The sequence below is a fragment of the Uloborus diversus genome, chromosome 7 (assembly GCF_026930045.1).
Source record: "Uloborus diversus isolate 005 chromosome 7, Udiv.v.3.1, whole genome shotgun sequence".
Classification (NCBI taxonomy): domain Eukaryota; kingdom Metazoa; phylum Arthropoda; class Arachnida; order Araneae; family Uloboridae; genus Uloborus; species Uloborus diversus.
Window position 1 is genome coordinate 171,965,876 of NC_072737.1, and position 72,089 is coordinate 172,037,964.

General features: G+C 34.7%; 1 protein-coding gene across 1 annotated transcript; it reads left to right on the forward strand.

Annotated features, from left to right (window-relative positions):
* The first annotated feature begins 16,963 nt into the window (after positions 1 to 16,963).
* Positions 16,964 to 17,464, forward strand: LOC129227004 (uncharacterized). The gene has a single exon (XM_054861632.1). It carries the CDS (start codon positions 16,964 to 16,966, stop codon positions 17,462 to 17,464), a length of 501 nt encoding a protein of 166 aa, XP_054717607.1.
* The last annotated feature ends 54,625 nt before the right edge of the window (positions 17,465 to 72,089 follow it).

The following is a 72,089-nucleotide window of genomic DNA, read 5'->3' on the forward strand; positions in this document are numbered from 1 at the left end:
CCTACTACAGGAAGTTTGTAAAGGGTTTTTCCAACATTGCACGACCTTTGCATAAGCTGACGGAGAGCAAGCAAAAGTTCGAATGGTCCAAAGAATGCGAAGATGCATTTCTACGACTGAAGGAGGCTTTAACATCAACGCCTATCCTCGCCTATCCTCAGCCTGAAAAATCCTTCATCCTGGACACTGATGCGAGCAACGAGGGCATCGGAGCTGTTTTATCCCAAGAAATTGACGGAAATGAACATGTCATCGCTTACTGGAGCAAATGCTTATCAAAGTCGGAGCGAAATTACTGCGTCACCAGAAAGGAGTTACTGGCCATAGTGAAAGCTGTAGAACACTTCCATCATTACCTCTACGGCCGAAAATTTCTGCTTCGGACAGATCATGCCTCATTAACTTGGCTTTTGAACTTCAAAAATCCGGAAGGCCAGATAGCCAGATGGATACAGCGGCTTCAGGAATATGACATGGAGATCAAGCATCGAAAAGGGTTATCTCACGGTAATGCTGACGCTTTATCAAGGAGACCCTGTTCTGAGAACTGCCACTATTGTTCCCGAATCGAGAAACAGTATGGAACGACTAGCCCTACCGCCTATCAGGTGACAGTGACTCCAACATCATCAGAACCTGATCCATGGAGTGATGACCAAGTTCGAAAAGATCAACTTGAAGACCCCGACATAAAACCAATTTTAGAGTTCATGGAAAGTGACAGTCGACGCCCTAGCTGGCAGGACGTTTCCATCTTCAGTCCTGCAACAAAAAGATACTGGGCTTTATGGAACTCACTCCATTTACGGAACGGCGTGCTACACCGGAAATGGGAATCTGACGACGGCAAGACATCTAGGTGGCAGTTACTACTTCCTCGATCCAGGATTTCAGATGTTCTGAAAGAAATACATAGTAGTGCGACTGGAGGACATTTTGGTGTCTTGAAAACTCTCAATAAAGTTCGGGAGCGCTTCTTCTGGAGCAAGGCGAAGGATGACGTGGAGAAGTGGTGCCATTCTTGTGACGCCTGTGCTGCTCGTAAAGGACCGAAGAAGAGAAGCAGAGGGAAGCTACATCTGTACAACGTTGGAGCTCCTTTCGAACGAATTGGGATTGACATCCTGGGTCCTCTACCAAGAACTGCTGATGGGAACAAATACATTCTTGTTTCCATCGACTACTTCACCAAATGGCCGGAAGCATATCCCATTCCAGATCAAGAGGCTACTACCGTAGCAGAGACTCTAGTCCAACATTGGATCTCGAGATACGGAACACCTTTGCAGATTCATTCCGATCAAGGGAGGAATTTCATCTCTGCTGTGTTTAAGGGCCTATGTCAAATTTTCGGAATTGAGAAAACTAGGACAACACCACTACACCCACAATCGGACGGCATGGTGGAGAGATTTAACCGCACAATCCTGAATAATCTCTCACTTATGGTATCCAGAAATCAACAGGATTGGGACAAGAAGCTGCCTTTGTTCCTGCTGGCCTACCGCAGTGCTGTCCACGAGACTACCGGATATGCCCCATCTCAGATGCTCTTCGGACGAGAGCTTCGGCTACCTTGTGATCTCGTCTTCGGTCGTCCTCCGGATGCGCCTGCATCGCCTGAGGAGTACATCCAGGATCTCCAGGCCCGGTTGGAAGACGTTCATAAACTTCGCACGAGAGCGAATCAACATCGCGGCGGAGAAGATGAAGACCCGATACGACACAAGGTCTACTGGACATGAATTTAACGAAGGCGACAAGGTTTGGTTATGGAATCCCATCCGACGGAAAGGTCTTTCACCCAAATTGCAGTCGCATTGGGATGGACCCTACAAAGTCGTTAACCGACTAAATGACGTCGTAGTGAGGATCCAAAAATCACCTAATGCAAAACCTAGGGTTGTACATTATGATCGGTTAGCCCCATACTATGGCCATAGTTCATGAGTATTACGTAAACAACCATGGTTGATAACATAAAAGTTGTAGATAATTTTTGCTTTTAATGTTTAGTAATATTTCTTGTTATTATTGTGTTTTCTGTATCTGTTAGTTACTAATGAATGTGTATATTTGTAAACTTGTGATAGAAATTTGGCACCCTTTCTGGGGATTGTACTGCCCGGGACGTGCAGTCCTTAGGAAGGGGGCAATGTTACAAATTCTGTAAATAGTAATTATTGTAGGAACGTAACCTGTAAATAGTTTCCCGTAATGAATATACAACCCCTTTTTCATTCGGCTAAATTATACGACCCCTATTTTCTTTCTTTACATTGATAACGGTCTACGCATTTCGCGAAGAGGTAAGAATGTTGTGGAAAATTCTTTTCGGTGTATTTAAGCCGTTAGCGATGGATAAACAGTCAGTTTCGATTCAGATTTCGAACTGAGTGTGTGTATTAGCTCTGTTTCTAGCGAGGCATTTCGCTGTGTTGTTTTCGTATTTGGAAGTAAATACGTGTGTAAACGTTGAGTTTACGGTGTTGCGTGATAATTGCTTAATTGCTGATGAATAATTTTGCAGTTGTTGACGATCTTTCCTGTACATAGTGTAAATAAATTTCCTGTGCTTTTATCAAGAACTGTGTCTTCATTTCAAGAAAGTGGAAGTCGCACCGAATCCGTTACAATATCAATTTTCCTTTTACACAATTCCCAGGTTTTTTTTTTTTTTACAGATTTGTGACGTATCGCATTATATTTTCATCTTTTTGAGAACTATTTCTTTTGCAATTTAAAGAAATAGTTGGAAAAAAAGATATGTCTAAATTCCCAACTTTATTATTAATTATTTTAAATCGTTTATTCATTCATTCTTCGTTGATAGAAAAAAGTACAAATTATGTATTAATATCCTCTTGGTTTAATCATTATGAAAATGTTTCTAAGTAATACCGTGTATTTTTATACAATTATGGTGAAATTATATAAGGTTAAACAGTTTATATGTATAAAATTTCAAAAAAAAAAAAAAGATTTTGCGACCACATTGGAAGAAATTAATATTGACTTTCTTTTTGAACACTCCGTAATGTGAACACCCCCGATATTCTGAACACATTTTGATGGCGAATCCATATAGTAAGATATCCTGCTGTTGCTTTTGCGGCGACAATGTTTCATCCAATCCCCCTTTATGGTGCACCCCCCCCCCCCCCAATCAGAATATTTTTGTTCCATTCCATAAGTGTCCAGGTTAGAAATAATTTACTGTACAATATTTCTGCTCTTTAAAGAAGATTTATTGGCTTAAGGGCTTTTTGAAAACATTATTAAAAAACCCATGATATTGTTTATTTTATTTTTTAATTGTATCGGGGGGGGGGGGTTACCTTTCGGTGCCCCTCCCAAAAATTATTTCTGTGTCCGCCCTTGCACGTATGGGGGATTTTTGTTTGTGAAATATTTTTTTATATTTCTAAAATAGGTTTGTGACTGAATTGAAACTCATTATTTCAATCAAGTCCATGTTCTTGTATGCTATGTATAATAGTACAATTACTTCCAATTGTTCCTAAAAATGAAGATGAAAGAAAGAATAAAATTTCAACTCAATACATTTGTAAAAAAAAATATGTATTTCAGTTCCTGATCGTACTATAAATAAAACAAGTGTAATAAATCAACGAATTCAAAAATCGAAATATAAAATTCATGAAACCATTTCTTGTATACACAAAACAATACAAATGATAATAATGAAATGATACGAGTTTTCTATAGTAAGTCAAATATACACTTCTTGTTGACTTTGATTGCATGAGCAAAATATGTAGAAAGATAAATTTTTGAATTTTTAAAAACTGCGGAAAATGAAACAAAGATATGATTTTATAGCAAAGAAATGTATTTTGTAGGGCAGAAAATAATGTTTGAGTAGTAAAATTTCCGCATTGGAGTAACAAAAAATTATTTTGGAGTGAGAAATGCTAAATTTAGGAGTGAAGGGAAGAAAAAAAAAAGCAGCTATATATTTGCCCCGCAAAAAGGGGGGAAAAAAAGAACATGAGACGTAGAAAGTATAAAAGAGAATTAGGTAAAGTGAGACAGGAAGAAGAGTGAGACAGCAAAAATTTCTTTTATGTTTAGGCTAATTCCAGCCTATTAAAAGTTTTGAAAGATCAATTCGACGTTCTGTGAACAGTAGCGTAACTATGGGGTCTAGCTCCCCTGGCGAACTAAAGAAATTACGCCCCCCCCCCAAACCCCAGTCGCCCACATTGCAACTCATTGTGTCCTCAAAAAAAAAAGTTTTTATTTCTGATTTTCTTTTTTAGAATTGTTTTCAACGATGCTCAATGTTCCAATTCAGTAGATGTTATGTATATGTGTAAATATATATGAACCCCCGGCTCTCCTCTGATATGCCCCCCTCTTGGCGAGATTTTAATTTTTCGCTCGATACGAAAATCGCCAATAAGGCGATAACTTGGCAACCCTGGTTTTGCAACTTGAACGCTGGAAAGTAGTTTCTCGAAGTTTGTCTTTTTGCACGTGTATGTGTGGTAGGAGGTAGGTGCTCATATGTTTCGCTCTTAGGGAGATTTTAAGTTGAATACTCTAAAATAAAGTTTCAATTCAAACTTTATTTTAGAGTATTCTTTTTCTTGTTGTTTTTAATGTTAATTTAGTTGAATTTTCTATTTTAATTATGAGTTCGGTTTGTGATGCTGTCCAAATGTATCAATTGAAATTTTTGAATGAATCTTCTTTTTCTTTTTCGTCAGGTCGTCCAACGTTTGGACGTACCGGAGTCCTAAATAGATTTTTTATATTTAAACTAATTGAAAATAAAGAGGTTTTTTTAGAATTTTTAAGGGAAATTGGTTTACTTAAGAATGAAATGTTATGTTCTAGATGTAATTCTGTTATGAAAATTAAAAAAACTAAAAAATGTTCAGATGGGTTAATTTTTTTTTGTAGAAAGGTTATTGGGGGTGTTGTTTGTGGAAAAGAAGCAACGATCAGGAGTGGGTCATGGTTTAGTTCTAGCAAGTTGAAAATAGAGGAGATTTTTTGATAACATATGAGATTTTAATTGGGACCAAAACTGCTGATATTGAAAGTCAATATTTTTTTTCATCACAAACTTTAGCCGATTGGCGAAATTATATTAATGAAGAAATATTAAATTACATTGAATTATAATCCGAACAAATATTTCTAAGAGCGGAACATATGTGCACTGCCTCACGTGAGGAAGTAAAAGAAAAGTAAAAAAGGTAAGTGAACATATTTTGAATTATTGTGTTTTTAGTGTGTTTCTGGTAGTTTGTATTTTGGTCTGGTTGGCATTTTTGTAGCACAAAAATGGTGTTAATTTCACATAAAATCTGTGACTTTATTGTATACTGAACGGAGGAGATCTGTGACTTATATCCGACTGTGATGTATATTAAAAGTCGGAGGGATAACGGACCGAGCGGCAGCGAGGTCCTGGCGAGCCCGAGGTCTCATAGTACTTTCGTAATGAGACCGAGGCAGGGCCGGCGAGCCGAGGTCTCATTACGAAAGTACTATGAGACCGAGGGCTCGTATCCCGGAGAAACAACGGAAAAAAATTAATGCATTAATTTTATTAAATAATTAATGACATAATTTGAATTTTTCCTGTTGGCGCTAAAAAAGCATCGCTAAGAACGATGTATGACATATGACGTCATACATAGTTTTCTTGGCGACGCTTTTTTGGCGCCAACAGGAAAAAGTCGCCAAGAGGGGGGTATATCAGATTTGTTCCTGAACCCCCTCTAGCTCTTTTTGTTGAGAATTTTTTTGCAATTTTTTAAAGCATTTTTCAATTTATATGATTAAAAAAAAAAAACTCTTAAAAATTTTTTGTTTAATCAGCCGACATGCCGCCCTTCTTTCTGCTGCGCCCCTGGCGATAGCCACTCCTGCCAACCCCTAGTTACGCTACTGTCTGTGAACAATATTTAAACAAAAGGTTGCTTTCAAACCTGATGCAAAGTGATGTGTGCCTTGTTCACATGTTTGTAAGAGCAATTAACAGCGCAACAGCAAGGCATGATGTAAATTCAAGAGTCGGTGTGTGTATTATACGGACATTAAAGTACAAGTTATGCATACATACTTTTTTTTTCCTTACTGTAAACTTAAGAAAAAATTACTAGCGACATACAAAAAATAACAGCAATAAAAGGAGCTGAAGGAGACTGATTCTGAATGAAACTAAGCATGAGTTTAACGTCAATAGAGAATGAATGGATCGTTGGAATAGACTGGATATGGATATGTTGTGAGAAAGTGGACGCTTTGAATCAATCGTGAGAAAGTGTTTTTCTGCAATGATCAATGCTTGTTTTTCTTCTGCTTTTTATCGAAAGCATCACTTTGCTTAGGGTGTGTGTTCTTCGAATGAAACCCCCCTCCCCCGCTTGAAGATAGTAGTACAAAGAAGACAACACTTAAAAGGTCCTCTTTTCCCCTAAAACCGTAATAAAACTGTCCTCTTCCTCCTTGCGTTGACGAATTGTTTTCCGCCCATTTCCGTGGGAAAAGTAGGAAAATGGTTAAAATTAAAGGCACATTTTTGAGCCTATATCCCCATCCTTTATTTTATTATATAAAGTTGAAGGAATAAGTTAATGAAAATGTGTACGCAAACGTAAAATGAAAAATAGAAAATGAAATAAAAAATGCACTTTTGTAGCTGTATGAACTAAGAAGTGAAAAATAAATATCAGTAGCGAGATCCTCAGGGGTAATGCAACGCCCTCATAGTTTATCAAATTTTGCTGTAGTACTCCCCATGAGTGAGTAAGGAATGGGGGAAGGGGGTACTCCCCCATGAGGGGAGGGATAAAGAGGGGTCCTTGCCACAAATGTTCATGCGTTTGAACGTTTTACCTCTCCTGCACCTCAGATGAATGTTCTCTTCCCCTCCAAATAAAATAATGAATATTTAATTGCCTAAATACTGGAAACTAATTATGGGGGATGCGACTTCGAAAAAGTTTTAAGTGAGGGGAGGGGGACAGTGGTCATATTTAGATTCAGGGGCTCATTTTTTCCACAAAAAAATAGTTACTGCAAATCAGCAAGTTGTGGCAATCGTAAAATAATTATGAAAACGAAACAAAACATAAAAAGAATTCGCTTAGAATTAGAAAAGATGTGATAAAAGAAATGTATTTGAAATTCAGAGTGATGTTTCAGAATTAATATTTCAGAATCATTCCCCCATTGTATACATTAGTGAGGGGATGACAATGAGGGACTTGCTGCAATTTGGTTTCAATAGCCAGGACCCAGGCGTAATAAATTTCTGACTTTAAGCACACAAATAATCTTAAACAAGGAAGTGACGATGATTATTCACTTTTCATGCATTGTTTTATTATACTTTTCTTATGAAAACAGCGTGGGGGAATGACAAATGTTAAAAAAACGTTACCTGATTTGGTGAACTCGGATCTCTACTTTTTTCAGCTGTTAACTATACTAAAGGTGAATTCCAAGAAAAATGAAACATGACACTTGAGTTTTAAAAATTAATAATCTGCCACTTGCCATATACCATTCTCTTCAGCAATAATTGAAATTCTTGAATCTTAACCTGTTTTCCCCAAATAGTTTGATGACTTTCAGAAAATCAAGTGCAAAATCAATTTTTCTGTTTAGGTTTTTACGCAGCAAAAAATCTCTGCTTTGTTACATACTGTAATTTAAATAAACTTATTATCAGCATATAATATTTAGGGTAACTTTTATCCTTTGAAGTCTAGTTAAACTTTTTGGTAAGTTTATTCAAATTTCTTTATTTCAACCATGATATAGGTCCATAACTTAAGTGACAATTTGATGTCCTCCCTTTACCGAAATACTACATCTCAATTAGTTCACGAAGAGCCTATGGGATATACAAGCTAATGTTTTTTTATGCAAAGAAGAATTTTGACCCTTGTCAAGGAGGCATAGTTAAAATTTTAATAAATATTTAATTTATATGGTTTTTAATGGTAACGGAAGGGCAAAAACATACGGTAACGGAAGGGCATTTATCTATAAGCTGATGCAGGGTAATGTTTAAGAATGTTGGTAGAAAACAAACTATTTTTTAAAGTAAAACCTATATAAGTGATATTTGTGCAAACATTATAAGTGCTTTTATTTAGATAAACTTTTATTAAAATTTTTTAATGTTTCGTGATTTTATTTCTTCTATTGCATGAAATGAAAATCATGAAAACTACAGTTAAAAATTCCTAAGCATGTGATAATCATTTTGATATGACATGTTTGTAATATGACGAGCCAATTCCAGCAGAAACATTTGCTTGCAAACTTGAAATTTATATTTTAACGATACAATATTGAAATTGCTTTCAGATTTGTTGCCACAAGTCACAAGAAAGGACTGTTGACAGCATTGATTTAACTGTTAAACGTACTATGAAGGGATCAGTAAATTCAAAGATCAACTTTCAAAAAGATGGAGAAATATCCATTCTCATCACAAAATACGCACTATTTGAACCCTGTAACAAGTTATGTTATTGAATATAGTAAGTACTTCAAGAAATCGAAGGAGATTTCACTTCAAAGTCAACAGATTGAGGATAGTTTAAATAATGTTAAAAATGAAGATCAGATCCTGATTACCGCAGGGGCACGTGGGGCACAGACCCCCCCTCTTTGTTTTCAGGGGGCCCAAAATCCTCCTAATTTATCAAAGTAATTAAAAATAAATGATAATTTCACTCAGAATCTAGAGCACAATGATATCATTGATATTTTTGCAAATGCCAAGACAAGGAAAAAAAACTTCTTATTTGTTAATAAAATATCCCCTTAAAAATTTGATATCTTTTGCAAATCCTAAAGCCCACTCCCAGTTTATTCTGTATTTACTATTAAAATTTATATCATAGATAATTTTTATGTTTACGGTTTACGGTTAAGGGCAAATTTTAATTACATCTTATATAATTATAACGTATTATCTCTTCTACTTTTTAAATGTACCTTTATACTATACTAGCTTTTGCCCGCGGCTTCGCTCACGTTGATGTAGTTTTTTTTTTTTTTTTTTCAATTGATTCAAGTTAATGGTCATTACAGGCAGAGGTCAAATAGTTACCAAAACATTGTTTGTCTCTAGTTTCGCCGAAATTTCAAATTGCCTGCCCCCTTAAATGTATCAAAAGGTATGATTAAAACTGAAAATTAGGGGGAAAGGAAGTAAATGAAATGCTGGCAAAAGTGAGACGAAACCCAAAAATCACAAAAAATAAATCACGAAAACGTTCAGGAGTTGTAAAGAAGTCAGTTTGGGTAATTCCCAAAAAATCCAATTCGAGTGAGGTCAACTATTCTTAAATAAAGTGAAACAGTTTCCTTATAATCCCGATCTCCATAAAATACATAATATCCAGCGCTACACCGGCAATCTAAATTATTGTATAATGTGTAACTTACCGTAGAAATCGTCCCAAAATAGGGCCAACAATGATGCTACCCGAAATGTTTCCAATAAACAGTAAAAATTTGGCAATTAATACAAATACAAATACAAAAGTGACGACCAGTAACAGTCTCTGGGCCCAGCTAGACTGGTCCTAGTCAATTTACAATCCCCAGTGAAGATCAATGGCCCTCTTAAAACTGTCTACTCCTTTGCTCATTACCACGTCTTTCGGTAAGCTGTTCCAAGGTTCCACTACCCTGCTAAAATAATAATTTTTCCTAATATCCATGTTAGCCTGAGATTTAAATAGCTTAAAACAATGACCCCTTTTCCTGTTTTCAGTGCTAAACTTTAGCCCCGTAACATCTTTCGTTTTAATAAATTTAAACAGCTGAATCATGTCCCCTCGATCTCTTCTTTGCTCAAGACTGTACATTTTTAGCCTTCTAAGCCTGGAATCATAATCTAAGTGGGAAAGTCCACTTATTAGCGTTGTAGCCCGCCTTTGAACCCTTTCCAATACATTAATGTCTTTCTTAAGATAAAGAGACCAAAACTGAACAGCATACTCCAAATGGGATCTTACCAAACTTCTATATAAGGGCAGAAGAACTTTAGATTTATTTGAAATAGATCTATTGATAAACCCAAGCATCTTATTGGCTCTGTTGCTAGCAATGCTGCACTGTTGGCTAAACTTTAAATCCTGACTTATTAAGACCCCCAGATCAGTAACTTTGTCTGCCTGACTAATGACAAAACCTTGCAAATAATAACTTGTACACTTATTTCCATGCCCTAAATGTAGCACTTGACATTTCCCAACATTAACAGCCATACCCCATTTATCAGCCCACTCCGTAATATGATCTAGATCCTCTTGCAGCTGATTTGCTTGTTCTTCATTTTCTACAGTCCCCATAACTTTGACATCATCAGCAAAACAATTCATGTTCCCAGAAATATTTTTGTGAATATCGTTCATAAAGACAATGAACAAAACAGGCCCTAACACTGATCCTTGAGGAACCCCGCTTAAGTCCTTACTCCGATTAGAATAATTTCCCCTTACAACTACTCTTTGTTTCCTTCCAGTCAGCCAGTTTTTTACCCAAATGAAAGTTTTCCCTCCTGCTCCTATATATCAGCTAATTTGCTAAGTAGAGCAACATGCGGTACCTTATCGAAATTGTTTGAAATTGTGTGCAAAGAGAAAGTAATGGAAGTTTTTGCGCTGTTTATGAATTTGCGAATTAGTTGGCGAATTATTTTACGTGTTAACAAATTTAAAGAAATGGCGATATTTGGTTACATGGTGAAAACCGAGAAACAGTATTGCGTAGTCTTTAGCTTCAAAAACAGCGACAGTTGAAAAAAATGCCAAATGCCTTAGCTATTGATATGATTCCACAAAAAAAGTTTGGCTAGATTCCAGCTGATCGATTAAATACCCAGTCAATACAAATAAATAAAAAAAAAACATTAATTGCCTCAAAGTTGCATTAAAATGGAAAAAAATCAACCAAATCCATGTATTATTTGCCAATCTTGTGCAAAAATCTTACTTCAAGATTTGACTTGAGAAAAGCCTTGAACAATCACGAAAAGTAAAGATAGTCAACAATACAACAATAGTCATTATCGACAGGGAGTTGAGATGATACACTAAATATTGTATTGAGTTAAGGAAAGCCTTCGAACATGGAACTAAAAAGCTCATAACTCGTTTTTTATTCTACTTAGAAATTTCGAACAGGTGCCATCTTCAGCAGAAAAATCAGAGCTTTCGATGGACATGTAATGTAAATATGTGCAAGTATTTTTTCATCCCCATATTAGATAATTTATACGAAAATTGTGTTTTATTGTCCCCCTAAAGGGGGTTTTGCCCCCCATAATGGGACGAAAACTACCCTATGTGTTATTCTGATGCATAAGCTATATTATTGTAAAGTTTCATCAAAATCCATTCAGTAGTTTTTGCGTGAAAGAGTAACAAACATCCATACATCCATCCATACATCCATACAGACAAACTTTCGCATATATAATAGTAGTAAGATTGTGATATGAGGTACCTCCAAATTTAGCACAACTGTGTTAATACGCAAGTATCGAAATATTTTATTGCTTCTTTAATAGCATAAGGGGGAGTATATTGGGGGGGGGCGCAGAATTAATTTTGTGTGCCTGTGTCTTCAAATATTTTGGGCCCCTCCGCGGGGGAAGGGGGGGGGCTGAAACAGAAATGTTCCCCATGTCCAATATTAGAATGATCGGGCTCTGATGAAGATACAGCTGAATCAAAAACACCAAATCATAAAAGAATATGCCAAATGATTCATTAACGTTTGGACAAGTTTTGCTAACTGGATGGAAAGGAAAGAAATTAACAAAGAGCAATATTTTGGACAGGTACTTCATATAGAAGATAAAGTAATACAAATAGCTTGTTTGAGAATGCGTAATAGTATGGGAATGATCTTTGTGTTTCCTGAGAAAGAATATAAATGTTCTACTTATTCTGATAAAATTATTGAGTATTTAAAGAATTCAGAATTGTGACAGATGGTTCAGGCTTAGGCATTAGATATCATTGTTTCAGACTGCTGTATCAGCTGAATAAATGTTTTTAAGTTGAAATTGACCAAGTTTAATTGCTTTGGACTGACTCCTTGTTCTTCCGTTACTGTTCTTCCGTTTCCCTTAACAAACGCATAGTTTATATTCTTAAAATAATTATTTTTTAAAACTAGCTTTGAGAAATTGAATGATTGAACACTCCCGTATGTTCTCTAATTTTTATAGAATTTTCCATTTTATAATTTTGCTGAACTTTTGGGGAGAACATGATTGAGTGAAAATCATGTCGCAAAAATGTCCTCCTGTTGCCGTTTTTTAAATTTGATTTAAGAAAAAAAAAGCAACAAACGAAAAATTCTTGGCTTTGGCTTTTTAAGCAACTTAGTATGATGTATATAAATGTCTACGCATCAGTTTTTGAAAAAAATATGTAGTTTGATAAGCTCACAGACAGAAATACATCGATTTTTCCCCCCAAAACCGTTCTTCCGTTACCGCTTGAATTCACCACCTCAACATTTTATTATTTTAATGCTATTCTGAGGGCTAATTTACTATTGTGATGGATTGAAGCAGCTCGCTGGAGACGCAAGCTTATTATAGTAAGCAAAAAATATTTGTGTGAAATTATTTTTACTTTTATTATCTTGTTAAACTGTAGCCTGAAAAGCATTTAAACTTCTAAAAATATGTGTAAATCATAAAACATTCGTAAACATAACGAGGGCATTTCTGTGAGAATTACCCAAAAATAGGATGTTTATGCGCTCATTGTCAAGGTTATTTAATTACATTACATTTTAAATAACTTTACTGTTTAGATTAGACCAATTCTAAAATTTAAAACGATCTGGCAACTAGTATTTTTTGACCCCTGAATATATGTATTGTTGACACTAGTGGATTAAATTAACTTTTTTTTTTCAATAGTTATTTACAGCTTGCTGGAATTCATGGTTTTATATTTATTTTGTATTCCTGATTTTATAATTATTTATACTGTCACCAATAATGTTTTGCAATGTTTATTGGAGTAGTTTACTGTTCCAAAGAAAAAATATACATTTTCAAAATCAATGACACTGTTACTAGAGCCGAAATCATTGATAAGTTAATTCCAATTTTTTTTTAAGTTTCAGCCTTTAATTTTTTGGCTTAATTTTAAATATTTTCTATTTTTAAGGGTGCAGCTGCTCTCCCTTGCCTACTCTGACATCCGACAAAAGCTTTTCTCGGACATCTTTTCATCCATAAGCACTATCATCCATTTTAATCCTAAGCTTTTATTCATGCACGCGATTAGTGACGAGGGAAAGATCACTGATTTAAAAATTTTATTGGTTGCCAGTTTCTGTTAAATAAACAAAATACTTCTGTGGGGACTCCAGGTTAGTGGACTCCGGAACTCCTCTGACAGCTCCTCCTCTGTTTTACAGCTCCAGTTGATCAGCGCAATCAGTAGCGAACACGCGCGCTACTCAACTCTGCTCAGGAGAGTTAACTCACGTGCGCTCCATCGAAGGAGGTTGTTCCTGGAGAGCTTGCGACCAGGTGTTTCGCCCGACAGCGAACTTTTCAAATGTTACCTTTTACTGTTTAAAAGTTTTAATGTTTTAGTAGCCTTTTGCTCAGTTTTTAATGTTCATGTAGATCTTTTATAAAAATAAATAGTTTTAAAGGATAAGCATTCCTGCGTCCTTAGTGGTGACCCGGTGAACTGTAAATACGCAACCATATCAATGTGGAGTTGTTGGTGCTGCTATGAGACTTTAGTTATGCCTGCTGTTGTTTCGAGCTACCTTAGCGACTGTTTTCCGTTTTCTGGTGCAAATGGATGCTTTCAAGACTGACGCTAAATGTCGGACTTCTACTTCGCAGCTGGAATAGAGGTGAGTTTTCTATTTCTGTGACCGAGAGAGATAACCCCCTTCCCCCCCCCATTTTTGTCTTGTATTTCCATTCTGTAATATGTCTGAAAATGAACAAGCAGCTCTTAACGGTTTGCAACAGCAAATTACGCAGTTGACATTGCAAGTTGGGAAATTATCCCAGAGGAGGGGTCGCTCGCCTTACAGAAAGCGGTTTAGCTCCCGCGATAGAAATGACAGCAGAAACGGGCAACATACTCGGGGCAATTCAAATTTTTGTTTCTACCACAATAGGTTTGGTCAAAAAGCAAACAAGTGCAGGCAACCTTGTGCATTTGCTCAAACAAAACTTGTGAGTGCTACCACTCACGATGAGAGTTATAGCAAGATGTGTTTGGTAAACACCACAAATCGACTCTGTGTTTATGATCAGAGTTCGAATACCAAGTTCCTCATAGATACGGGCAGTGATGTTTCGTGCATTCCCGTCAAGGGTAATCAGCAAAATTGTCCAAATGCTTTTGAATTGTTTGCTGCAAATCATTCAAAGATAAAAACATATGGTAGAAAACTGCTGCAATTAAGTTTGGGTCTCAGACGTGCATTCAAATGGCATTTTATTATAGCTGATGTTTCTATGCCCATCATCGGAGCAGATTTTTTGACACATTTTAATTTATTGGTCGACCTAAAACGCAAACGATTAATTGACGGTATTACCAAATTGGGTTCCCGCGGTAATCTTGACTTTAGCCAACAGACAGCAGTCAAAGGAATAGTAGAAAATTCTATTTATCATGCTATTTTAAGTAAATATCCAGATATAACTATGCCTAACCCAAAATTTAAATGTGTTAAACATTCCACCGAACATCACATAGAAACAGTCGGTCCACCCGTGCATAGTCGCCCTAGGCGATTGCACCCTAAGCTGTTAGATACAGTTAAAAAAGAATTCGAGTTCATGATTGAAAAAGGTATTTGTCGACCTTCGAAAAGCCCTTGGTCGTCTCCTTTGCATGTTGTCAACAAAACTTCAGGCGGAATACGTCCCGTTGGGGATTATCGAAGGCTAAATGCAAAAACTGTCCCAGACAGGTATCCTATTCCACATTTGCAGGATTTTTCTTCTTCATTGTATGGAAAGAAAATTTTCTCTAAACTTGACATTTTTCGTGCATATCATGCAATTCTAGTTCATGAAGAGGACATCGAAAAAACGGCAATAACTACTCCGTTTGGCCTTTTTGAGTTCCCTTTCTTAAACTTCGGGCTTTGTAACGCAGCTCAGTCTTTCCAGCGCTTTATTAACGAGGTTTTGAGAGACTTGGATTTTTGTTTTGCATACCTTGATGACATCCTGGTATTTTCAAAAACAGAGGACGAGCACGTAGGACATCTGGATCAAATTTTTCAAAGACTTAATGATTACGGAATTCAGTTAAATACTTCAAAATGTGTCCTAGGGGTACCTGAGTTGTCATTTTTGGGTCATATAATTTCATGCAAAGGAATAAAACCTTTACCAGAGAAAGTGCAATTAGTTTTGGATTATAAGGAACCAAAAACTGTAAAGGAATTGCGCGCATTTTTGGGTCTAATAAATTTTTATCGTAGATTTATTCCCAAGGCAGCTAAAAAGCAGGCTATTTTAAATGAATACCTTAAGAATACCCCCAAAAACACAAATAAAGAAATACAGCTATCCGACGAAGCCAGAATTGCCTTCAATGAATGTAAACAACAGTTAGCTGAAGTAACCTTGTTGGCTCATCCATCAAACAATGCTGAACTTGTTTTATGTATGGATGCCTCAGATTTCGCGATAGGAGGTTCTCTTAACCAAGTAATCGATGGTGGTCTTCAGCCTCTTGGGTTCTTTTCTCGAAAACTTTCCGACACAGAAAACCGCTATAGTACATACGATCGGGAATTGTTGGCCATTTTTGCGGGGATAAAACATTTTCGGTACATGCTAGAGGGAAGACAGTTTTGTGTATATACTGATCATAAGCCTCTTACTTTTGCATTTCGCCAAAAATCTGAAAAATCCTCACCTAGGCAAAATAGGCAACTAGATTACATTGCACAATTCACAACAGATATCCGTTTTGTTAAGGGGTCTGAAAATATTGCTGCTGACACTCTCTCTCGGTTATCAGTTTTAGATACTCCCTCTAATGTCGAGTCCTCTACTGAGCTTGAAAAGGCATGCATGTTTCCTGCCTCGAGTGTCAACCAGATAGATCTTCCTTCGTCGACGGACTTTGTTGCTATCGCAGCAGAACAGAAGTTGGATACAGAGCTACAGAAACTTCTTGTTTGTACGGCGCCAGAAAACAGTCTCAACCTACAGCCGATGCAGCTTGGACAGGACACAACTCTATATTGTGATGTGCGAGATGCAAGTATCCGTCCATACGTCCCAGTGAAGTTCCGCAGGAAAGTTTTCCTGAACTTTCACCGCTTGTCACACCCAGGCATTAAAGCTTCGCGTAAACTACTGCAGAAGCGTTTCGTTTGGCCCGGGATGCACAAGGACATAGCGGAATGGACTCGTGCTTGTATTCAGTGCCAGAGGTCTAAGGTGCACCGACATACAGTTAGCCCTCTGAAAAGCTTCAATATGCCTTCACAACGGTTTAGCCACGTCCACGTCGACCTCGTTGGACCACTCACTCCTTCGAATGGATATCGTTATTTGTTGAGTTGTGTTGACCGCTATACCCGTTGGCCAGAAGCCGTCCCTCTGGTTGACATTTCTGCAGACACAGTAGCACGACAGTTTTACAGAACGTGGATCTGTCGGTTTGGAGTTCCAGATTTCGTCACTACTGACCAAGGTAGACAGTTCGAGTCCGAGCTCTTTACGTCTCTTACAAAGTTCCTGGGAATCTACAAAATTCGGACATCACCCTACCATCCGTCTTCTAATGGACTGGTGGAAAGGTTCCACCGTTCCCTCAAGCAGTCGTTACGCTGTCACACCTCGACTCATTGGGATGAGGTTCTTCCTACAATGCTTTTGGGGCTCCGAACAGCTTACAAAGCTGACCTTTCTGCAACCGCTGCCGAAATGGTGTACGGCTCATCCTTGCGTCTTCCAGGAGAGTTTTTCCAGCCCATGGACACCAGCATAGTCCTCGACCCTACCAAGTTTGTGCACAAGCTGAGAGACTGTATGTCATCCTTAAAGCCAGTGCCTACTAGTGCCCACTGCAAACGCAGTCCTTTTGTGCAGAAGGACTTGTTAACGTCGACTCATGTGTTCCTTCGCATTGACTCTCTACGAAAGTCTTTGGAGCCAACTTATTCCGGTCCTCATGAAGTGCTCGCTAGACAGGAAAAGACTTTTCGCATTAAAATCAACAACAAAGAGGCAGTTGTGAGTATAGATCGGCTAAAACCTGCTTTCCTTTCGGTTACGGATACTGTATCAACCCCATCACCTCCAGTACAACCTGAAAAATTGACTCCGGCATCCTTGGAACTACCTACTAGTGCTCCATCGAAAACCACAGAGGAGTTTTACACCACGCGATCAGGGCGTCGTGTTCGATTCCATAAGTATTCATAAAGCGATTCGTTGTCACTGGAGGGGGAGTACTGTGGGGACTCCAGGTTAGTGGACTCCGGAACTCCTCTGACAGCTCCTCCTCTGTTTTACAGCTCCAGTTGATCAGCGCAATCAGTAGCGAACACGCGCGCTACTCAACTCTGCTCAGGAGAGTTAACTCACGTGCGCTCCATCGAAGGAGGTTGTTCCTGGAGAGCTTGCGACCAGGTGTTTCGCCCGACAGCGAACTTTTCAAATGTTACCTTTTACTGTTTAAAAGTTTTAATGTTTTAGTAGCCTTTTGCTCAGTTTTTAATGTTCATGTATATTTTTTATAAAAATAAATAGTTTTAAAGGATAAGCATTCCAGCGTCCTTACTTCTTATGTCAGCAAGAAAAAGATTTAAAATTTTCCCTTGATCCTACTTTTGGGGGTAGCAACACGTGAAAGTTTAGTTACGTTTTCTTTTCCGTGCTGTCCTCTGTTATTTAGAGAGAAAAAAATCATTTAAATTTTGATATCTTGACGTTTCCGCAAACACGAATTGCGATAGGACCCTACTCGTTGAAGTTCATATTTCTACAGATGGAATGGAAATGGTAAAGAAATCTGCACCCGTCCTATTATGACTCATGATTTTCCAGAATAGATAATACGAGGCATATCCATGAAAAATAAAATAGTGATATGGATGCAGTAATTAAGATTGTGATTTTATGGCCGATATTCACCAGTACATTTATCATAAAGATTATTTACAGCGTATTACGTTATGTATTTTTATTTCTTATCAGTGTTAACTGATGGGAATGAGTAATCGGGAAATTTTGAATTTAGATAGTTTTATTGTTTATATTCATCCATACAGGTGTTTTCGCCTGAAAAAACACAATTTTTACCCAAAAAACCTTCTTTTTTAAATGTTAAGTCTGCTTGAGTTAGGCCCTGAAAAAAAAAATAATAATTTTAATAATAAAACCAATCCGCCGATGATTTGTAACTATGATGACGAAAATTTCGCTCTCTAAATAAGTACTAAAAACAACCATCGTCATGGTAGTCTGTTAAAGGAGAGTAACATCCTTTTTGGTGAAGCGAGGATAGTATATAATTCGTTATTGCTAAAAAAAAAACAGCCCTGAAAAAAATATAAATAAAATCAAACCGCACATGGTTTGTAACTATGAAGGCGAAATTTTCCCTCCTAAATAAGTACTAAAAACAACCATTGTCATGGAAATCTGAAAAATCAGAGCAACATCAATTTTGGGAAAGTGAGAATAGTACGCAATTCGTGATTGCTCAAAAAAAAAAAAAAAAAAAAATATTATTTAATGTGTTTGGACTGACCCGTTGATAGCAATCGAAAGAACACATTTTTCCTGCTTATGAAAGCATTCGTTTGGGACTTTAGATTCATATTGAACTGAAGTTATAAATAACCTTTTTTTTCAAGTAAGTTTCAAGAACAATTCTAAACCTTTATTTACGCAATTGGTAACGATTTCATTATTGGCACACAATAGTAGAAAGCTTAATCATTTAAAATTCTTATCTACTGTCAATTCTTTTGAGTTAACAAACAAAACACTTGTAATTGGTTTTAGTAAGGGATTTTCAATTTTCTCTCATGATTCTGCTTTTACGACTAGCAAAACTCAGTAGTTGTGATTATCTTTCTTTTTTGCTTGTTTTTTCATTTCTTATAAAAAAATTTGAATTTAATGCGCACTTTTTCCCGCGAGATTCATCTGAAAATGAGCTAAGGCAATCGAGGTCGCGATTATTTTATTTTTTTAATTTAATATAAGTTCTTGTACTACTAACTACCGTAATATATTTCACGTAAAAGTGTCAAGTCCACCCTTTATGGTTTTACAACAGAATACGGTACACAACGCAACAATACTTCATTTAAGTTTCATTTGCATCAATTATTTCCTTTCAAGAGAAAAGCAAAACTGCCAGTCTTCCCAAAAAGCGCAGCTATTACATAACTGGCTGCATCCAATGAGATCAGCGATCGCACCCTCGTTAACACGCCCTCCAGTGCATCAGCAAAAATCGTAACGCCAGAGAAACAGCGATAATCTTACAAATCTAGTCTTCCGCTCTACCCCGTTCTCCCGCCAAGCGAGCTCAAGTTTCCACTATTGTAGGTTTTCTCCATTATAAGACTCACGCACGCACTGCTAACAGTGCTACTTCATTCAGATGGCGCGCCCGTTGATGGTAGAGCTTAATGGCCCTTTTGATCAGTCTCACTTAGAAAACTTAAAAGTTAACCAATATAGTTGTTGTTGTTAACGATCCTTCATTGATCCAGCGGCAGCTAGATCAGATTCATGATGCCATGAACCCTAGCGAAGTCAAGCACCAGTAGTGGGCTAGCACAGACATCTGCCAGAGTGAACCCCAAACAATGAAGGATACCAATATAGTAAGCTAGACCTAATAAATTAGGATATTGCCTACCACACTTAACTTGAAGATCGCAGCTTACGTCTATAAAGAAAAACTTCAATCAATAACAAAAATTATTGAGCGGCAAGGGAGGGAAAGAGTGACAATAATTATTCAAATGAAAATTTCTTAAAGATTTGAAATGGAACGTCAGCTGAAACAAGCAATTTCCACCTTCAGTGTTGGGAATAGTTGAGAGGCAAGCTCATTGGACGGTCGTAAATCCGCCGCTGTAAGCCACGCCTACTCAACATACAATAATGGCGGTAAAACCTAATTACGTAATATCAAAGGAAAAGAGAAAATGAACTGGTAGCTAGCAGAAACACAAGAGTGAATCCACTATCCACGCAGTTCAAGCAGAAGATTTTGGAGAGTAATTTTTAACTTATCGATAACAGTGTTATTTGATTTGGAAGAAAAGGGGGGGGGGACCTGTTGAGTTTCATTAACAGCATTTGGAACTTTGGGCGAGGGGCCCAGGTAGATGCAAGTTTCAGATTTAATTCTCCGATTCGAGGAGTCGATGAGATTTTGTTGTTTTGGACAACTTCTGTAATTTGTTCACCCTTACAGTGAAAACATGAGGGTGGTACGTTTGAGGGTTTTCGGCAATCCTTAGATTTGTGCTGTCCTGCACACACAAGGCAAACAGGGGGACGAGCACAGCTAAACGAGTAGTGAAAGAATTCTTGACAGTTCCAACATTGCATAATGAATGTCTTTTCTTCTGAGAGTTTATAGGGTGATATTAAAATCCCCTAATTTCTCGAGTGACCATATTTTATCATTTTCAACATGATCTTTCAAGTAAATGAGAAAGAGGGGCAGTTTACATTTGTCCTGTCCAATTTTACGCAATTGCGTAATATGCTGGGGGACATATCCTAGTATGGCTAATTTATCGGCAATCCACATCAAATCAGTTTGGATAGGTAGACCGCGGATAACAATCTTAAGTTGTTTTTCTTCGGGTAGTCTAAGCGTATGGTTTCCTATGAAATTTTCGTCAAGGTATGTTTTTAATTTTTTGTGCCCCTCAAAAGTAGGCAAAGAGCACATTATCTTATCATTTTTAATTTTGCCGGTGATAGTAATTCCGGCCACTTCAGAATACAGTTTTAACCGACTAGTTCCAAAACGAAAACAACGTAGTAAAGGAACTGAGAGAAGCCGCGCAGACGCTGTATTCCAATTGTCGGTGAGGTGAAGTGACGCTGTTACGAAATGGATAATTCCCCCCCCCCCACCTCAAAAATGCTCAACGCGCCTAAAGAAGTTTTCACTTCAGAAAAATATCGTTGCGATGATTTTTTAGATATTTTAGGGGGGAGCGTCCCAACTTGCTGCAAATGTTCAACCAAGCCCGGATCTGCACACCTACAGATCCCGAGGGGGGGAAGGGTAAAAGCGTCCAACGGCCCAAGAAATTGAAACAAAAAAAATTTTGAAAAAAAAATAGAACCGACTTCAAAATTGCTCTAAAAAGTGAAAAATAATTTTATTCTTTAAACACCATCGATAATGCTTTTAAACATAATTTTTGAAGTTGGCGCAAAAACAAAACGTAAAATCCAGTGTAACCATGCTTCGTTCATATTTTTTTTCAGAAAAGCATCCAAAGTTACGAACGAAACATTTATATCGCTATTCAAATATGCTGTCATCAATGCATAATGTATGTGATAGCGAAGAAACTGGTCCTGGTTAAATTTACAGTTGTATTTGAGTTATGGCTGTGAATGATTTTATCTATCGTTTTTGCGCCAACTTCAAAAATTATGTTTAAAAGCATTATCGATGGTGTTTAATGAATAAAATTATTTTTCACTTTTTAGAGCAATTTTGAAGTCGGTTCTATTTTTTTTTCAAAATTTTTTTATTTCATTCTTTTTAGTGTAAATGTAAGTATTTCAGAAATAATAAGAAGTTACCATCTCGAAACTTCACATTTTTTTTCTTAAAAATGCTCCATACTAAAAAAAAATTTGACACGCGTTAAACTTTAAGCGATTGGCACTAAAAACTTATCTTTGTTCCTCTCTGGAAATCATGCGTAGTTAATTTGATTATAACCATTTAAGTATTACGTTTTTCCTAACTAATTTACATTCCACAGCATCTAAGTTGCTCATGATGCAATCCTGTATTTTCTTTTTTAGCCCCGATCATCTGTTATCGGCATAGATGATAACGATAAAAATACTACAGAGTAGTTGAGTCAAACCTAATGGTAGCATTGTGAAAGCTAAGCAGATCCTAATCACTGCACCTCGCTTCCAGGTTAGGTTTACCCCTACTATGGAGCAATAGCACTGAAGAAAGGAACATTTTGATAATTCACATCGGGTTACTGTAAATCAGCAGGGTTACTAAAATAAAATTATTTTCGCCAAAAATGAGACGACAGCGCCAGATTCCCCATTATCGAAATATCCCTTGAAGAAATTTGATGCTTGCTTCAGAGAAGCCTTCATTCAAAATTATCATTACAATTACTATTAATGTTACTGTTATATGGCACCAAACTTTTATAACAATGAGTTTCCTATTGTCGCGTAGATGAAGATAGCGAAGACAATGTGAAAACCAAATGAAGCGAATGCTCGTTAGTCTCAACTCGAGATCTTTATTCAGAAACACGAATGAACGTTACATCTCCTTATATACAACTTGAGAAAGTGCTGAAACTTTCCAGACTTGGAAAGATACAAAAATTAATAGACGATTCGAGAAAATACGGGAAACAGTAGAAATGAAATTTTAGTAAAATTCACTTTGTCCTAGTCGGGATTTGAACCCAGGTCGCTCGTGTGGCAGGCGAGAATTCTACCACTAAACCACCGTTATCCACGGAAGTGCGAACTTCGCTACAAAATCATTTAATAGGGAAATTGCATAAAATTTACTGTTTTTTGCCCATAACTTTTTTTCTAAAGATCAAATATGGTCAAACAAAGTTATGGGTCCTAAGTTGAGCCATCCCCTATCCATTAAAAAAAGAATCATCAAAATCGGTTCACTAGGTGAGACGCTATGAGTGGACAAACAAAAAAAAAACATACATACGGTATGAATTGATAACCGCCTCCTTTTTGAAGTCGGTTAAAAATTGAAAAAGCTAGCATTAAGGCTTATTATTGTTGCAAATATACACTGCTGGCCGCTGGTGAGGGGCCCTACAGATATTGGTGCATGGGGGGGCCCAAAATTTATGGATCCGGGGCCTGTGTTCTTCTCTAACCATCCAGAAGAATACTAATGGCGAATACAATGCTCTCTTCCTCATCAAATATAAATAACGGCTAAGTAACTTGAAAAAAATGAATACATTTCAATTCAATTCAATTCATTTTATTTCAATCAGGGAAATATAATATATATATATATATATATATATATATATATATATATATATATATATATATATATATATATATATATATATATATTTTACAAATATGCATTTCACATATAAAATAAAAAGAAATTACAAACAGAAATATATTTCTCTCTGTCTATTTGAGAATCCCTGATTGAGTAGATGGGAGTAAAGGCTATACAATAGCCTGACTAGCTCCCACCATTTATGGGACGTGATTCCGAAAGGAGGGGTGGGGTTGTGATGGGGGAAAACGGCGAACATATTTTGATTCAGGGGGTCATTTTATATGCGAATCCTTCAAGAATGGTGTTATAAGCATTGCATTTTGAAGGGGTATTTTTTGATACACAGAGCAATGGGTACCCAAGTACCTGGTCACTTATTATAGGTATAAAAAATTTTAATGCTGAAAAAACACCATTTTTTCCCCCCTGAAAACACGGTTAAAACATTTTTTTTAGTTAAGATCAGTGACGCCGATTCGAGGCGGGGGGGGGGGGGCATTTTTTATTGGAAATTTATTAATTTTATTTTCCAATTTAGAAAACAAATTTACAAATTTTAAAAAATTGCAGAAATGTAAAAAATTTTCAGCTCCTATTTTTTTTTTTGCATTATTTACAGGGACGCCGACTTGCAAAAATTATTGGGGGGGGGGGGGGGACAGACCTCACCGGAGGTTTCGGGGTTAAACAATCCCACGAAAGTCCTCTCCCCATATAAAGGTCAGATTTTTGTACGTTGAAAACGCCATATTTTCTGGTGTGTATATAATTTAAACAAACAAACAGTATGTGACATGACATTTGCGAAGTAAATCTAAAAATAGGTATAAAAATTTTCTGGTTCAACTAGATCATGTCACTTGTCTTAGTAAGAGACTTTCTTGGTGTATTTTTTGGGGAGCCGTGCAGTGCCATAGCTACGCATTAATATAAGGTAGAGCACTTGACTTGCATGGAAGGGCATACCGTGGGGTCTTGCCGAGGAAAATTTTCTAAATTTAAAATGAAAAATAGTTAGTTTTAAAGTTTTTTTTTGCATTTTAAAGTCATATAATCAACAGTAGAACCCCGAAAACTCGGCAAGCCTGATACATTTTTTTTTGACTCTGAAAAAAGTTTTAAAAAAAAGAAGGAAAAAAAAAAATACAAACACGCACAGTATTTCCGTAAAAATGTATTTAATTAAGGCATGTTTTTTAAGACCAGTTGTTTTTTCATTAGTGATATCGGCTTACATATTCAAGTGTAAACCATTGAGAAAAGATAAAATGGAGGGAGTGAAAATTTTCATTCATGAAACTCAAACCCCAAATCACGTGATATATTATAAAGCAAAGCATTGGAAAAGATCAGGTTTCTTTCGCTTGTTTCACGCAAAACGTGCCAACCATTCGTCGTTGTTGAGTCACGTGACTTGGGATCCTTGGGTCAGCTTTTGTTAAGCAAAAATGGTTGGACTTGCTCCCTCCATTTAAATTCCTGCTCTAAGGTGTAAACGCAGTCTTTCAATGTCTAGATCATCTTTGAAAAACTCAGTATTTTTCAAAGATTGCTTCACCTCTGTTTAATAAAACCCCTCTTGTTCAGCTGCAATGACCTGTGTGAGTCAGTTGACGTAAACTGCCCAATAATGCAAGATTGCACCATTTCACAAACCTCAATACAAAGTGCCTTGTATTGTCCGTTTTTCAGAAGTTGAGACTTGGCCACGCCCCCAACACGTGGTATCGGAAGATTCTATATGCGTCTTTTGGGGATGAGGCTTCAGACCAACTCTGAGAAAGGTTGCCAGTTGGCCATCGTTATCGCAATGGAAGAAGACGATCGAGTGTTCTATAATTTTGTAAGAAATCACCTCCCGGGGCCGTGGTAGCCTGATCAGTAAGGCATTGGACTCGGGACCGGAGGGCCTCGGGTTCGATCCTTGCTGGTCGAAGACCCACCGTCGTCATTAAAGGGGGACTGGGCGACGTTAAATATGCTCGTGGTCTCAATGTCCTCCAAGTGAAACGATACCTCTGGGGGTGCTAGTACCAGGTAGCTATTAGCTCTTGGACTAGTTCTAAATTCTCATTAACTGCTCGATCCGGTGATGGTGCTGCCAGCTATCGGTATATAAAAATAATGGAGGTAAGGCACTCAGTATGCAGACTTCGACATAAAATGCAGTTGAAGTCAGTTGTGACTCTGAATCGAAATCGCCTCCCACCTTCTCTCTCGAAGAAAAGGTGTGCTATTGTCCGTTTTTCTGAAGTTGAGACTTGGCCACGCCCCCAACACGTGGTATCGGAAGATTCTACATGCGTCTTTTGGGGATGAGGCTTCAGACCAACACTGAGAAAGGTTGCCAGTTGGCCATCGTTATCGCAATGGAAGAAGACGATCGAGTGTTTTATAATTTTGTAAGAAATCACCTCCCTCCTTCTCTCTCGAAGAAAAGGGTGTGCTACATTTGTTAAGATTTGCAGTGTATTTCTATACGTTTCGGATTAATTTATCATTGATTTTGCAAAGGAAATCCTAAACTTTCTGTTTTTCGCACTAACTAAATATTTTCTGCAAACATGGTGAAGAGTTACAGGTGAAATTGGAACGAAAATGTTTCATTCTATTATGCTGAAACTTTCACAGAACTCAAACGTGGGTTTTAACGCATTTTCTAATTATAAATCTCTGATCGCATTTTGTTAACTTTGCTGGTCAACCATTTCTCACCTTATTTTCGATCCAATTTTCTTTTTTAAAGCGTTTTTTTAAGTATTACACAGTAGTATGGGATAAATGAACTACTTTTGCAATGTTTCGAACTGTTTTACTTCGCATATAATGAAGAATTAATACATTTTCGAATTGCATTTGTTGTTACTTTGCGAATTCGACCCATTTTGAAAATAATTCGTGGAATTTCTGAAGTAAACAAGCAAAAATTAATACCAAACAATCTTTTGACCACTGCATTGAAAAAATAATAAAAAAAAAGAAAACGACAGACGACAACTTTAATTTCGAATTTTTCTGAAAAAATTTCTATGTCACCTCGTTTTTGGCCCATTTCAAACAGTGAATATTTTGTAAAAAATGTCGGGTTGATGTAATATAGAGACAGTATAAAAAAGTATTGAACTACTATTTCAATTTCTAGGCACTTCATTTTTAACCTCACACATTTAAAGCGCACGAATAATTTTGGAAGCCACAGTAGGTAAGTTGCATTCTGTGTGACACATTTCGGTACTTTAGTACTATTTTTTTTTTTCAGTATAACTTTTATTCTTCAGAAATGAAAAAAAGGAACAAAACAAAAGTTAAAGCTTTTCACATGCCAATATGGTTATCTACAGAATAATTGAATGAGTGCCTGAAACAACGTTTTATGTTACTGTTTTGACCTATTTATTTTTGTAAATACAAAAAAATATATGTTTTTTTTTTATTTTTATTTTTGCGATTACTCGAAAAGTAATTAAGTTCCTCTAGTACTTTTACGGAACAGCGTTACGTGTGGGAATCATAAAATAGGCAAAAATTTGTTGCCCGTATTCTAATACAGCTCTGAACAAGGACGGATATAAGGGAGGGGCGCTAAGGGCGATCGCCCCTTCCTTGAGTCGAGATGCAGAATTCTTCCACGGCATATTTTTAATACTGAAATTGAAAATTGTTTTGGCCAATCTTCAATAGTTTTACGAAGCTTGAGCTGTCTGGAAAATGAAATTGTTTCACATATCTTAACACTTAAGAGATAGGGATCCGAACTTTATATAGGAAGTATTTCAAAGTTCTAAAAACTCAATTTTAGACGATTTTAGTGATATTCAATAGGGTTATAGGGTGCAAGGGCTCTTCTCAGGAAAGTTTCGAAAATTTAAGTCCCCCCCCCCCCCAAAAAAAAGAGAAACTATTATGGGACACCTTTGATGGCGATAAGGTAAAGGATGTGGTTTGGTACACTCCTCTGCAATTCTGTAGAAAAAAGTCCCCCCCCCCTCCCAAGATAACTGAAATGAGACGATCTTTCATGGTGTTTGGAAGGGGGGGGGGAGCGGAGGTTTTCGAATTTATAAAAGGGAAAAAGTGTGAAATCAATCGCCCCCTCCTTGAATAGTCTCTGGATCCGTCCTTGACTCTGAATGTAAAAGGCGTAATTTTTAGGAAGAAACGTTGCTATAGTCAACCTATTCAGTTGTTCAACGTATCGCACATTGCTCCCCCCCCCCCCCTCCGCACCATTTAGGTGAGCTAACTTTGAGATTTTTGTGTCGAGAAAGAGCATTAAATTTAGAATTGAAATCAGTAGCCGGTGCGGGTTTTCCAAATTTTGAATTGTGTCACTTTCCTTGCCGGGGTGCAAAATAATTCTTTGTTAAAAACATACATGATCTTAAAAATATTGTGACTTGCGCTATCCAGGGGGGAGGGGGGAGCCGGTCTTTTCCCTTATAACAATTGTTAGTGCGATTTTGGTGACTTAGAGCAAATCTAAGGAGCCGTTCACAAATGATGTTACGCTTGAAAGAGGGTAGGGAGGGAGGGTTCGGTTTTCATGAACTTCTGATAGTTAGTCTCAAGGGGGGAGGAGGGAATTACAAGAAATGTGACTTCACACATTTTGGTTCAAATAAAAGCGTTCGTTATAGCAAGTGGACGTTAAGCTACTGTTGTACTGGAGTGTTATAACTAACTTCGTTTCTGCCCCCTTCTGTTCATAGAAACGAAGTTAATTAGCCCCCCCCCCCCTTCCCGCGCTGGGAAATACTCGCCCTGGGAGTACTCGTCATCTTTTAAAACGGCCCTACCGATGAACCTATAATTTTAAAACAGTATTCAAATGAAAGTCATTTTTTATAACGCACCGAAAATTATTACATATTTCTAAACATTAACATTCATGCTATACATAGAGAAATAATCTTGATTTTAATAATCAATTGCATTAATATATTTCAGATTGGTTTTGTTTTTCTCATTTACTTTTATTTCTCACATGTAAATCCTTTCTGGAACAACTGGCCAGTCCCCGCCTTTGGTTCAACCAGGTCTTTTTTTTGTGTTTGGGGGGGGGAAACTTTTGTTCGGAATAATGTTTTCAGCATTTTTTAAAAATAACTGTTACTGTAGATCTACTGATTGTATATCCACTCTAATTGATCTGAAATTTTGTACAGTCCATACAGAAGCATCAAAGACCCAGCCCCTGAGAGCTTCTGAGTCATCTCCCCTCCCCCTCAAGAAAAGAGAGAGGGAGATGGAGAGAGATGTACTAAGTCTTCAAAAAGAACGCAACCCTTAAGCATTTCAATGCCACAGTCTGTGTGGCAATGAAATTTTTCTGACCCCCCCCCCCTTTTTTTTTTATCAGCGCACTTGCAATTTCGAATATAAAACGTAAGTGTTTAAAAGGATATCGTTCAAAATTCAGAAAGCCTATCCTTAATAGAAATGTTTCATTTGAAAAACAAAAAAACCTTTTTTTTTTTTTGGAAATACAATATTTATAGTTCTGAAATTTTCAGTTTAAAAGGTAAAGATTCCCCGTAGACGACAATTACGCGAAGCTAGAAACGAAAGGAAAGAACACAAAGAAATTTTCGCAAATTTAAGTGCCCGCCAAAGTTAGGGTTGTCTCAATCGCAAGCGGTAGCGATCATCCCCGCGCTAAAATTAGCTCTGCTTTCGGGAAGGCGTGCCAAAGTGTCTTCTCCTCATGAATGCACAATAGTACTCGTTCGGGATATTGAAAGTGTGCGGTGAGCTGGCTTCGTTGTTTTCATACATATTTGGTATACGTCGATTCCGAGGAAGCGAAGGATCATCATTTTGTGAAAATTTTTCTTTTGAACACAATTTCCAAAAGTATTTAAAACTATAACACCTCCCCCTCATATTTAATATACATATCAAACCCTCATATATTTTTTCCAGATCAGCAGCACTTAGATGAGCGCTCCGCAGCGCTGCGCACCGGCGACAGACGACCCGTAAGTTCGCGCACTGGGACAAATTCTAAGTGCGCTTGCAGTACCATAACACTATCAATATTCACACACACCATTTGTTTTCAGTTAACCTGCTTACTACCGTAATAATTACTTGTTTAACTCATTACTGAATGTATTTTACAAGGTAAACTATATCTACAAACAAGAAAAATAAAAGATTAATTTGTGAGTTTAGAAAGCATAATATAGCCAATAATTTTTCTTGATTTATTGGAAGAAAAAGGGGGGGGGGGGGGGATGCTCTGCCCTCTCAAAAATATTTTTGAGGGGTGGTCGGCGTCACTGATTATTTAGCACAAGCAGTAATTTTTAGTTTCTCCTTAGATATTAGTAAATCAATTGTTTTACTTAAACAAGCCATTCTTGCTTAATGAAATTATTACCAAGTGTTTGTGACATCTGAAAATACTTCGGAGTAAATAATGTAAGCCTAATTCATGTCCAAGTGTTTCTTCGGGGAAAGTTATTGTGTACATAATTCATCAAAATCTTAAGAAAAACGTCAGCTTCACATCAATTACCACTCGTATGTTCTCGAAAACAGCATTCCCCCCCCCCTTTTTCTTTCATGTTTTTGCTGCCGCAATGACTTTTAGTCGTCTTTTTTCTCTGCACCCCCCCCCCCCCCCTTTTCCAAACGCCGCCTCTCGTTCAAATTCATTTAAATGAAAAGCTTTAAAAGCAATTTTGCCAAGAGTTAATTAGAAATGATGAAAATTATGACAAAAGTAGCAAAAGGTACCCGGTACCCGATCATTGACGCTAGGATTAACTAGCGCGCACATGAATTACAACTATCTAATACAGCGATTCTCAAGCGGTGGACTGGTGCCGGTTCGCACAAAAATTTTACCGGTTCTCAGAGATTCATGCTTGTTGAAGTTAAAGTCTTTATCTTTATTATTATCTTTATCTCTACTAATAATAAAGCTGACAGTCTCTCTGTTCGGAGGATGTCTGGATGTCTGTAGGATGTCTGTGACGCGCATAGCGCCTAAACCGTTCTGCCGATTTTCATGAAATTTGGCACAAAGTTAGTTTGTGGCATGGGGGTGTGCACTTCGAAACGATTTTTCGAAAATTCGATTTTGTTCTTTTTCTATTCCAATTTTAAGAATAAAATTATCGTAAGATCGACGAGTAATTTACGAAATTATCGTAACGTGGAACCGTTACATGGGCACAAGCCAATTGGCGAGATACGAAATTATCATAACGTGGAACTGTAACATGGGTACAAGCCAATTGGCGGAAAATTCACCATACATTATTTGTAAATATACAGGTGAATTAAAAGACCTTTTAATTTTTCTATTACGGGCAAAGCCGTGCGGGTACCACTAGTACTGAATAAAATAAATTAAAATCAAAGAAAAGAAAGAAAGTAGTGCAGCAGAGTGATATCCAAGCGAGAAAGAAAATGAAAAAAAACCATAGTTGAATAATAAGGTAAAGGCACCAGTAACAGACAATCGTAAGTTTGGATTTAAATACTGTCTGACCAAGGATTGTACGGAAAGACAAACACCGTACACCTACACACACATACACACACACAAAAACATACACACGCATACACACAACTATCCAAACATTCATGCCTGCACACAGACACAAACACATATGCCTACACACACTTACACCCCCCCCCACACACATTCATACACAGAACTACCCACACACTTATGCCAGCACACAGACACATACCCCCTACACAGAAACACACATACACCCCACACACAAACACACACACTCGTGATGGCGAAAAACATAATTTGAATTCAAAAGGTCAAAATTCAAATTACTTTTTTTTTTTTTTTTGTTATTTTTTGACTAAAACAGCCTTTTCATAGTTATAAATTACTGTATTAGAATTTGCACTTATGTTAAATCCAATGCCTCTGGGGGGGGGGGGGTGTTATCACCCCATTCGCTGCGCCACTGACTGTGACTCGTCATTCCCTTACATATTATTGAAAACTAAAGATACCAATTGAAGGGGTCCGTGGATAAAGGTGTTAACTGACAAATCATATGTTTGGAAAATTACACTTTTCACCACTTTGATTACACCTTTATCATCCAGGATCTCTGGGGATACACACAATATGAATTTCAATGTTAGCTTGCATGAAAAATATTCATTTAACACCTTCATCCATCAACAAACCCCATTTTTCAAAAAAAAAAAAAAAAACGTCAGTTAACATCTTTATCCACTGATCTGTTCAATTACATACAATTAGTAAGCAAAATCTAGTATCAATAATTACAATATAGGACAATGCGCTGAAGAAAAATGCATGTACTGTCTGACCACGGATTGTATGGAAAGACAAACATCCGGTTTATAGCTGGAAATGGACGAATCTATTATTTTTTTACCAATGTCAGCTTTTGCAGAAGCAGACTCTCATTCAGATGAGCGGAATACGCGCATCACATTTTTACTTTTCCTCCTCATTCAGATAGATTCGTCTTATCTGGATGTTTGAAAATTCCATACCATCCGTGGTTGGACAGTAATAAGAATTTTAGGCAAATAAAACCATTGTCGCTGTGACCCATGAATACGGTGCAACCATCTAGTGTTATTCAGAGTGAATTGTGTGAGCCAGTTGGTATTGTTACGTGTTCGATGGCAACTTCAAACTTCCTTTGAATGACGACACAGTTCTTGAGAAAAGCACAGGGGGCCGTGGTAGCCCGATCGGTAGAGTGTCGGATTCGGGCCGGAGGATCCTGAGTTCGAACCTCGATGGTCGATGACCCACCGTCGTCATTAAAGGGGACTGGGCGACGTTAAATATGCTCGTGGTCTCAATGTCCTCCAAGTGAAACGATACCTCTGGGGGCGCTAGCACCAGGTAGCTATTAGCTCCTGGACTAGTTCTAAATTCTCATTAACTGTTCGATCCGGTGATGCTGCTGCCATCTATCGGTATATAAAAATAATGGAGGTAAGGCACTTTGTATGCAGTCCTCGACATAAATACAGTTGTAGTCAGTTGTTCCTCTGAATAGGAATAGGAATAGGAAAAGCACAGGAGATTTATTTACAGTTGTACAGGAAGCATAGTTACAACTGCTAAATAAATCATCAGCAATTAAGCAAATATAAAATAACACCGTAAACTCAACAAACGGTAAAACACGTATTTACATCCAAATACGCAATAACACAGTGCTAAGCGCAACGAGAAACGAAACTTCACTGTTAGAGTGCGAACCAACTAACTCCTCCATTCACAAGATGCTCGGCGTTTTATACCGAGCGAAGAAACATTTAGAAAATCCTACAAAGTTCTACTAATTTCCCATATCTGCTTTTTTATTCCATTCACAAACCTTATCGTTCAGAAATGGGATGACCATATACTTCAAACGAATGTTCGAGGGTTGTATGTACATTACAAGAAACTATTTACAGGTTACGATACTAAGATAATTTTAGATGAAAGACAATGGAATAAACACCAAATTTAGCTAGATTGCAACAAATTAATTAAAAAAATAATTACTATTTACAGAATTTGTAACATTATTTACAAGGCAGTGGTGGAAGGTTATGAACAGTCAATCACGAGGTCTGCAGGTGTTTCATGTTCATTAGAATTTAATAAGGTTTTAGCAGAGCTGTGGAGTCGGAGTCGGAGTTGAACTGATTTTGGGGTAAAGTAGTCGGAGTCATTAGAAAACATGCCGATTCCGACTCCCGGTTTCTTTTTTACTTTCATTTTCACTGACTCTCCTTGCATTTTTTAAAACTGACTACCAATTTGTTCGATTACATGTGTAAAAAACTACTAATGAGAAAATAACTGCGATTATTGCAATCAGTTAGCTTGCGTGCTTACCGAACTTTCTGTAGCCGTGCCCTAGTTCGCTTGCTTTTTAATTTAACTAACAGCAACTGTCAGCAAACGGTTTTGTTGCCTAACATTTTCAAGTAATCACTTTCAAATAAAAGTAGCAATATAGTGTTTTGTTCAATCTCAGTTATAAAATAGTAAAAGGAAAGTAACAATTTAGTAAGTCGAGGCCCGTAGCTCGAATGCAAACTTTTGAGAATGTTCGGCAAATTCAAATAAGTTCTGGCGTGAAAGCACGAATCTAAAAGATCCGATGAAATAATCTAGTGTTTTTTTTTTTTTTTTTAAATTAAGATCATTTCTATGTGCTTAATTCTCCCTAAAATGTATGGAACAAAATAATTGTAAGTGATTTCTTGGTTACAACACTTAATAAATGCAGTTAATCTTAAAATCTTCATATTAAGGTTAATTCTAAAGCAGACTATAAAATTTAAATCAAAAATTTAGCAAAGAAGAAATATAGGTACACTGTCAAAAAAATCCGTCTTTTTACGCTACATTTTCCTTCATTTTTCGACGAAAAATTATCCTTTTCCGGTGAAACGAAAACTTTCTCTCAAATGGGCGCGCGCATGCGCAGTTGACATTTTTACCATTCTAAATTCTACACTTGCCGTGCCGACTGCCCGCCAAAACCAAGACCTGACAACGGCCATGTGTAAAAGTGAATGAAGTTCTGTGACCTCAAGAAGTACCTTCAATATGAATAATCTAGTTATTGGGTGAGTACTTATTTTAGAGTTTGATTCCAAAAATATGTATTGTTCCCTTTTACTGGAAAGCAGTACGTAATATAGCTTGAAAGAAAAAATGTTAATTTCGCAGATGAGTAAACGCCGCCATATTTAAATTTGTATACAAAACAAAGCTTCCATTTATATTGAGCAGGAACATAACAGGGCTTATGCAAAGCCAACAAATGTACTTTTATTTGAGTTTACTGAAAAAGGTTAGAAATAAACCTTGGGACATGTTTGGAAGTCAAATTGTGGTTGAGAGAACGATATTTCAATATTAATAGTATTTACGTAAATTGATTTTACAGTAGCGAGACAATGTTCATTTTGTAAACTTTCCATTAAGCCTTGAGAAAGGTTTTTGTTGAAAAATTTCAATTAAGCAGTGTAATTTCGTTTTAATACAAAGTTGCTTTTGTTGAAAATGATAATACAAATTCGTATGCTAGTCGAGTGATGTTCTTTTTAACCTGGACTATGAAACTTTAACTATATGAAAGAATAAATCTTCGTTTATATTACTTGAAATAATTAATAAATAAGTAGTTTGAACGAACCTTTTAAATTTCTCTATCGATGTAAAATATTTTGCTTGTGTTATGAAATTGAAAATATTCTGTTATCATAGAATTTGATTCTTATTTTCATTTTAAATTCACAGCTTCAGCTCTATAAATTTTGGGTCCCCCTGCTAAAAATCAGTCGGGCCCCTAAACGCCCAATAAGTTGCTCTGCCCGCCCCTCAAAGAGTGATTGTTTTATGTTTTTAACTGCTTCAATGTTTCTACTTAAATTTTGAATTCATTTATTTCAATGTTTTATTTATTATTATTGTTTAACAGTTTTTAACTTGTGTTTAAACGCTTCTGGGTAGCTGTGTGGAGTTTTTATCCTGATTTTTAGAAACTCATTTTACTAATAAGTTATATCAGCAAGGAAACAAGTCTCAAGGCCGTAGCCAGGATATATTTTCGGGGAGGGACATGGTCGGGGGCAAATGTGGTTCGAGACATGTAATACAGGAGAAAAATAGCTTTAAAAAAATATGTTTATTATGTTGTTTGCAAAAATTAAACTAAAATAAAATTAATTTGAATTCTGAAATTTTAAATTCAAATTATGTTTTTCGCAATCACGAGTTGCGATAGGACCCTACTCATTGGTTACTATCCCACTCACTTGTTTCTAGATACGGTTCCTGGCCCCCCAAGCCTGTCCCTCCTCTTAGACGGTTACGAGTGTATAATATGTGTAGGCTTGTGTGTGTGCATAGACCTGTGTGTATGCACGTTTGCGTGTGTGTGTCTAGGACATGGACGCCACCAATCAGGAGAAGCATCTACCGGGGGCCAGTTACGTCTGCAGAGGATGGTGGGGTTGAAAACTGAACCACATCACGGATGGTGAAATGAAAATAATTAGCAATTTTGATTGCTCAATAAAAAAATATTATCAAATAATTATTTTAATTAACAACTTAGTTGATTAATGTCTAATAATTAATTTATATTACACCAGAATTATTCATCAGATAAAAATGATATTTTTGTATAAGATCTCTCACTGCCAGGCCACTATCTGATGACTGCCCAACTCAGCAAAATAAGACTTATACGGATGTAAACACATACGGTCTATAATGCATCATACAGTGTTTATTACATGTTCGCTATTACAAATGCTTGCAAGGGGCCTCTTAGAATAACTTTCGGGCAAAAAAATAAAAAGTCACAATTAAAAAGTAATCTACAATTGACACCTCAAAAAAAAAAAAAAAAAAAAAAATGCTTAGAATAATGATTCAAATTTCTCAAAATAATGCTTTTTTTTAATGATTGATACACATTTTTTTATATTCATTTCCTTAAAAAATTATGTATTAAATTCATTAATGTAGATAACAAGTATTTAAAAGTTTGAAAGAGGAGGGGGGGGGGAGAGAATACTTAAAATTGTTTTCTTGAAAACCCAAGTAGTTAACTAAAACTAGATTCTTAAACTTGTTAATTGATAATTGAAATCTAATCAATTGCAAGAAGCAAGTTTATACAGACATAGTTGTTATTCGTAGAAATTAAAATAAATTAATAAAAAAAAATTTATTTGAATTCTGTCATCTTGAATTCAAATTATGTTTTTCGCAATCACGAGTGTGTGTTTGTATGTGTGTGTGTGTGTGGGGGGGGGGGGGTATGTGTATGTGTGTAGGCATGTGTGTTTGTGTCTGTGTGCAGTCATGAGTGTGTGGGTAGTTGTGTGTATGAGTGTTTGTGTGCGTGGGGGCGGGGTATGTGTATGTGTGTGTAAGCATATGTGTTTGTCTGTGTGCAGGCATGAATGGCAGTTGTGTGTATTTGTGTGTATGTGTAGGTGTCTGTATGCATGCGTGTGTGTATGTGTTTGTGTGTAGGGGTATGTGTGTGTATGGTGGTGTTTGTGTATGTGTTTGTGTGTGCGTGTGTGTTGGTGCGTGTATGTATGCGTGTGTATGTAGGATATGGACGCAACCTGGAGACGATTTTCGCTAGAGGAGCAGCATCGTGAGGCCGGCCGACGCGACAGGTGGTGTTGGCAGAGGGTGGTGCTGCGCCGGTGGGAAAAATGATAGCACGCCAAAAACAGTCAAATGAAAGCAATAAGCAATCAAAAAAAACATAAAGGATACAAATGTGTCAACTAGAAGGTAAAATTTTTTGCATCAAAAAACATAAATCCTTTACTTGTTAATTTATTAAAATCGACTAAAATCAAGCATTTAATCAAAAGTATTATTGGGTTAAAAATGAGTTTTGATCATGTAAATTTGTTACGTTTCTTATTGATGTTTTAAAAATGTCCTTTTCCCCTCTTTTAAAAGTCTTATTCGTAATAAGAGTCATTAACATTCTGTGATGGACCAAGTTGTAAAAAAAATAAAGACTTCTTTGAAAAAAAAATTTAAAAAATCATCCAAAAAATAAATAAATAGATCAGATATAGACATCTTTTATTTAGGTCGAATGCTTTGATTTAAAAAAAAAAGACAAAATAGCTGCTTTGATCTCCCACTTCTTTGATGCTCCAGCCGCCTTACAGGCAGCTAATTAAAAATTATTTTCAGGCTGAGTAAGAGAGTATTTGAATAGATGAAAATGGTTAAGTGAGGATAAAAACGTATGGACATAATAAAAAGTATAGGACGAAAACATAATGGGGAAAATAAACTTAAGCAAAGGAAAGTTTTAGTGATTAATTTTTAAACGGCAGCATAGTTGGAATTCAGAATCTAAAAAAATATTTATCCAAGAATTTCGGGGGAGGATTTGTCCCGACGGCCCCCACCCTATCTACGGCCCTGTGTCTCATAACTTTACATTCTTTACATTGAGTCCACCCCCCACCCCATTCCTTGCTTATGTGCTTTAGTAATATGTGATGATTTTAAATTTTTCTCACATTTGTACCAAAATATTGCAAAAATATATTGAACTATTAAAAGACTTGATCACAGTTTTTAATAATTTATTTTGTTTTTATTTATTTGGTTTCTTGGGATGTGCCCCCCCCCCCCCGGTGTTGCCTCCCCCCCTTAACAAGCGAGGGTAGGCAAGGTAATTCAAGCGAGGGTGTTTAACTATAATATTTCTAGACTTGCTGAAAATGAATAGCTGATACAAATGTCTTTTTACCGTTTTGTGATTAAGGCTTTAACAAGAGAAACTTTCTGTTTTTTAAATTTTTCATGGAAGATAGAATTAATATAATTCTTGTTTCGGTGTGCTTTCGCAGCTGGAAGCCATCAACACTTAATATCTTTTCCTCAATAACAACTAAAGATTTTTCTTGTCATAGTAAAATTGCAGTTGGAAATCAAACAGGATATTAATCTGAAATGAATTCAGTCCAAATAAATTAAATTTCATTTAGCATTATTTTTGGTTTCAAAACTTGGTTTCATAAATTTGCATGTAAAACGAATAATGCATATATGTAGGTGAAAGCTCAAATTAACGATAATTGTTTATGTAAACGAATGAAGTGATAATTGGAATAGAAATACTAATTATAAAGTTATATAGCATTTTAAATAAAAATCAAAATGTAGCTAAAACACTAAGAAAAGATCCATTTCAGCCAACAATTCCACTGTTATAAAATATTTACTATTTGTGTCAGTGATATTTTTTCAGAATGTTAAGGAAACATTTTTATGGGTTTAATATCCAGCCTCATTAGGCCATGTGTTGATTATTCCTTTTTGCATTGAAGTTCTTTGCTAGCTTTTTTTAATATTCAAATTTATGAAAAAGCCATGTAATGTAATGTTGAAACAACATCAACTGAATATATATAATTTTAGCATCATTATAGATTTTTAACCATGGACGCACTGAATACTCGATTTTAGTCTTACAACACATTGATATATTAACCTTACTGTAACTAATTCATTTAGGTATGAAACATTAACCAGAAAAATATAAGTTCATATTATCCTATCAAGTGTTCAAAAGTTGATTTAACTGCTCATTTTGTTTATAAAATAAGCTCCCGAAAACATATCTTCATTTCGTAAATAATAGAAAAGTTGATCAATAATATATGGAAGGAAACACTTAGTATGAATTAAATTTTGCAGCATTTTAATTTTTGAAGTTTTACAGTCATAGGAAATATTAAATAAAGATGTACCAAATACCGTTTTGGTAGAGTACAGAGTACTCCGCCAAGTACTAATTATGCTTTAAATGAACGAATGACATACATGTGATAAATTTTGAACTCATATTGAATAGCTATATAGACCTCCATGTAATAGTTTTCAAAACAAGTTCCAGCTAAAATTCGATTTTATTTAAAATATTATGTTTATGTCAAAAACTTAACAAAAAAGTTTTTTTTTAATTAAAAATAAATAAATAAATAAAAAATATGATTAATCAAGTTGGAATTAATATGAATCTATTATAGTTCTAATCATCCGCCAAACATGAATAATGTTTTTAAGCAATAAAACAATGTTAAAAACCAGGGTTTAAGCTGCGTTCAAAAGTTCTTTAGCATAAAAGCTAAAATTGAGGGGAAAATGTTAGCAAAATGCTAAAATGTTACATTCTCATATATTTATATATGCCTCAGTGTGTTTCATCTCCAGTTGAAAATAAAATTCATATTTCATCTGTGACATCTTTGAAGAAATAAATACAACAGCAATTTTTTTTAACATAAAATAAAAAAAGAAAACAGGATTGGTGTTTAGAAGGTTGCAGTCTCCTCCTCCTAATAAAGCAGTTTTTGGGGAACATAATGCTAGATAAGAATAATAGTTATTGAACTTAATTGTAGTTTAAGCATCTTAACTAAGATTTAAAAAAGATTAAGTTGATTATCGCCATACATGCTTCCTTTCCAGGATCATAGATTTCTTCTTCTTTTTTTTATTTTTTTTTTTAATTAATTTATTTTTTATTTGAGCAAAAAAGCAAAAATGGATTGCTTTATTTTCGCAATTCAGATAGTGTTTTCGCATTATGCGAAAAATGCGACCGTAGCGGAAACCCTGTTAAAAACATGTTCAGGAGCACTCCTGACACATGTTTTGACGTTACAAAGAATGCTTTTTCAATTCATAAAATGTAAGCTTATGGATGTAGACATCCTTTTCTTTTTGTCATTACAAATACTTGTACTTTTTTATTAATTGAAAAATGTGTATTGAACAATATTTAATTTTTTACAACTACTTGGTATTGGCCGAGTCAGTAGCATACATAGCATCCTCCCGAAGGGAGGGTGCACGCTCTAAAATAAAATAACACTATGTTAAAATTTTTAAAAATACATACGGAAGCGTGGGGGGGGGGGGAGGCAAAGAAATCTATGTATTATACTGAGCTGAGTACCTCATCAAAATTTGGCCCAAGTATGAGTATTTGGCGAATTGACCAAGTACTTTGTACATCTCTATTAAAAACTCATAATTTTCTTGAAAAAATGAGTTATTTTTTAAACAATTTCATATTAAAATGAAACTATCAAAAACTATTTGTGCTAAAAAATTGCTTATTTACATATTAATTGATAATCTGTTTTAGATTTTCCCGATGTTGATGATGTGTAAAATTGTCCTCTTAACACCTTTCTCCGGACTTTTTGGTAAGTTCATATTATATTTATGTTGGAACCCAGCGTCAAAGTTGGACAATGTCTGAAAACAAATGCCCACAACATGAATGGATCATGAGTAAATGTGCCAATGGGGTTGCTTCTGAAATTTTAAAAGTATTTTTTTTCTATAAAAGCATGTTTAAAAATATAGGATTCGATCATTTTAAATACATAATTGCAAAGTTTAATATTTAAAAAATTATTTTAATGGTGTGCAGATTCAATTTTTTCTTTTTTCGCTTCTTTCTGCTCATGACATCACAAATGATGAAATGCTATTAGCGCAGAGCATAATATTTAATTTGCATGTTCACTCACATTTGCTGGCGCTGATATGGTTGATGGCAAGCATAGAGAACAATATTCAATTGGCTTCTGAATTATCATAACCTGGAAACGTGGTAGACAGCAAGCGTCAGCACCACTAACTGGAGTACGCCCCAAAGTTGATCATTTGCGACGTCATAAAGACAACGCCTTGTTTGAAAAATTGTACATTTAAAAAAATAATTGAAAATTATCCATTTAAAAAAAAAGATTTTGCTTGCTCCATGTTATTATTTTTTTGCTCATTCTATCAACTTCAGTGGCGAAACGTAGTACTTTTGACTGATAGAAACAACCCTATTCTAAAATTTAATTTCGGAATTTGTGCATTTAAATTTCTTTAATTCGCAATCGGGCAAATTAGTAGTGACCCAAGTCCGACTTCATATTTAAAAGATAGGTGAAATACTCCTTACATCTCTAAGCCATATAGATGTCAGAAGAGTCATTTTTAACTCTAGGGTATTTAACCTATGAATGGAATGAGTTAAAATTTAGCTTGAATGATGTTTATTGAATATTTACAGTTAGAAAAGCATTTCCAATAGTCCATAGTGAAAAAATATGTTCTAATGTGACCAGTGGCGAATTCAGGATTTAGTTCTGGGGGTGGCTGAGATCATTAAAAATGTATGTCTCCTTGACATTGCCAAAAGTTCATTGATGTAAACGAAGTCGTTTGAAAAAAAGTTTTTCAGGAGGTTTCAAGGGCTAATGAAATTTTCGGAGTCACAGTTGAAATTATCTAAAATTTGGTGTTTAGTGATAAAATTTTAAAATTTAAATGTCAGTAAAAAAATAAAATTTTAAAAAATAAAATTTTTAGACATTATTTCTAAGCAATTTGAAGGCAAAACTAACAATTCTTGTTGATTATGAAAATTGTCCATGGCAAATGCAAGTCACTAAATGTAAGTAAGAAAAATCGTGGACTAATAGTTACAAAAAGGGAAAACGAAGATAAAATTCTGAGAATTGACACTAAGCGCATGAATTAAGGAGGTCTGAAATTTTTTTTCTGTTTTTCTTCTTTTTGAGTAAATAAATTTTTTTAAAAGGCAGGGAAAAATTTCCGAAATTCGACAGGAAATTTCGGAAAACAAGTATCTCTATTACTATAGCAAATTAGTGTATAAACCTGAGGGAAACGATTAAAATGATAAAGATAGGATGAATATAGGAAATTATATATTTTATTATTTTACCTTAAGATGCATACACAATAAAAAAAATTCTAATAGAAAAAAAAATTAGTTATAGTCTGGAGCCGGCTGCAGCCTCATAGCCGCCCCCCTGGATTCGCCACTGAATGTGACCTAATTTTATTCTTCTGTGACCATAATTCATATGAGCTCAATAAATAACTTCAAAAAATTTCGTCATTAGTTTTGTCAAAAGTGTTTCTGGGTTGTGCCACAACTTGTTATTTTTTTTTAATTTCAATTTTGATGTCACAAATAGTTGATACCTCTTACTTTTCAAGTCCTTAGAGATGATGTATTGCTTATTTTTCTCTTATCCACACTGATTTTCCTTTCCGCTATTGTCTCAATTATGAATACTTGGGTGTTTCCCCAATCTTCCAAGAGTAAAATTAGACTTAGATCAGCACTCATTTGCCGGATCAGGAATTTATCAAATTCAAATGCACCAATTCTGAAATAATGTAAAATTTCGGACTTGAAGCATAGTATTTGTCAATGATCCATTTGTGTTATGAGCAACTTTTTACTTTTTTGGACTTGAAATTGTCGGATTTAAGAATTGGGTTACAACATTGAATTCATTCAAATGCTAATGCATGTCACTCTGAACAAATACATACTTGAATTAAAATAAAATGTTTCATTTGGATCTTTGGTGAGCGCTTTTTGGGAAAACTTTATGGCTTAAAAAAAAATTTCATAAAAAGTTTTTACGAAAATTTAGTTTTCATTTTAGGCATAAAAATGCAGTCGATGTAAGAAATTAAAAACAAAAAAAATTCTCTTTAACTCATTGCTTTGCTTATCAAGTTGCTTAAGGTTGATTATTTATACAGTACTGCTCCTTAAAGCACGTAGTGTTGCAAGATTGTGTTAGGAAAAGTAGCGGATATTTTTTGCTGTGGCTGACAGTTAAAAATTTTATTGCTGGCTAGTCTTAGAGAGACTTAAAATTTTGGCCAAAATTGGAAAAGGTTTTTTCTGGATGACTCAAAGAATCTGCTTTGAGAACAAAAAGACTTTTGAAGACAATAAGATTGATCAAGAGAAAAAAAAAATTGAGCCCACAGCATACAAATTTAATGACATTTTAAAATGCAATAAAAAGCCTAAGCAGGCGAAACTAACTTCCCTTTTCAGAGTATCTTTTTAATTATTCTCTCTGTAAAAATATTTCTATGTTGTACTTATATTTAATTTTGTTCCAACTATCTGTGTTATAGTTTATCCAATATGCACTGTTCCTGAAGAAGAAAATACAAATTATTCTTTAAAAGACTGAGAAAGGAACTTCCGATAACTCAAACTACCGATTCTTTGAAAGTTTTAGCTTGTCCCTAGGGACTTTGAGTTATTGAGAGTTGACTGTAATGAGAAAAAAAGTAATTTAATGGTGTACGTGATTTTTTTTATCCAATAGAACCTGAGCTCGATTTTACTAGCCTTCTAATTGTTAAGAATCAAATGAGAACAATGAAATTTTCCCCAAGAATTGGGTGTTTCGTAATTTTTGCCGGTACAAAATTTCCTTCCCCCTTTTCTCTGTTTCAACAATCTTACCATTTAATACATTTAAGGGGGAGAAAATTTTAAATATCAGTAAAAAGAAGAAGAAAGAGTTCAATTCAGGGTTAGAAATAAATATACATTGTTGTGAGTTCATCCTATGTATATGGCGGTTCAAAGCTAGATAGACTTAAGAAGGAAATAATATGTGAATGTATTTTCTCTTCTTTCTTTCTTTTCTGATAATTGCTAATGCATCTTAATTTTTTAAAATGGCTCTCATACACCCTGTATGAACTGGATAGAACATGTGTAATATGCAGTCTGCTGAACAAAAATCTCTTCAGTTGGGAGTCTCTACATGACATGCAGTTTTTAAAGATATATACTTTTTGCTGTAACTCAGGAAAAAGTATTATTGTTAGATAGGTTCAAGAATAAATCACCAAGTAGAAATAATTTTTTTCTCGCACCTGACATGTAGAATGGAGCTATACTACTTTCTGTGTATTATCTTGCTCTGCAAGTACTTAGTGCAAGGGTAGGAATTCTCCTAAAAATCAACCCAGAAATGACACTTTTCATGATGATATGCCTATATTGTACGATAAAATAAACTTGGTAGACCCTAAGAAATTTTCTCTAAAAAAAGAGAAAAGCCTATGCTGCTGCTGTTTTTTTTTTTCTGATGAAGGGTGGGGGGGGGGGGGGTACAGTTAACCAAAACATATGCTCAATATAAAGCTGTTTGTTTTATCTATATACTTTGTAACTCTTGCAGTCGTTTCTCTTCTGCAAAAAATTAGAATATGATATTTTTAATTTTTCTCTTTTCAAAAGAAATGAAAAATGGGGGAGTATTCCCTCCTCTCAAATTGTAGTTTTGTGGTCGAGGGGAGGGGAGTGAAGAGTATTATAGCTTATTGAAATAAAATAAATATAATGAGTTGAGTTAGAACCCAACTATAAACATTTGGATCAAAAAATATATTTAGATAAAAGTTTAAATGGGTTGTCCCCAAATGGGAAGTAATTTTATTTTTATAGTGCTTATCTTGTGTTATGGTCTGAGCATTACCTTGTTCTTTCAGTACAAAGAAGTCAGTTTGCTTTGTGTTTCTCTTCATTGAAGTTGAATCATTTCTTGCACTCATAATTTTTAAGTTTAGTCACTAACTTTTTGCTTTAAAATTGTAAATAGTAATTTGTTTTATTTAAATGCCACGGAAAACGAATTTCTCTTTCTTGTGGTTGGAAAAAGCAGACAAAAATGTATGCAAGATCAGCATTGGTGCTGTTCAGAAAAGGATCACTTTAAAGCATTTTGTTCTGTTTATACACTATCTTTCCAATATTGATAATCAAGGATTTTTACAGGTACTGTCTCATGCAGATGTGGCGAGCAGTGATGTTCCCATTAATTTTTTGAGGGTATACTCCCAGTAATCAGTTATACACAATATGTGTATGCGATCATATACATAATGTCATAATGTGAGAACTTTTGAAGCTTGAGGGTATAAGCTATATGTTTTTAAAATGTTTGAGAGTATATAGCGTATGTGGAGCAGGGGCGGCATTTCACCATTTCATTTGAGGGGTCGAGTTTTTTAAATATGTATAACCCATAGCGAAACCAAACACACATTAGCTAACAAGAAATTGTCATAAAGTCGGTTATTTTAGTTACTCATTATAGTTAGTTTTTTATTCATTATATAGTTATAAATATAGTTATTCATTATCTAATTTTATTCATACATTCATTAGTATGAATAAAATTAGTGTTTAGAAACAATTAAAATTTTGATTCATTGACTCAAAATTTATCATACAAAACATCTCGCTGCTAAAGATTTTATACCTTTTGGAAAAATTATAATGCATGATTTTTCGAATTCGGAAGAGCAGGGAATCGTGTTAGTAATCTATCAGTGCCCAATATCGTGCTTTTTTGCCAATTCAGCTAAATAGAAAAGGTATTTTTTTCCCCTTTGTGCCTCGAAAATATTTCTCTAACCTCCTGAGACACAAAAAAAATCTTTCTCTACTAGCTGAACCGATTGTAATAGTTAAAAAATAATTGAAGTAACAAAGTTATGTATAAAAGCACTTTTTATATCTTGCTCTTCAAAATCACCCATGCTACTTCTAAAACTGTGAGGGGCTTAAACTTTTCATCATTGAATAATCTAGTCATGTCGGTGCTCGCAGCTTCAATGAGATATCATCTGCCTCCAGCTCTGTTATTCACTATTCGAAACTGATGAGCCCATAATAAGGACGAAACTGCAGTCTCTGGATTTGAATACCATTCTGTCGGTATATTGCTTGTAATTGTTCTTTCCTCATGCTAAAAATTTTACTCATACAATTGAAACATTTTATTTTTCGTTTTCAAAATCCAATCCAAATAACCATAATTCCAGCCAACCATACAGAAAAATAATTATCATCAAATTTTGTGTTAATTTTATTAGAAACTGAATCTATTAATTCATACAAAATATTCAAAAATCAATGTTTGACTTCACATCATCATGTGGATTTTTGTCACTTTTTTTTTTGCGCCTCTTTAAAATTGGCTAGGAGGAAGAATTTTTTTTTTGAAAAATTTCACGATTGATTGAAATGTACACACAGATCAATTGTAGATTGAACTGTGGTTTGAATAGTCGAGTAGCGGATTGAAGATATAGATTTCGATAGAGTAAAGCATTTTTCAAAAACCTTTTCCCGATACAAACAAATTGGATAAAAATTCAAACGAAGTCATACATGCTAAAGGGCATGAGCTTTTTCATCATTGAAAGAATCGTTTTGCAATAATTCTTCCAGTCGTCAAATCACTGCTTTGGAGTTATAGAGAAATGGTTTTATCGTTTTAACTCTTGAAGATTATCTTGTGTCACTCCGCGATTGCATAATTATAGAGCCCCATAAAAGGTATTTGGTTAATATGTCTTTTTTTTTCAATAATCACATGCATTTTGAAGAAGTTTCTATGAAAACATTATAGTGTATTGAGCAGCTGAAACGTGTTTCTAGCAGAAGAAAGCGATGAACACTCATTAAATAAACATACACTTAAAAAATGAGCGTAAAATTGAATGTAAAATATCAAGGAAATTTCTTGTGAAAACCATGCTGCCACACCACTTTTCACGAGCCTCTCGTATTGGACATACCATCGTAACACTGGGCACACAAGTGTGAAATATTTAACCTATATGTCGTCTTTAGTTAAAATTAACCATGATTTTCTATCAGTTTTCTATGTTCTGAAAAAGCCGAAAATACTTCATGAATTTCTAAGTCATCATCCAAATAACGAAAAACACTTCTTCTAGTCTGAGAATGTGTCGAGTTTCATCAAATAGTTGCTGAGAACCAGCGAGATTTCCTTTAGTGAACATTTATTTCCGACTTACGTAAATTGAATTCACCCATTTTCTATCATTCTGCTCCAAAAATTTGGGGGTGCAACCGCCCCCTCTTGACCCCCCTATTTGCCGCCCCTGATGTGGAGCATACCCAATGGGAACACCACTAGTGGCAAGACATAAGAGGTTGAAAGTAGATTGAAACATCAAGCTGTATTTTTAATTCCATGTTCTTCGTCCTCTACTGAAAACAAATTAGTTGTAATGAAGCAATTCAAAGCTTTTGCCCCAAATTCACTCCAAGATAAAATTTTGAAAGCGGAGATTTTCTTAGTTTTACTTGCGGTAATAAACAATTATTCATTTGCATCTTTAAATGATTTATCTGTTATTTACAGGGACATATCTGATAAAAGTTAAGTATACATAAAATTTTGGGCTTGCAGCCTACTTTAAATCTTTCCTTATTAAGGATATTTCTTTCTCATTCTTTAATTCACTTTGATGAAACAATAACAAGGTAAGTAAAAAAGCACTTGAACAGACATTTATTCTACTGGTATATGTTTCTACTTCATAATGTGTCACTGTGTTAAATAATAAAAGATTGAATGCATTCTGTTGTAGTTTTCAAGAATTTGAAACGTTTTATAATCCAATATGAAAATCAAGCTAATGAATTACATTTAAATTTAAAAAAAAAACTTGATATTTGTTGTCTTCAAAATGTACTAAAATTTTATAAAAATTGTGTCCTAAAACTTTTGAAATCATCACTTGCATAATTTTAGCAAAATGCATTTTTTGTTTGTTTATAGGGGACAACATTAAAATTCAGAAGAGTTTTTAATATTTTTGGATGGAAAGCATCAATACATGCAAGTAATATATTTTCTGAATTAGTTCATTCAGCGGTATGTTATTGTCATGCATGTGTGACTTAATTTTAATAATTTAAGTAAGTTATAGTTAATATTTGGGTATGTTTGTTTGGGAAGTATTTACCTAGACTCATCCAAAAATAAACACCTTCCTAGTAAAAGAAAGCACATTCTCTAAGTACACATTTAACATTTATTTAGTAAAGAAATTTGCAATCTTGTTTTGTTGAAAGAATATGATAGAAAAAAAAACTTCTGTCCAGTAGAATTTTATCTATTTGTTCCAGCCCTTTATTGTCATTGTCTCTTATGGAACATTTTTTCAATCTCCTAGCACATCTTTATTACTATTACAGGTGTAGGTATTATTCTAATTTAAAAAAAATCCTATAATTCCTAATACCTTCAAATTTATACTAAATATCCTACAATTTTCGTAACTTCACCTCACTTTTTTTCAAAAAAAGGAAAATTTCCTGCTTAAATTGGTTCAACCTTTTTTATTAGTCTTGTTTACAGTCGAAAGTTGCATGTGGTATGATGTAACTTCAAAAGATTAATCACTAGCATATGAAACCTCAAATGTGAGACTTCAGAATTCAAATTTTTTGCCAGTGCGAAATTGACTTGCAAAAAACCTAGAAAATTGTTTGAGTGATCTCAATACCAGTCTAACCACATGAACATTCAAGTAAATTAATGAAAATGTTTCCTTTTTTTAGTAAATTTAGATTTTACACTTTTGCAATTTGATCTAAGGTGAATGGTGGGAATCCTATGAACAACATCTAAGGGCACATGTGAACAGTTCCCACATAAAGTTAAAATTACTGAAACCTACTTTAAGTGTTTTTTAAAAATGCATAGGTTAACACAACAAAATTACATCACTTTTGGAATGTTGATTATTTATGGACGGTTGCAACTATGTTAACATTTTTTACCTTCAAGTTTTTTTAGTCACTTAAAATAGAAGCCAATTTTTTCAAATATTTTCTTCTTATTTTCAAAAATGCTCACCTTTAATTGACTCAAGGTATGGAAAAGGGCAAGAATTTATTAAACAAAAGGCATACTGCTGCACCTTTCTCTGTTTAGTTTTATTGTCTTGTGATAATTTCTTTTCTTTTCTTTCAGTGTCTTTGCAGAAATAAACCGGGAAAGAAGAACCAAGAGTAAAAAAGTGTTAACCTAGTCAAAAGGCTTAGTTTTTGGTGCCTTTGACATTTATATTTTAATTCTGTGCTATGTCTTTCAAGTACAATATACCTCGAAAAACTTGATATGACGAAAAATTATTTCTCCCCTTTTGCATATTTTTCTAATATTATTTTTCATTCTTATGTTGAAGCGTTTTTAATCAAAACTTTGTTATGTGGAATATTTTTCGAAGTCAAATATGACTTTTTCGGAAAAACTGCAGTTTATTGTCTTGAAGCCACTCAAGGAATGTTTCCAAAAGTTTCACACCCCTTCATTATTTCTCTCAAGGGTTACGAGTGATTACGAGAAGCTTATCTACTGTCACTTTCATTTTGCAGCCTGGGGGATTCAGAAACTTTAAGTCCAAGAAACATACCTAAAACTTTTTGCCCCCTTCTCATGCCATTTCGTTGGACCTTTTGACCCTATTTTCACCTCCTTGAAAACGGGAGATGAACGGAAAACCCCTTTAGAGACGCAGGGAATGGTGAAATCCTTTGTCTAACTTCTTTTGTTCCGGAGCACTCGAAACTCGTTTGAAACCATTCTGTAACTTAGTAATCCAAATCTTTGATCAGTTTAGTTGTGGTAAATCACTACATTTTGCTACTTCTTTAGAGTATCCTTTTTAAGCTTTCATTATATGTTTCCACTTATTTTTAACTAGTGTGACTAATTTTTAAATTATGATTATACCCTTGTTATCTCGAAAACTTGATATCTCAAACTTTTTTTACCGTCCCTTCGACTTTGTGATATCGAGAGTATACTGTATTTGAGACATTTTAAGAATAGTTTCTTCATTAATGTTCTGCAACTTAATCATTATTGAACAAAAACTTATCAATGCAAATTTAAGTAAAAGTTTTAAGACCAGCTGATATCAGGAATGTTGTTCTTAATTGAATAAACAGTGGGGTTGTTTTCTTCAGTCAAAAGTACTACTTTTAGTCACTGGAGTTGATAGAATGTGCAAAATAAATAATAATAACATGGACCCAGAAAATACTTTCATTTTCCCAGCAGTTATTTTTTAATTAATTTTTTTAATGTCCGATTTTTCAAACAAGGCATAGTCTTTATGACGTCACAAATGATCAACTTATGCGCATACTTCACTGGCACTCTGAATGCTTACACTTGCTGTTTACCACAATTCCATGTTATAACCAAAAAGCAAATTTAATATTGCGCTCTACGCTTGCTATCAACCATATCCTTGCCATACATGTGAGTAAAGAAGCGAATAAAATATTATGCTCTGTGCGAATGGCAGTTCATTATGTGTTATGTCATGGGCAGAAGAGTAAAAATTAAAATTGATTCTACGCATCAATTTAAATAATTTTTTAAAAATAGTAAACTTTGTCAAATTATTTTAAAAATGATCAAATACTATGTTTTTAAACATGCTCTTTCAGAAAAAAAAATACTTTCAAATTTAGGAAATGACCCCATTCAGCAATGGTTTGATATACAATTATCCTTGAAAATTATACTTTTATTTAAAGTGTCAATTTTTTTAAATTACTGCATTAAAAAAATATCCTTAGTGGCACAGAACTCACAAAAAATATTTGAGACTTTAGTCAAGACTCTTCAGGTTTTTTTTTTTTTTTTAAATAGGTTTTTCTTACTTAAACAATTCGTGAAAAACATTTTGTTCACTGCTGAAACTAATAAAATTGGCAGAAAAATTGATTTGGCTAAAAAAAAATTAGTCATTTAAAAGTTAAAAGACAGATTAAAAATTTTAATTGAAGAAATGCTAATGAATTAGTAAATATGGATGAATAAACATATTGATGTCAAAAGTCGCTATCTAAATGCTAATTTTTGCCGATAATTCTGTATTACTTTACAGTGTTTATTATGGGATTAGTTTTTTTTTAGTTATATATGCTATTACAACTAAATCTACATTGCTGTTTCAAAGTTAATGGATGTAAAATACTTTTAATACTTGTAAGTTACCCTTAAACATGTATTATCTCAAATTTGTTGCTTCGCAAAAAGAAATTCAGTTGCACTGAAAACTATGGTGATAAAGATTCAAACTATATGGGCAGTGTTGTCATATCACTATAAAGCTAAAAACAATATAAAACCGAAGTATAGATCAAAGGTACCTTACTAGAAGTAATTTGCTCAAACAAGCAAGCAAAAAGAAAAAAATTGCCTGGTAATTTTTATACTTTGCTCTCGTCTATTTTTCAAAATTGTAATATTTTTACATAATTTTCGGAATGTCTTAATTTGAAACTTGTGGCTATTCTCCCGTTTCTTTATTCATAAAATAATGTATAGAAGCTTACAATTATGTTGCAAACCTTAATTTCAGAAATTAAAATTTTAATTACTAATATCAAAATTAAATCAAGCTTTATTATTTATCTAGTTAGTGTAATTTTTATGATTGGAAAACTATGTAAAATGACTGTTGTATATTTTGTTCAAAATATCATATACTCTTTGAACAAATAAAAAAAAAAGTAAAGAAACTATATTCTTATTTGGGGTGTAAATCTATTTCTAAATTATCTAGTCTTAATTATGGTTAACATAATTAAATCAATTAAATTTTATCATATAATGTCAATTTCAATTCTTTATTTTAGTCAATTATTCATATCCATAAAGATGGTAGTTGATGCAAGAATATAAATAAAATTAATTGAATTTTCAAGAGATTTTATTTTTTATTTATTTGCAAAAGATTCATTTTACATTGGAATGAAATTGCTGATGTTGTTAATATTACCTGTATGTATAAATGCTTATAAAAATAAAGTTAATTCTACAATCTTCTACACTCTTTTTCTTTTTGTATTTTACTGAGTGATACTAGACGAATCTATCTTCTTCCAATACTAAGCACATTTTTTATCCATTATATATGTACAGCGTGCATTTTTCAGGTTATTATTTAAATAGAACTTCAGAAAAATACCGGAGTGAGTAAATCTCAAGTTGATCAGCATACAATCAATTTTTCATAATTTTGTTTTCAGCCTCTGAAAGTGGTTATCTCATTACACGAAATGGCCGTTTTTCACAAACTAATTTTCATATTCTTAAAATTTTTATGAAGTTTATGAAAATTTGAAACTTACACCATTTGTCGTCTTTCATGAAAGAAAGCTGCATGTTGAAACCGCTATGTAATAAGATACCTGCTTTCAGGTGACAAAAATAGATTTTTGATAAATACATTTAGCCAATAAGGAATCTACTTTTGAACTTTCTTGTGGAATTTTCAGAGGCGTATTTGATTCGAAAATTTTGGGTTGCCGTTTCCGAAAATTTTCGACTGGCAACATATTCTAAAAAAAAATTAAAAGTTGTTTTTAAATAAGTTTGTAATTATTTTTGGAGAGTTTTTTCGCGGGGGAGGGGGTGGGGTCTAAAATTTTACTTGGGATTTTGGTGGTTTGATGTATCCACGTTTCGGACTAAGAAAAAATACAGCTTCAAAGTATCTGAAAAAAATATTTGTAAAAAACCTCATTAACAGAAACAAAAAAGAAAAAAGTTTCTTCAAATAACGCAAATTGTCTTTCATCGGACAGAAACGATCATAACGGACGTTCTTCAAACAACGAAATAAATCATTCATGTAACAAACAAAAAAACGAGCATTTCTTCAAATAACGAAAAGTTGACTTCATGTAACAGAAACTACCATAACGGACGTTTCTTCAAACAACGAAAAATTTCCCACATTTAACGGAGAAGAAAAGAAACGGGGAAAGTGTCAAATGACAGAAAATATTCCTCCCACAGCGGGAAAAATATGGACGAAACTTTCTTCATTTGACAGGAGAAAATAAAAACGGAAATTCGTCAAATGACGGAAAATTTTCCTCCTATGACGAAAAGAAAAAAGAAGGACGTTCCTTCATTTGACAGGACAAAATAAAAACGGAAATTCGTCAAATGACGGAAAATTTTCCTCCTATGACGAAAAGAAAAAAGAAGGACGTTCCTTCATTTGACAGGACAAAATAAAAACGGAAATTCGGCAAATGACGGAAAATTTTCCTCCTATGACGAAAAGAAAAAAGAAGGACGTTCCTTCATTTGACAGGAGAAAATAAAAACGGAAATCCGTTAAAAATCGTGAAAAGTCCGGCAGCACTGCTGCCAAGAGAATTTCCGTCAATTGAAGGAATTATTTTTGAGAGTGTATAGTAAAAGCTATTCGTACAAATTTGTATACCGCCGCATTTTGTGTAAAATTTGCTCTTGACATACATGCGCCTTACTTTCGCTGAAATTTTATTAGTGAAAAATAATTTAAAATATGTTCTTGAAAATTTTCAGAATTAAACTACGTATTTATATTTTTTACAAACTCTGAAATTAACTTTGGATGTCATCTACCAAATGGGTGTCACCCGGGGCAAACCATCCCCTCTCAAGAACTTAGAAAAAAAGCTTTTTTTCTTTCAAGTTGCAACTTTCAAAAATTGAAAGCACACGATTTTATCAATATGTATTTCTTAAACATTAAAAGGGGGCAAATTACCTTTTAAATTATTGAAAAAAAAAAGGTATTTTTAAGTCATCTCACTTTTAAACTCGTAACTATTGGAAAATTTGATTTTTAAATTGAATTATTAACCTTTGCATGCATCTTGGGTTTACTAAAAAATACAAGATGCGAAATTTTCATGAAAAGGAATTAATATTTTAATCTCTATTTCAATCTCTTGTGGTTTTCCCCCCTTCCTGAACGGGGAGAGGGAATTGAAAAAATACAATAAAATAAAAATAAAAAAAAATTTGGAGTCGGAGTCGGCAATTTTCCTTCAGACTCCGCAGCCCTGGGTTTTAGATCTGAAAATAAAGAACTTTTTGCACATTTTGAAGAGAAAAAGGGAATTCTGTCATTACTCATCCTTCCCTCATCCTATCTGTTACTGGGTATCGTCAGAACTGTCGGTGTCTGTTACTGGGGGGTCAGACCTTTTTTCCAAATTGATCAAATGAGAATAGAACTCATTCAGAAGCAGCCAAACGTTAGATGAGATGTAGTCGCATAAGAGAAAAATAGTTAAAAAAATCCAAATACATTAAAAGGCTCAGAAATGGTGCCATTACCCTACCTAATACCCATCCGATATTTTATTTTTTTACGTGAACTTTTGATTAATCCTCGCGATTTTCTACGATTTCTTACAAATGTTTATTTATTTAAAATTTACTGAAAATTAATTACAATAATAATTACTTGTCTTCTAATTTAATATTTTTACGATACTGTAGGAGCCCAGACCGGGGCGAACAGACTGCCTTGAGATGACTGGAGGACCACCGGGAATAAACATATCCCACGAGTCTGTGCGACGAGCGGGGAAAGAGCCAAGAAAACGAGAATGGAGGGACGCGCTGAAAGGCCGCCCGAATAGTTCGCTGTGAAATGCCGTAGTTGTAGATGTAGAATTGATCTTTGATTTCATAATTGTAAATAGCTGTTGTATATAGGTTCTAGTATTAATTAAAATTTCATTATGAGTGTTAATTAGAATCGTTCGTTGAGTGACAGTGTCAAGATCAGAATCCATCGAATCCCACAATGCATCTTTTACACAGAGTAAAATGTTATTTCTTTATTTTTATGATTTTTTGCGGTATTTTTTTGTAAAATAGAGAAACCAACATTGCTCCCTAAAACTTTTTGTAGGTTTTTTAAGGTCCACAGTCTTTCTTTTTTTCTGGCCAAAAAAAAAAAAAAAAAGAGAGGGAGAGAGAGAGAGAAGGAAAAAACCTCACCAGTACGCGAATTTTTTTTTTGAAAAAAATTCGCGTACTGGTGAGGTTTTAACGTACTGGTGAGGTCGCGTACTGGTGAGCTTCTAAAAAAAAGTTTGAGAAACGCTGATCTATAATAGATGGGTCAAAATAAAATATTTGGTTCAGGGCATTGGCTCACTAATAAATCCCGGAAAACTAATAAGGAAGAAAAAAAAATCATTTCCAAGGTACTAAGAACTTTTAAAACTTTCTAAATTGTCCATGGAAGTATTTTCGAATTAAAACTAGGCTTGCCATTTTTTTTGAAGTGTTCAACTGAGACACCGGAAGACCCTCGCCCCCCCCCCCCCTTCCCGTCACGAGTATTGAAAAGGGATCCGAAGGGGTAGTGAACTCGAGTAAAACTTTTGAAGATATTGTAAAATTTTCAAACACTATAAGGAAGCTGCAACCCCCCCCCCTTCCCCCTCCACCCGCCATCACCTAAAAACTTTTGAGATATGCAAACAAAACTTATTGAAAATATTTTAATTTTTTTTTTTTTTTTGTTTAAATATTTTTTTAGCTTTAGAATATGTTGTTAGCCCAAAGTTTTTGGAAATTTCGGATCACAAACACGCAAACACCCTTGCCTGATTTTTAATGTGTTTTAGAGGGTAGTTCATTCGCACAGGACCGTCGCTAGATCAAAAATCTGTGTGGGGGGGGGACGCATTTGGCGGTCCCTTAATTGTTTCAAACGCATGTTCCAATATGCAGAGAGAGAGAGGGAGAGATAAGATTCAGCTTCTGGTTTAGCAGGGATAGTCATATTAAAGGATAATATTCAATTAGAAATAGGGGGTGTCGGAGGGCTACCTCCTGGAATTGTTTCAAAATTGAAGATATAAAAACGCAGTTTTTTAGACTATATTTTAAGTTAGGGAGGACGGAGGAGGAGAAAGAAGGTCCAGGAAAGTACCCTTCCGATATTTTTTCCAAATTTAAGTTCCCAAAACAGAATTGTAAGTTATAATTATTGATTATGTTCAGGAGAGAGGGGATGCGGGGGGCATATAAGCTACCTTTACTCCTGTTCGGTCATAGGAAAATTTCAGGCCCTCTCATTGGCTTATTCGAGTGTCAATCAAAGCTTCAAAGCTGTGACGTACTGCATTGTTGCTAGTCCTCTCTCGCAGTGTTTCATGTTAGTAATCTGCTAAATACGAATAAGCATTTGCAAATGAGATCTTTAATGAATGTTGCTGACAAAAGCAGTATTATTATTTCCAATCAATTTCATCCTTTGCAAAACAAATGAAAGCTTTTATTGAGAAGCTAGCTTCGAAATTAAAATAGGTGGGCCATCTTTAAGCAAAAAATGTATGTTTTACGACATCGGTTTAATTTAAATCGAAGTTATTTTTAAAATAATTCTCACTATAAATTATTTTGTAGATGGAAAAGCAAATTCCGCAATTTTTCATATTCTAAATGATATTTAATGCAATTGAAACAGCTCTTCTTAAAGAAATGATTACCATTTAAGTTAATAACAAATACTTATTTTGAATAATTTTATACATGCTAATTTCTAATATAATTTGCTCTTGTGCCAGTAAATAAATTGTTTATCGTATAACTTTTCTTTCTCATTGCTATATCGATTGTTTCACATTGTATCTGGCTGATATATTATGTACATCTGTTGTACAATATTTATTTTATCTTTATGTGAGTTCAATATGAATAAATTATGATTAGTTCCCCCTGTTGGTTTTCAAGTACATGTGACTGGAGTAGAAAGCCATAGTATTATTAAAGTAATAATTCTTCCACATCATATGAAGAGAAATTACATTTTCATAAAACAGTTGCAAAACGATTCAGAACCAAAGAAGCTCTGTAACACACACACACAAACACTTTTATTGATAAAATATGTACATCAAGGAAAATAATGCTAATTATGAAAGTGTGCTCACCTTAATTTTCAACTTCTCAAGCTCTACGAGAAACACAGAGCTGTAAAGCAGCTTGTTTCAAAGACAACTTAAGTTTCGACACTTTTCAAAAAAAAAAAAAAAGAAAAGAAATATTTTCATAAGATTTTAAATTCAATTTTTTTAACCCTTTAAAAATTTTCCAGTCAATGTATGATATTTAATGTATTTGAATGATTACATTCAAATGGTTTCAGAACTATTCATGAAGCCACGAAGGTCGTATCAGCAGTACAGCAAAAAAAAAAAAAAAGGAAAACTTTTTTGCTGATTTTGCTGAAAATATTTAGCAGCTGCTGAACTCTTCATGGGCCCAGTCTAAAATATTTAGTTGTATTTATTACAATACATTAAAAGTCATATATTGATTTCAAAATTTTCAAAATTGTCTCAAAAATGGTTGAGTTTTCAAGTTTTAGAATTTTGTGAAACTTTTTTTTCCCCAAATGTTTTTAAGTTAAATAGTAAATGAAACTGCATGAAATTCTCTTGAATTTTCTTTATCAATTGTGCGTGATAAATTTTTTTCAAAATAATAAATGAATTTAAAGTGTCAAAGGGTGCGATTTCTGAAAGTTTGACTTGAAAGTGATTTGACTTGAAATAACATATATAGAAATTTACATTAAGAAACATTGCTTTTTAATGTTATTTTCAATTATTTCATTCAAGGGTTTAAATTACCTATTCCTTTTTACATAACTTTAAATATTATGAAGAATATTAAAAGATAAAGAGTTCGCTGCTTAATTTAAAAAACTTACATTGAGAATTAGTTGACAAATGAGCTTAATTAAACTCCAATAGTACCTTCTTCAAAAGCGTCATTTTTTGCTTAAAGATAATGCTATTTATTCGTTTAATTATGTATTTTACATGTTTTTTTTAAAGCAGAGCATTATATGAGTTAAGAAATTAATATGAGAAAAGAAGGATATGTTCGCCAGACTCGCTCAATATTCAATTGGAAGTCTTATTCTCGGATGCTAACTCATATTCAATAGAAATTAGCTAGAAATAAACTGGCACAAGAGAATATTATATTAGAAATTATTATGTATTAAATTATTCACTAGAAGTATTTATTATTAACTTAAATGGTAATCATTTCTTTAAGAAAAGCTGTTTTAATTGCATTAAATATCATTAAGAATGTGAAAAATTGCGGAATTCGCTTTCCCATCAACAAAATAATTTACCGTGAGAATTATTTAAAAAATGACCTCAATTTAAATTAAAACGATGTCGTAAAACATACATTTTTTGCTTAAAGATGGAGCCACCTATTTTTATTTCGAAGCATAGCTTCTCAATAAAAGCTTTCATTTGTTTTGCAAAGGATGAAATTGATTGGAAATAATAATGCTGCTTTTGTCAGCAACATTCAATTAAAGATCTCATTTGCAAATGCTTATTCGTATTTAGCAGATTACAAACATGAAACACTGCGAGAGATGACTAGCAACATTGCAGTACGTCACAGTTTTGAACCTTTGATTGACACTCGAATAAGCCAATGAGAGGGTCTGAAATTTTTCTCAGGCCGAACAGGAGTAAAGGTAGCTTATATACGTCCGAGCAGTCGGCAGCGGAGTCACTTCGAACGCGGCCGAACCGACGCCAATAACAGGGTTGCCAACTCCTAAAAATATTTCCTCCAAACTCAACTCATAAAATGCGATTGGAGATATTCATATGACGTCAGAAAGTCACGTGATCCTTTAACTGGGACGTCACACATGGCATAAAAAGGTCACGTGACCATTGCTATTTTTCGCTGCTGAGTGAATAAAGGCCTTTATTATTTTTATGTCATTTCTGATCAAAGCCAATGGTTATAAAGGCTCAAAAAATATCTGAAATTTAAAAAAATAAATGAAATAATCGAACAATAGCATTTCTAAAGATAAAAGAAAAACATTTTTACCTGATAAAACCTTAAAATTTAAACCCCTAAATTTAGTCCTAAAAATCCCATTCTAAAATTTTCCCCCTAAATTTAGGGAGAAACCCCTAAGTTGGCAACCCTGGCCTACACGCTAAACAAGTTCTTATGTGAAATACAGCGCCAGCTCAGTCATTTCCAGTCGAGGACTGCAGTTTCGTGCTTATTAGCACTCATCAGCCCGGCATAAGAAAGTGACTGAACTGGAGATGGAAACCTCTTAAGGAAGCCAAGAGTGCGAAACAAACTGGTAGCTAATATAGAATTAGCAGACCAGACGAGTGACCGAAGCAATGGTTCGGTTCAACTCGAAGATTGAACGCAAGGCAAGGTATATTCAGTAAATTACCGTGGAATAGTTGATAAATGCAGTAGGGGTGGAAGGTAAATGCGTGCAAGATATATGATATAGATTATTTTACACTTCAACGGGCTGCAGATCGTTATTCTATGAAATAACTAGTTAAACTATGAAATGCAAGAGAGTTTTACACTTTAACGGACAGGACACGATCAGTTATTCCATGAAATAACTAGGTATTCTATGGAATAACGGATTTCATACTTTAGCGGTAACACATACACGCACACATACATACATACATACATACATACATACATAGGTACATACGCTCAGTTTTTAGTTATATAAGATAGTGTAAACACATACACACATACATACATACATACATACATACATAGGTACATACGCTCAGTTTTTAGTTATATAAGATCGTGAAAAATGAATCCAGGCTTGCCTTCTTATTTTTTCTTTTTTTGTAAGGGGGGGGGGGATGTTCTTTTTCCTATTTTTATTGCATATTACTTCACAGACAAGAGCGAAGACACATTGGTTCGGTCGGATGAAGCAGTTTGCAAATAAGGAAGGGCTTAGTCTCAAATCTGGGTCGAAAATATCGTATTAATGGTTTTTTTTTTCCTTCGGCGGAATTTTTATCCAAGTTTCCATTGATGTGCAAAATTATACTCATAGCTAGAATTCTAAGCAGCAGTTCTGTTGCTGTTAAAATCAGGAAACAAAACATTGAGTTTAACACTGTCAATCGCAGTTTTCTTTTAAAACATTTTAACAAGGGAGAAGCGTAAAAATTTCATTTTTTTTTTTTTTTTTGCTGCTTTACTACGCATTGGTTTAATCTAAAGCATCTCGTGGTTGCATTGAAATTAGAAAATTCTTAATTTGAGTGCAAATGCTTCACGTGGGTCAGCCAGTCATCTAAATTGCGTTTATGGAATTTCAACATCGGAAAATTGGCGAAGACAGGCCTCGAACCTCCACACTAACATTACCAAAAACGGTCTAAAATCGCGTTTTAACAACTAACTTCGAAAATTTTATGGGGGAGCATCTGTCCCTTCTCCCTAGCGCCAACATCATTTAAAATAGCCTTAAATTCAACTTAAGGGCTTGAATTTCGATTAATTACAGGGTTTAGAATCCTTGCTTTTTAGGGGCCCCCAAATGGCTAAAGTTGTTTTAGCTAATGACTGAAAGTGTAAGATTTCACTGCAGTGGCCCCAAAAAATATTTGCTAACCTTCCTATATCTTAATCAGACCCTTTCCAGGATGCTTTAGATTACACTCTATAGTTTTATAGAAATAGTACACTGGGCCTAATTAAAGCCAGGTAGGGCCCCGGGGTAAACATACATTTTAGGGGCCTCTAGGGTTTTCATCTCTCTGAATTTGGCCCGTAAACAAGACTGGATTAACATATAGGTAACTTAGACAATCGCCTACGGGCCCCGACAGAAAGGTTCGGCATCCCTGCAAAATATCATCAGGGTCCCCAACCACTCACTGAATTAACCCTCCCCCAGTGGCGTAACTACGTACCGCACTACCCAACAACGCGGGAAGGTCCCGGAGTTGGAAGGGGTCCGAACAATTTTGAGCTCTATTTTTATTGAATTTTATTTAATTTTTCCGCCAACCAAACTTAGCTTGAAAAGCTTATATTGGTTCTGGTGTACCAAAACTTTGCACTTCTTTCCAATATAAGTAGAGATAGAGCCCAATTAAGATATCGGGGGCCCTAGGCCGAACGTTTTTTCGGAGCGTTCTTATCGTCAAACAGCATAAATTTTGCCATTTGCTAATGCAGTTTCAGCCATTTGGGGCCCCCAAAAAGCAGGAGCCCTAAGCTACCGCCTAGTTGGTAATAAGGCACTGTGTAGAAAGGTTCCCAGCATACATGCGCGGAAACCAAACCTTGACTTATGGGAAAAAAGCATCATAATACTCCCCCCCCCCCCCGTTCGCTTGCCTATAAGAGAAGGCAAAATCTGAGCCCTAACCGACAGGAGTCCGGAAAAGGGTAGCCAAGAGAAGTCTTTTGGTATGATCTGGATTAGGGGACTCATTGTTAGCATAATGCCCCAGCTTCCTGCATGTCATATTTTAAGAAAATTCTCAGTTAGCAGAGCGATTTATGTTTGATTATGTTTGATTATGTCAGTTAAATTATTAAGCTACAGCGTGGAACCGATAAGGAGAACAGGGCTGTCCCGAATTTTTAAGCAAGGAGCAGAAAATTATGTTTTGATGCAAAAAAAGGGTGTGGGGACCCAGAGGCGGATCTATTGAAAAGGGGGGGGCTAAGCGGTAAGAATTTTGCCCCCCCCCCCTTCTTAAGTAAAAAAAAAGTTCCAATAAAATAAAAATAAAGTATAAACAAAAATTTAAAGCAATATCCTTACACAATAATTTTTATTTTTAGTATCTAACTTATACAAATTTTCGGCGTGCTTTACTAGCAGCAAAATCGTCAATTATTCTTTTAGTGTCGATGCGATTTAACATATCTTGCTCTATGCTATATTTCCTACTGTAACTAAACTACAGAGTTTTTTTCACGGTCGGGATGTGATTAAACAATAGGCCCACATGAGGCCCGCTTTAGGGGCCTCCAAATATTTTTTGACAATATTTTGAATTAATATGCCATAGGGTCCTGAAATCCGACTAGAATACAAAGCTCGAATATGTTGGTCTTAGATATTACCAACTGTAACTAAACTATTTTTTTTTTCAGTAGAGATCTGATAACCAATAGGCTCATAATTTCTTAACGAAAAGCACAGAAAAATAGAGAAAAATACAAATGCCGCCGAAATATATTCAAAATAGAAACCAGGGCTGACGAAAAGCAATGTCAGCCTAGGTTTTATGACTGTGTATAACATATATTTAATGCTCAAAAGTTTACTTTTCATGTTAAAAATTACATTGCCTCTTTTTTTTTTAATGGGGCATTTAAGGGTGCTCTTCACCGAGAGTCTGAAAGATTCGGATCTAATGTTAACCTACGGGGAAAGTTGGAGCTTGTTTTACGAATACCTGTGAAGTTTTCGGATCCGTTTTTTTTTTCTGAGTATTTTAAGACCATGTCTGTTTCTTTTAGTTTTTACTTTTTCGATGTGTCCATTCTCCGATTTTTTAAAATTCGAGAAAAAATGAATTTCTTCGAAAACGAGGTACTGTTGGACATTTCGCTCTGTAAAACATCTGCAACTCGTGCTATCGAAATTTTAAGAACGCCCTGACACGCAAGATATTTCCAGCTCTCTTTTGAGATCTTGTTTGAAATAATGCGACCATTTTTTAAACAAATATCATGTTCTAACTATTGAAAAAAATTTCAAAATACGTTCACTTTTTGCATTCGCCCAGCCCTAGAATAGTAACCTCCCCTTTTTGAGAGGTAAGCGCTAATGGGGTGAAAGATTTATTACCCTCTCATTAGTTCCCCTCAATGACCTTCGCTGGACGTCCTTTTTTCTTTCCTCTTTTCCTAAGGCTTTCGTGAAGAATCAAGTGCTTTTGAAAGTGAATCCATGTAGATGCGTGCTATTAGCTGTTAAATTAGCAACATTTTTTTTTTTTTCAAATTTGTGGTTTGAAAAGAAATAGATTTGAAAGGAATATTTCTGAGTCAAATTGTTTATTTACAATATAATGAACATCGTTACAATGCTGTCGAATGCGAAAAGTTGACTTTTTTCCCTTCCAGTAGAAAAATATTTTTATATATAGATTAAATCGTATTCCAGATACTAGGTATTTTGCATCGTTTTACGTGTGTTTTATGTTACTACAAATGGTACACACATAAAGTGCTTTCCACAGCTCAACAAACGTTTTTGAAAATTATTTGTGTCTTTAAAAGCCAGACTCGTCAAATTTCTTTAGAAGGTAGATGTAGATACACATTGAACATGTAATTCATAATATACAGTAAAATCCATCGAATTTCAGAATCGGGATTGGAAATTTATTTGGTTGAAACAAGTATTTCGTTGCATTAGTATGCGTTGTAATAGGATTTTACTGTATTTCTCTTTAGAAAACTTCCTAAGGAGGAAAACGATGCATAATTTGACCCCAAATAGAATCGTGAAACGTTTCTTATGGGGTTGCAATATTACTCCTTCTTTTAAGACATGTACGATATTATACCGTTTTTAAAACATTACGTGAGAAACAAAATAGCATAATTTTTATTTTCCAGCGCAGCAATGCGAATCGTGGTTAATTTTATTTTTATTAAAGACTATTTCCTAGCTTACATTTTGTGTCATAATTCCTGCGTTTTACCCCAAGTTTTTATTTATTGCCAGAAACAATGAAAAAAAAAGTTAAAACACTTATTTTTAATTAACTGTTTTCGAAATAGCTTAAACATATGGATATTGTGATTAACTGCAGGTTTTGAGTGTTTTAATCAAGCAATCATGTACTTGTGTTATTCCATACTTTTCAGAGCGAATCAAGCTTGTACAAATCTGTGATCAAATGGCAAAATGTAGTAAAACACTTTTTTCAAATTTTTCATTAGAGCTGTTTGAAAATTCAATAAATCCGGAAAAATCATGAATTTTTTTTTCGCCAGCAAATTTTCCAGCAATGATTCAGAAATTATTATTATTATTATTATTTTGGCTGTAGATTATTTGCAGACAAACACATAAAAACAATTCATAACGTAAAAAACTGAATAAAAAAAAAAGTCTTAGAACATTTTGCCATCTGACCACAGAAATAGTCTTTACAATTTAAAAACATGTTTTATATTTTTTGAAGTACGTTGCTTAAATATTATTTCTCCAACAGTGCTATCATTTTTGGAAAACTACTAAAATTCAGGACAATATTTATTCTTCCAGAAAAAAATAAGTTTTTTTTCTTTTCTTTCTTTCTTTTTTTTTTTTTTTTTTTTTGAGCAATTGCGAATGCTTATTATTTTTACTTGAACAAAGCTGATGTTACTCTGATTTTTCAGATTGTCATGATGACAAGAATAACTCTAGTTCGTTGTCTTAATATTTACTAAAAAGTCAAATTTTCGTCGCCATGGTTACTAATCGTTTGTGTTCATTCAATGTTTAACTTAAGTAGATTTTACTTTTAAAAGGGGGGGGGGGTAAAATTACATTTCAGGAAAAAAAACATCAACGTGGATGAAATTAAGAAGCAAAATTTCATCCAAATACAAAATTTCCAGATTACTAATACCGACATTTAAGACTGACAGGAAAACAGAAATACAGAAGGCTTTCTGATGTCTTCAGAAAATTTTCACAATAGAAATAGTTTTTTTTTTTTCTCTCTTTATAAGAATTTGGAAGCTGTATTTTTGGAGAATAAAAATACTTTTAAAAAACATTTATTCAGTTGCGGAAAACATTCCGTACACCAACATATTCATTAAATACATAGAAAATCATAAAAAACATATTAGCAATTTAATATGATTCGGTTAATATAAAAAACACACCGTGGTAGAATTACTAAGCATTGTATTAGTTTTAATGACGTTTCCATCCTGCTGACAAAGGTAACTAAGATGTGAACAATATAGAATGGGGGTTACAAGTTTTCACTGTTTTCTATTTTCATTCTCAGAAGCTAGATCAGCATTTTAATACAATGTAGAAAAAAATAATTACAGGCATAAAGGTTTTCAGGTCACATAAGCACCCCCCCCCCCCCTCCCTTCAAAAAACATCATTAAAGATCGTCTTAAATTTCGTTTTTATGACTTTAATTTCAAAAAATTTCGGGAAGGAAGTTTGTGAAAAGTCCTTCTTTGACCATTAAAAAAAAGTCGTCTAAAATTGCATTTTTGGAACTTTGATTTCAAAAACCTGCATGTCCTCAACGTTACTAAAAATGGCCTACAATCATGTTTATAACACTTTGAAAATTTTGCCTCCCCCCAACATCACACTAAGACTGCGTTTTTAGACTATTTCGAAAAATTTCGGGGAAAGCTTCCGAACTCCCCGTTTCCTAACAGAATTGAAGAACCTGAAATTGTGTTTTTGGCGTTTCAAGTTCAAAAATTTGCTGGTGGAAGATCACAGGACCTCTTACTTACTTCCAAATACTACCAGAGATCGTCTAAAAGTGCATTTTGAAAATTTTATTTTCGTGAAAAATAAAAGACATAGCCCCCAAACAGAGTGCTTGGGAAAATAGGGAGTATTTCTGAGTAAATAGTATGCTTACGATCAGGGCCGATTCTAGCAGTGTGCAGAGTGTGCACCGCACAAGGGCGGCCAAAGCAAGGGGCGGCCGCAGGCCGCATCAAAAAGTTATTTTAATCAAGCAAAATTCCTCAAGAATTTCTCAAAAGATAACTTATAATAAGTCAAATAAATGTGCTAAATTTTAAATGTTCAATTATCAAAGTAAGTGCTGATTTCCCAACAGCATAGCATAGTTTAAGAAAAATAGATTGTTAGGGAACATTGTGCTTTTTCATTGTCCATTAATATCTACTCTTTACACACATGCTTCATTTGGTTGCAAAATTTATGACAGAACCGGTAATCAGACATGGATACAGGGGAGGGGAGATGAGGGAAATGCCCCCTCCTGAAGCATGAAAGGGTGCCTTCTAAAAGGAGCACTCAGGGCCACTAATTTTACCCTCCAAGCTTTTATAGACCTAAACAATGAAGACATATTTTATATATTATATTTAAAAAAAGCTATACTGATTTAGATACTCTCACAAGCATTTCAAATAACAAATTCTGTTTTCAACAATCGCGGCTGCGTGGAGAGACTGGAAAATTGCGATTCCCCTGAGAGTCAAATATATATGAATGAACTAAAATTTTGTATTTTTTCCCCTTTACAGCATTTTTTTCGAATTAAAATCACTCATGAACTGCCCGGTTTCAGATCAGTGCTCTTGCCCCGGGTAGTAAATTTAAACGTGGCTTCAAAACGAAGATCCAAAAGGATGCCATGACCTTCTTGACGAGACTAAAGAAGACTTAAAATGGCGTTTTTAGGACTTTAATTTCGGAAAATTTTGCTGATTGAACCACCGATCTTAAGGACCCAATTAAATCTCTGATTCACCCCTTCCAACTTAACTTAATCAAACATAGCCTGAAAATGCTGGCTTTAAAATCCAAAATGTGTTTTCAGAGGACAACCCTTCTTAATGTCATCAAAAAATTGCTTAATGATATTTTTCCTATTTCTTTTTCGAAATTTTTGTGATGTAGGGCCCCGAAATCCATTCCCAAACATTACTATTAAAGATAGTCTCAATTAGCGTCTTTAGAGAGGCCCCTAATCCCACTTCCTCAGTTTGAAATTGACTTCGGTTTCAAAAAACAGTTCGTGAGGATACACTGAACCCCTGCCCGCTCTTTGTCCCATCGTAATCAAACAATGCCTAAAATACGATTTTGGAAATTCAATTCCTAAAAAACTCTAGAAGAGAACTGACTGGCTTATGTAACTTTTTACGGCGCTAGGGCATATACCCATCTATCGTCGAAGTGAGGTGGACAAAAGTCTATAGTTGTGTTTTTCAGGTATTAATATCGAAAAATATCCGAAAGATCCGCCGAAGCTTCCCAGTTTTGTAAACGTCACCAAAGATAGCATAAAATTGCGCTTTTAGAAATATCCGCTTGGGAGCCCCAAAGCCCTACCTTCCCAAAAATAGCCTAAAATGGATTTTAGTTCCGAAAAATATTTCGGTTCGGAATTTTTTCACGTTTTCCCTATCGTTTTCAAATATAGCCAGAAATGGGTTTTTGAAACAATAGTGCCAAGAAATTACGGGAAAAAAGCCGCCAGATCCCTTACCGTCACCAAAGACAGCCTAAATTTGCGTTTTAAACTTCAATTTCGAAAACTTTCAATGGGAGATGATTGAATCTCCCTCCCTCTAGCAACGTCAACAAAGATAACCCAAAACTGCTTATTTAAAGCTTCAGTTTCGGAAAATTTTCGGGAAGAGCGGCGATTTTTCCTAAGCTACGGTCACAAAAAATAGCTTCGAATTGATTTCAATTTTGAAAGAATTTTAGGAGAGAACTCCAACATTACTTTTCCCCTGAAGTCTCGAAAAAGTTCCTAAAATAGCGATATTTAACGTCAATTTCGAAAATTTCTCCATGCACCTTGAATATACCCGACTCTTTTCTCCTTGCAACCAAACACAACCAAAGATTACTAAAACTATTTTTCATACGCCAATTTCAATAATTTTCTGGGAGCAATCCCACCTCCCCTGATCTCCCTCCTCCATCCTTTCACTGATGTCACCGAAGAAAGACTATAAAATGCGTTTTTACGACTAGTAAATTTTGGCATCTATTATTTTCTTCAAAGATATAAATTGTACCTAAGAAGTTTCTTACTAGAAAATTTTTCTTCATTTTTATAAGTTCAACCTTCTGTTTCTTTTTATTTATTTTTCTTTTTTTTAAATTAGAACTTGATTTTGAAATTTGAAGAAATATTTATATGGGCGTCAAAGATTAGTCAAAATATGCAAATTACTCTTGAAGGGCGGCACAGTAGGTCTTTGCACACGGGCGGCCGACACCCTAGGATTGGCCCTGCTTACGATAAAGATCATGTTAATTAAATATAGAAATGGTTCCCTCTCCTAAACAAGAAGTTAAATCCTTTCTCTCGCTGTATTTACATATTATTAGGAATCAGGAGTCAATAGAATAGAAAATGTGGGATCTCAAAAAAGATTTTTGTTCTATACGAATGAAAATTACTTGATAATCATTTGATTAGAACATTCATTTTATTCTGTGACTGAAGACACGATACGATAATTTTTCGGCACAGAAGTGCGTAACACAGAACTTAAAAAGTTTGTCTTGGTTTTTTTTTCTTTTCTTTTTTTTTTTAAATTGTGAACCCTTACTTGTACTTATAATTGCTTTCCTAAATGTAAGCTGTTCATTTTCATTTCTGTTTTAACTTTATGTATTTCTTGCAAATCTGTTTCTTGCCCTTTTTTTATTTTTTTTTTATTGATTCATTAAATGCAAGATGCATGAAAACGAGGCAGAGCGATAAAAACTTTAAAATCTGGCAGAGCGAGGCGTTGAGATTTTTTTTCACCTAAGTATTTCGAGGGTTTTTTTTTTTTTTTTCAGGCAGATATACATGTAGGTAATCTTTTCGTGCCTCCTGAGAAAAAGAACAACCCTTAATATTTATTACTAGCCGCCTGCGGCGACCAGCTGGTCCGCCTTTTTACGCAATAATACAATTTTCAAAATATTCCCGTATGTAATGAAGCAACAAAATTCAGTTTATACGAAAAATTTCTGTGTGAACAATATTACTTATAAAACGTCTACTATTACTGAGTAAGTAGCTTCTTCGTCATCTTTATACATAAAGGACTAATCTCTGTCCGGATGTCCGGGGTAAACTTCAAAGCTACTGGAGGGATTTTAACCATTTTTTCACCATTGATAGCTACATAATCGGGGAACAACTTAGGCTATAATTTATTGCTAAAAAACTCAGTTTAAGAACGTCGTGATCGAAAGCGGTAAATGTCATGTCATTTCCAAATCAAATGATAAAAGATTAAACCATTATTTCGAAAATTCGTTGCCTAACAACAGCAGAATTAAAAGTAATCATAATGTAAATTTTGAATCAAGGCCTCTCTGGAGCAAGCATGATATTGCTTGCTTAGGAATTGTATCCTCATCTTTATACATAAAGGACTAATCTCTGTCCGGATGTCCGGGGTAAACTTCAAAACTACTGGGGGGATTTTAACCATTTTTTCACCATTGATAGCTACATAATCGGGGAACAACTTAGGCTATAATTTATTGCTAAAAAACTCAGTCTAAGAACGTCGTGATCGAAAGCGGTAAATGTCATGTCATTTCCACATCAAATGATTAAAGATTAAACCCATGCTGCAAATCGCAGGAAATTTCTGAATGTCGCAGTTTCATTAACGATCTGGTGCAGCAGAATATAAAAGTGGTGTTGCAGTGGATCCCTGCACACTGTGGGATTAGAGGAAATGAGCTTGCTGATGCTCTGGCCAAGAGGGGGTCTGCTATTATTCAACTACCAAATGAGCCAGTCTCATTCAATGCAATAAAGTTATATATGAGGAAAAAATCAAGAGTTTTTTTTTGGCAAGACCTAAAAGCTAGAAGCAACCACAAAGCTTGGTTTATAAACCGTGATTTTGTCCCTTCAGCACCAAGAGCAGAGTCAGTGGCTTTGTTTCGACTTTTAACTGGCCATGACTGTTTACCAAAACATCTTTACCGCTTAAGGATTGTGAAGAGTCCCAATTGTCCCCTTTGCAATTCAAACGAAGAAATGGACATTCGTCACCTGCACACTTGCACCCAGCTTTCCAGACGTAGCCTGTGTGACCGTTATTGGGAAGCAAGAGAGCGTATCGGCAGCTAAATATTTCACCCTATTGTTTCTGTATTTTTCCTTGTTCTGTGTATTGTGTTTGTTTTTGCTATTTTGTTCTTTGTAACCTTTTCTTCCTGCCAGCCATTGGAAATAAAAAAAAAAAAAAAAAAAAAAAAAGATTAAACCCATTGTTTCGAAAATTCGTTGCCTAACAACAGCAGAATTAAAAGTAATCATAATGTAAATTTTGAATCAAGGCCTCTCTGGAGCAAGCATGACATTGCTTGCTTAGGAATTGTATCCTCATCTTTATACATAAAGGACTAATCTCTGTCCGGATGTCCGGGGTAAACTTCAAAACTACTGGAGGGATTTTAACCATTTTTTCACCATTGATAGCTACATAATCGGGGAACAACTTAGGCTATAATTTATTGCTAAAAAACTCAGTTTAAGAACGTCGTGATCGAAAGCGGTAAATGTCATGTCATTTCCAAATCAAATGATTAAAGATTAAACCCATTGTTTCGAAAATTCGTAGCCTAACAACAGCAACATTAAAAGTAATCATAATGTAAATTTTGAATCAAGGCTTCTCCGGAGCAAATATGAGTCTAAAGTCATTTAAACATTTGGAAACTCACTTTTTGCACACTTAGGTAAACATGGTAGAGAGCATTTTTTCTTTCTTTTCTTTTCTTTTCTTTTTCTTTTTTTTTTTTGTGTGTGTGTGTGTGTGTACTATTTAAGTAAATAAAGCGCACAATTTTTTTCAGTGATCTTTGTTTTTGTTAGATATATTTTGGAAATTCTTCAAATTTTTATATGCTTCACTTTGCGCTTTCGTTTCTAAATGAATACTCTTTCGTTCTTTATACTTATTGCTGTTTTACTTTTATGGGTAAGGATTAAGCTCAATTTTTAATGACGTCAAAGCGGTGTGTTTTGAGTTCTTTCAGTTAAAACAGAAAACAAAAGAAAGTAGCGATTGTTTCTCACAATTATTACTGACCCAGACAACGCCGGGTAATTTTGCTAGTTAGAAATATAAATTTCCAAGTCTCAAATGAACGAACCCTACTCGTGTCAACATGTAACTGTCCATTCGAAACGACTTGACGTCATAATAATAGTACAATTTTAAAAAAAGGTCATCTTTGAGATTTGTTTATGGTTGAGGGCGGTGCATAACTGATGTCACACTTTTCAACATTTTCGACCCTCTCCCCTCTTTGTCAAAGTTTCGCAGTTCACCATACCCCTCTTCCTTTTGTCACATGTCACGCTGTTTTTCACAAACGTTCCTATTAAAAAAAGGCTTGTTGTCATATTCTCCTCATTGTATGTCCTTCTTGACATTTCTTTCCACTCCCTAGTCACAAACCCTTACTATTTCGTGAACCCCACATTAAAGCGGGACTTCATTCGTGGACAGCCCCTGTTTTATGGTAACCGTATGGAAATATATATTTCCCTACTCTTTGTTTACGTATGCAAAGAAAAAACATTTCTCGCGCCGCAATTGGTGCAAAAATTTGACGCCAGTAAATGAAGAGCGCCAATTTCCCAATTATCAAAATCTTCCCGAATGAAATGATGCTGCAAAACTTAGATTATACGTAAAACTTCTTCATGAACAATATTTCTTCTAAAAAATTTAATATTATTGAGTAAGTTGCCTTGATCTCTTCCATTAGAAATATAAAATTTCAAACAGACAAATGACCGAATGGTACTTGCTACATTAAAAACTGTCCATTCAAAAACACTGAACATCGTACTAACAGTGCAATTTTATTAAAAAAAGCATTTTTGTGATATGTTTACGGTTTAAGAAATAACTGACTAATGCTCTTTTCAAAATTTTTGACGCCTCTCCCCTTTGTCACAAAGTTTCACACTTCACCATGATCCCTGTTCCCTTTGCCACTTGTCATACTGTTTTTAATAAACTTTCTTACCAAAAAAAAAAGGCTTGATGTCACATTTTCTCCATTTGTATGGCCCTCTTGTCATTTATTTCCTCCCCTTTGTCACGAATGGTTAATTTAATGAACCCCACCTTAAAGAGGGGCTTTATTCGTTGTCAAATCCTTGCAAATAGACATTTCTATACTCTTTTTTTTTTTACGAATGAAAAAGAAAAACTGCGAATGCAACTAAAACATTGCCACGTTGCGCATCACGTGTGCCTGTTGACGTAAACGCGGTCAGTTTGTTCTGAGTAACGCATTCAACATGTCTAAGAACGCCTTCAACAACAGAAATTGTTGTGTCGATAATTGTCGTTCTCGATTTTCTCGAGATAAAATTACCTTGCATTATTTCCCCCGAAAAAATGATACTATAATCATAAATGGAGAAAGCGTCGAAAGAAGACAACTTTGGATTGACAAACTTCGAATTGGTAAGACAGTAAAGAAGAATTTCCTTGTCTGTTCGAAGCATTTTTTGAAAGAGGATTATATTTTCCCAGGTAAATGTGCACTTATACTAGTATCTTTTATTTTAAAAAAAAGCGCGTTTTGAAACGTTCTTTTTCAACGATTGAATTTTACAGCTTTACAAATCGGGCAGTTATAAGGATGAACTTTAAACTTCGATGTGGGCAGTTCTCAAAAGGTGGGAGCAAACACAGACTTCAACTTTGAAACTTCAACACCAAATAATTTTCATTTTAATTTACTCTAAAATTTTTGAGGTAAATTATAATGCTGTATAGAGACATGAATTGACATAAATTATGGAACAAAAGCTCTTCAAATGCTCTTAAAAAATATTTTCTTTGCTAAAAGGCACAATTTTGGACATACCAAAACGTTAACTGAGCAAATGTACCATTAAAAAAAAAAAATTATAATTATTTCCACACGTTTCAAAAAGCAATTAAAGGTATAAATCTTACACTGAATAATTTTTTGTTAATATTTTACACAAATAACAAAAGTAAAGACAGATTATTTACTTTGTAAACGATTTTAGAAAAAAGTAAGTTTGAAATTTGATGCATGTCCAAAAGTTACGATCTTTACAATGTTATTATTTGAGAAGCAAGTATATGATGTTTTCGTTTTAAAGGTATTTATCGATCCTCAGAATCAATTTTCATTTGTTTAAAAGTGTTTTCAGTGCAGTATCTTAG

Excerpts from the sequence above, each read along its gene's own strand:
- LOC129227004 (XM_054861632.1), top strand. The coding sequence starts at position 16,964 with ATGGTGTACGGCTCATCCTTGCGTCTTCCAGGAGAGTTTTTCCAGCCC.